The sequence below is a fragment of the Nothoprocta perdicaria genome, unplaced genomic scaffold (assembly GCF_003342845.1).
Source record: "Nothoprocta perdicaria isolate Ctin4 unplaced genomic scaffold, notPer1 scaffold_333, whole genome shotgun sequence".
Lineage (NCBI taxonomy): Eukaryota > Metazoa > Chordata > Aves > Tinamiformes > Tinamidae > Nothoprocta > Nothoprocta perdicaria.
In genome coordinates, this window is record NW_020455570.1 from 298,756 (window position 1) to 360,461 (window position 61,706).

At 39.5% G+C, this 61,706-nt stretch overlaps 1 protein-coding gene across 1 annotated transcript; it reads left to right on the top strand.

Annotated features, from left to right (window-relative positions):
- The first annotated feature begins 8,926 nt into the window (after positions 1-8,926).
- On the top strand, positions 8,927-57,173 carry LOC112951033 (histone-arginine methyltransferase CARM1-like). Its single transcript, XM_026043657.1, is given in 14 exon segments — positions 8,927-9,121; positions 15,061-15,208; positions 17,935-18,060; positions 28,531-28,637; positions 28,822-28,926; positions 35,431-35,541; positions 42,815-42,992; positions 45,146-45,236; positions 47,837-47,918; positions 48,665-48,750; positions 50,297-50,386; positions 51,622-51,759; positions 54,515-54,604; positions 57,002-57,173. Coding segments are annotated over 14 exon segments (1,557 nt in total). The 3' UTR covers positions 57,012-57,173.
- The last annotated feature ends 4,533 nt before the right edge of the window (positions 57,174-61,706 follow it).

A 61,706-nucleotide genomic window follows, 5' to 3' on the forward strand; every position in this document is an offset into this window, starting at 1 on the left:
CCACAAAAGGGAAGCCCCCTTGGTGACAGCAAGGAGCTGCCTGGAGCTTCCTCCAAGGATTTTTGTAGGCAGAGATGGTTTCCAAAGGAGAGTCCTGGTAGGACCAGAGCAGTGCTGCAGCTGGCAAGGGCCAACATGGACCATGGTGGATGTGTCCTCGGCTTCAGAGCCAGAGGAGAGGCTCCATAGTGACCACATCAAGTAGAATACACTGCAAATACAGGTGATGTACTGCAAACTTAAAACCTGGGCAGATCTCCAGGTGTAAAACACATGCCTGAGCAGCAGGTATTCACAACACTGGCATTTTTTGGCTATTAGTGAAGAGTTAGTTCATGGCATGGGTTTCATACCTACTGACATTGCTGCTTTGGTTGGTAGCCAATGAAACCCAAAGCTGCAGTGGAGATTATTTTCCTGTGACTTACATGAATGGATTTTGAAGCAGAAACGTATGTATTCTATGCATAAAACCAGTACCTCAAAGTACTTCAAAGAAACAGCTTGAAGAGTTCCAGGAGAATTTTGCTTTTTGTCCTATGAAGGACGTTTGCATCCTACCTGCAGGTGTTTGTAGGGTCTTCTCACAGGTGAAACATGATGCCAAAGAGAAAGCAAGGCTGCAGATTGGAACAGAAGTGAAAGAACAGCAATAAAAACCCTATGGTTTGCGCGGGCAGGGTGTGTAGGTGCACCTGTGTGGTGGCACATGTGGAGTCACCATCCCCAGCAGTGTTCAGGAAACGTGGATGTGGGGCGTGTGGGGACACGGCTTAGCAGGCAGGGTGTTGATGGGCTTATGGCTGTACTCCATGATCTTCACAGAATCAAAGAACGGCTGAGGTTGGAAGGGACCCCTAGAGCTCATCCAGTCCAACCCCTGCTCCAGCAGGGACACTCAGGGCACGGGGCACAGGGCGGCATCCAGGCGGGCTGGGAARATCTCCAGAGCAGGAGACTCCACAGCCTCCCTGGGCAGCCTGTGCCAGGGCTCGGGCACCCTCACAGGGAAGAAGTTCCTCCTCACATGGAGATGGAGCTGCCTGGGTTTCACCTTGCACCCAYTGCCCCTTGTCCTGTCACTGGCCACCACYGAGAAGAGCTTGCTCCCTTCCTCCCCACATCCTCCCCTCAATACACATTGACCAGGTCCGCTCCCAGCCTCCTCCAGAGCTTCTGGAAGCTCCTCCAGCCCGCGGGGCTCCCTGCGGGCTGCGGAGGGGCGGGCGCCGAGCGGCACAAGCGCCGCGGCCGCCAGGCCCCGCGGGCCGCGCTGGGAGCCTCGGGGCCGCGGAGGCGGCGGGCGCCGCAACGAAGGGCCGCAGCGGGGCCACGGGGGGGCGGGCGGGGGGTGCCGGGGCCGCCCCGCGCCGGGAGGCGCCTGGAGGAGCAGCTGCGAGGAGCAGCTGCCCGGCGGGCTGCGGCCCGGCGGCGCCGCGCGCGCCCCGCTCCTGCTCGACATGCAGCCCGGCGACGGCGGCGCCGCCGTGACCGTGAGCGACGGTGAAGCTGCCTGCGAGCGCGGAGGGCGGCTCGGGCTCGCGGGCGGCGGGGAGATCTGGCCCCCATGGGCAGGGTAGACCTGGCCCCCCATGGGCAGCGGGTAGATCTGGCCCCCATGGGCAGGGTAGACCTGGCCCCCCATGGGCAGCGGGTAGATCTGGCCCCCATGGGCGGCGGGTAGACGTGGTCCCCAGGGGCAGGGGGTAGACCTGGCTCCCCAGGGGCAGACCTGGCCCCCATGGGCGGCGGGTAGACGTGGCCCCGCGGGCTGCGCGGGGAGCCGAGCGGCGCGGGGCACCCGGCAGCCCGCGGCCTCTGGAAGGGGCGGGATGCGCCCGTTGGGGCTGCGCACAGCGGCGCGCTCGCCATGGCTCTTCGCCTGTCAGAGCACAGGGGCTTCACCCCGTCCTTGCCCCCGTGCGCGTGGAAGAGCCGCCAAATGCAGGGATACCGGGGGTTCTCCTGGGAGAGACTCGCGGGCTGCGGGAGGCGACCTGGAAGGCACGGATGTGCCAGTGTCCTGGTCTCCTGGGGCATGGCTTGGGAAAGGGTTTGCTTGGGGACCTATGGATGAGGGTGGGTCAGTGGTCAGTGTTAATGGGGCTGCTCCTGCTGGAGCAGCGGAGCTGGCAGACCCCTTGTGAGCACAACCTGCCCCATCCTTCCCCTTTCACCTGGGGCCGGCTGCAGGCAGGAGACAGCCGAGCAGAGTTCTTGGGTATTTTTTGCATCCAATGGGTGATGAAGGTTGCGAGGCAGCAATTCCTAACTCTGCCAGCGTTAGGTGTTTGTCCAGCAGTAATGTTTGCTCATTAGAGGGATCTAATKACACATCTGGAGTCACCTAGAGCTGGCAGTGTTGCCCAGACAGGGAGGGAATGTGTTCTTGCAAAGCCTGCATAGGAACGATTGGCAGAAATATCAGCAAGCCTGTTCTTTTCACTAATGCGGTTATATAAGCAAAAAAGAAATTGGCATAACTGGAAGTGATGGGATTTCTTTTTTATTTTCCTTAGTATTCACATCGAAGTGTTGAAAATTACCTTTTCCTCAAACTTTCTAGATGAACAGGCTCCCGAATCTGATGTGCTGGCTGTGTTTCGAAAAAAAAAAAAAGAGCTTAGTGTTGGTTCTGCAACCTCATGTTGTAGAAAGACTGTTGTTTCTTCATGGCACATAAAGAAACAGAAAGCCTCACGTTAGGCTTTCCACCTGCTTTCTTTGCTGATGCAGAAATACTTGTCTGGAAGGATCCGAGTAGGGAATGAAATGTGTACTTTTTAATAAATATTTTCAAAGTGATAAACTTTGACTTTACCTCCTTTTAACTTGCAGATCACTTAAAATTATCCTAAATTGCTTTTAACTTGCAGATCACTTAAAATTATCCCGGCGAAAGAGGAATTCTTTAACTGCAGGTCTGTGGTTTACTTGGCGAGCGGGAGGTTTCGTGCTTCACCTACCGCTGCTGTATTTAGACCTGTGCAATTAATGTCGTTACTGCAATAGCTCAACACGGGCACAGGCCGTGCTGCCATCAYGAGTTCAAAGCCAACGTGTGGCTGGATGCTCGTGTGGTTGATGAAGATTTTTGCCCTCCTGATTGGCAGCGTCTGTGAGAAGTCCGTCCTGCACCGATTCTTGGAGCTGGATCAGGGAATGCCATCATTAATCCTTAATATTTCCCATTCCCAGATGCTCCCTGGGACAATATAGCGCCGGGGGACAAGTAAACCTAGCTYAGGGACCTCCTTTCCCCAAAGGGGCTCTGGAGCAGTGGGGTTTAGTCAGGGGCCTAAGGGAGACAGCAGCTCATGAGTAGGAGCGGGATGTTTGTTACTGCATCAAAGATTACAGATGTGTAAGAGGCTTTGCAGATGTATGCCCTGTATCAGCTGCTCACACATTAGTTTGTTTCTGCTGAGATTACTAAGAACTACCTGATCTCTGATACCATTTTAGGACAGATTTCATTGCTATACCTGATAACTATAGTTACACTATGTTAACACATTAGTTTGTTTCTGCTGAGATTACTAAGAACTACCTGATCTCTGATACCATTTTAGGACAGATTTCATTGCTATACCTGATAACTATAGTTACACTATGTTAACACTATGTTATAGTTACACTATGTTAACACTATGTGTAACTATACCTGATAATCAGTGCTGAAGACGGGAGAAAATACATGGGAGAAATTGTTGCAGTATTTATTTCTTCCGACTCAAGAAAAAATAAATATCATAATTTTATGTATAATTACAGTCAAAATMAGCACAGTTTGCCAGTGCTTGCAGTAAACTTGTTTCTTCTATTTGAAGACATACACAAAAATTGTGAGTTTGGTAAAGAAAAAAAGAAAAAAGTTGAAAGAAGGTTTCTGTAGTCTGTAATAAATYTGTGTTTTGTTCTATATATATTTTAGGTGAGGTCAAAAAAGGAATAGAAACTTGAGTATTACGTACACAAAAAAGGCTGTAGGGTAAATGCTTTTGCAGGGTAGCCACCTGCTAYCTGTAGCCAGCTACAGGTGAATTTCTTAACATATAAGAGCTAAACTATTTTTTTTAACGCATTTTTACTGATGCTGGTCAGAAAGGATAAACTTAAATCAGTAACCATGAATTTGGAAAGAATCAATAATTTAAGTCACTGTCCCAGTGAAAGTGTGGATTTTAACACACTTTGCATAGGTATTTCCTAAAGATAGGGAGCTGCCTGTGAGCAATACTGAGTGCCAGCTATTGAACTGTAGGAGGAATGGCACCCGATTATTGATTGAGGTGTTAATATTCCATTCTTTGTTTAACGTTGTCGCTTACTCTTTGGCAGGTGATGATGGGCCTGATGAAGCAGAGATCAAAGAGCTGAGATGCAGGCGAGCTGCAGGACTGCATGTCTTGCAAGATGCAGTAGCTGCAGAGCAGATCTGCTCCTCTTCATAAATACTAGTGCTAGAATCCATGTCTTTAGTAAATTTAGTAAAATTACAACTCAGTAAAATTATAAGGTGTAAAATTACAAGGGGAAATTAGGTAACGTTGAAGTGAAGGAAAACTGGTTCTATTTGTGCTCCAAAATAAAGATGTTAACTAAAACCGCACACCTTGGAAAATTCAGTCCAGCTCTACCGGCTTGTTTGGTACCAGCAGTCATGGCAGTGAGTTTCAAACACTATTAGGGCTGGATGGGTACGAGCCATTAACCACAAGACATGAACTCCATGTACTTTTGTTTGGCTCCTACTTGGTTCCCCACATGAAGTACCTTGTAGTTATATGCATGGCTTTTTTTTTCCCCCACGATCCCATACTGAGACCGTTTTTTTAATCTTAAAGCATTGGGAAACTAAGGAAATAAAATTAAATTACAAGCTGAAAATCAGAAATATGAGGTTTAAGTATCTTAGAAAAAATATCAATATTGTGAATGGAGAGTGCTTGTGTATGGTTTAATGCTAGACATTCATGTGCACACAACAAAAATAGTGGTGTCAACAGTGTGATGGTAGAGGCCAATCTCTGCAGACATTTCTAATCTTTTTTTTTTCCTTTTTTTTCCCTTTCCTGCCTTTTCCTTCCTATGAAAATCTTCCTTTTCTAGCRGAGAAAAAAGTTGCTTAGTAAAGTTTAGGGAGACCACAGTTTATAGATACTATTCAAGTGCCTCTTGACATACTGGTGACCTGAAAGCTTTTAGTCATCTGTAACCACTTCTTTCAGCATTTCCGTGCAGCCTAAAGGTTTTCAGGGCATTAAACAATATACTTAAATCTCTTCAAATTGTCATGCCTATTTTAAAATAGAAAATAGAAAATTGAGAATTTTCTGTTTCTTTTTCAACGGGAAATTGAAGGTCCTTTCCTGCAGGCAACTCTTCTAAGAAAATAGATTAGTTTGTATGAAGGAATTGTTCAAGTAACGTATTAGAAATAGGAAATCTGACCTCTTTTGTTAACTGCTTTATGTCATCATACCAAGTACTTTAATGGTTATTTGAGTTTATGAATTTCAAAAGTTAAGTTTCACAAGTGTTCTCAATTTCCCAGGTGCTAGTTTCTCTCTTTCATGCCTAACTTTAAACCTTTTAAAATGAGTAGTGATTTGCAGGCCAGTAATGGCCCTTTTATTCTGGAAGGAAATAAAAGGAAAATAAATACCCGTGACAGTTTTGCATTAAGTGCATGCTTTGCCTTTCTTTTTTATATCTAATGAGTATATGCATGTGCACGTGCATACACAAATACATATGTGCATGTTATATATATATATGGAAGTTATTAATATATGTAGAGAGCTATGAACAAATGAAGAAAATGAAGAAGTCCTTCTTACAGGTGAATTCGTAGGTTATATCTGTAATAGGTCTGAAGGAGASTAGCCTGGATTCTGCATTGCTTGGGGATTATTGTTGTTATTACTGCTACAGTGACACTGTTCTGTTTAACTCCCCATGTGCTCCGTATTACACCACGACGTTGCTTCTGGCTGTCATCTAACAACTGTGGCTCCCTGCCTGGGGAGGCAGGCATGAAATCCGAGAGACCTGGATTCATTTCTGTGTTCTTCCCTCACGTCTGCATGCCTGCATCACTCATATAGCCARTTTCTCCCTCTTTCTTTTTTTTTCCCCCCTGTCTTTTTCCTTTTCTTTTCTTTACAAGGAGATAATGTAAATTCTTGGCCTGTCCACCCTGTGGTAAAGATAAATGTTTTAAAAACCGTGAGGTGCTCGGAAGCCCTAGGAGCAGGGAGGGAAGCATTAGAGGTCAGCTAGGACCTTGGTAAATACCTTGGCACGTGGTTAGGCTCGCAGGGATGACACGTTCGCCTGGACACGTCATCGTGTCCCRGCGTTTGTCACCCGAACCAGCTCCATCTCTTCTGCAAATTAACCTGGGATTTATGGGCTGTGCTCATGGCCCCTGCTCCTGAGTATGTGTTGGCCCCTGTTACTGATGATGCAGCTCTCCAGGAAAAAAGTCAGAGCTGGGCTGACCTGCAGGGTCTATCTCAAAGGTCTGTCTTGAGCAAGTAAGAAAGAAGGAGGTTGAGGAGCTAAACCTCTGAAATAAGGTCCTTGAGGAAACAGGGTAGAATCCTCCAGCCTAAATGTATGCTGGTAACTTGACCCAGCGTATTTCCCTTCTTTACACAATAGTAAGTTAATAATCCTTAATGGACTGGAATAAATCTAATGTCTCAGCGCATCAGGAGGCTCCCGTTTTCCTTTAAAACTTTGCTGCAGCTCAGTCTTAATTTAACAAATTACGACTTTGAACATCCAATATTCATGTAAAATATTCATGTTACAAAGAGATAATGCAGAATTAGGTACTATGCAGAACTATAATGCAGAATTAGGCACCATTAAGAACTATGCATATGTTTTCTTATTGCATTTTTCTTATTATTTTTTATGTTGGAGATATACAGCATACTTTAGTGAAAATACCTGGCCAAAGCAGTGTGCATTTGCTTTCAAATTGTTGTGCAGCACTGCTTATATATTTTAATAAAAAATGTTTCTCTCATAAAAAATTCACAGCCTAAATAGAGAATGCAGACAAATGACAGATGTGGTCTTAATAAAGATGTGGTGTCCTTGTTCTGTATTTTCAAAGCTAAGGAAAAGGAAGCTCAAAGGTTTTTTTGTTTGTTTGTTTGTTTGTTTTTTGTTTGTTTTTGTTTTTTTTTTTTTAATTTTAGGAATAGGCTAGAAAGTGTCACAGTATATTTTAAGAATGAGTTTAGGGTATTTTTTTTACTTGAAGGGGGAGAAATTACTACCTCTGAAATAAGTTTACTTTTCTGGGCTTGCTGTAGAGAGAGAAGGGTGGTTATTTGGAAGCATATAAGAGAGTAGTTTTATTTCACTGAATTACCAAAAATATGTGCACAAAAATAAATAARTAARTAARTAAGTAAGTAAGTAAGTAAGTAAGCCAGTGTGGCCTGATATTACTGAAAAGGCTCTCACTGTCATAACGGGAGCTTGGAGTGACTTCGCCTTGCCTTATTTTTTCCAGCCAAGACCATTTAAAGGGATCAGTGTGTTGCACAAGCAACAAATTGGCAGCTGAAAAATTGGATCAGATAAATGTTTTCTTAGTCAGCAACGGTGTTGTGTGTTCTGCAAGGTATTTTGTAGGAGAGACCCGCACTTGTCTCGAGTACATCAAACTCCCCGGCTATCAGTGTCCTACTGTTGAGTAATTTTTTAATAAAGATTTTTTATAGTAATAGTGCCATAATTCTGTTGTCACGGGGCAGCATGATGTGATTACGTCAGTACAGTAACAGTCTTATTACTATTTGTGGTGTGTTTTTATATAATATTTTCATGTTCTTTAATTTTCTGTGTATTTTCTTTTATTGACTCTGAGTAAAATTGGAGCTATGTACTTAGATATGCTTATTAGCTATGTGTATATGCACTTAGCTTTGTGTTTAGCTAAACTGAAGCTATATATTTAGATTCTGATATAAATAAGTCTAAAAGTCGTTTTCTCCCTCTTTCAAATGTTCAGTAATTTTGCATGTTATCTATAAATTTCCTGAATATAAATTCAGGGAATTTATAATATAAATTTAAATTAGGGAATTTAAATACAAATTCAGGGAATTTATAGATATTTATCTATATTTATATATTTATCTATATAATTCCCCGAATTTATCCCTGCAATCAGGTTATTTGCACCTAGAAAGGACATCTCAGCTGTTTATTAACAGGCATCTGGATGGCCAACAGCCCCACCACGCTGAGGTGGTGATGGGCTCGTCACACTGATGAAGGTGCTTGTGCACCAGGCTCTTCTGGCAGATAGGGACTTGTACCAACAGAGGGATCTGCACATTTTGCACTGCCGCCTGTGGGGAATATCCCAAGAAGGAAATGGAATTTCACTGTGAACCCTCGGGGGGCTTCCATTGCTTTGGAATATTCCCCGCATATTCCTTTRTTGACATCTTAGTTCTTCTGACTACACATACAGTTGTTTGGTTTTCAAATAAGCAGAGTACAAAATCCATGTGGGGCACTGTTGGTGTGTAGAGAGGGTAATAACAGGTTCAAACATATATGCAGGGGATATTTTGTAGGAAGGCGTTCCARTTTTCTTGGCTGGACTTAGCAAATCCAGAATTCTTGAATCCTGTTGTTAGGATTACTGAGTTTTCTGTATGGTACTGTGGTACTGACCCCTCTGTGAAGCAATTAAAATACTCCTGAGGTTGGAAATACGTTTCAAATATATTAAATATAACAACAGTATTACAAAGGAATAAGGTAGTTGTGTGGGTGAAGTGCTTTGAATATCAGAAAAAAAATGTTAAACTGCCCATTCCAAACACCAACCTGTCCACCTGCCTCCAGCTTTTTGTCCAATAAACCGAGTTGCGCTGTTAAAAACGGGATGTGTGCTTCACATCAGCCCTGCAACATGACACCCGAGGAGGCACAGGGAATAAATAGCAGTACCCATAAAACGGGCACGGGCCGCTCGGCGCCGCCGCGCTATCCCGCAAGGAAGGTTCCTTGGCTCTTCCACTCTGGACCTGGCAGCGAGGACGGCTCTCGTGGGCAAAAGCGGAGCTCTCCTGCGCTCCAGGTGCGAGGCTCTGCCCTCRAAGCTCAGGTTATGTGTTAACTTGGAGCGTGCTGCCCTGCAGACAGGGCCCAGGGCCCAGGCGGTGTCTCTGGAAGACGTTTGGCCATGGAGGCGCAGGCCCCTTGGGCCGAGGGGTCTTGGCGCCGCGCTTAGTTCGGTGGGGATGGGAAAAGCCTCAAGAATCAGGCAAAGAAATAAGCCACGGGATGCACGTTGAGAGCCTGCTGCGGTGAAGCGACAGCAAATGATGCAAACGTGACATTTCTGTATATATATCATTTATATCCCAYGTTCTTGAAAGAGTTCTGTCAGGGAAAGTCACTGTGAGACAAATGCCATTTTCTGCAGAATATACATTTTAGCTGAATAACTTTGCAGCTACACTGTTCTTCAAACTGCCTTAAACCATTTTGAGGTAACGAATCTCTGTATCTTGCCTGGCACCTGAATCAGAGGAAGAGCAGGCCGAAAGCAAATAGGCATTGCTCGGTTCTGTAACAGGAATCCTTGTGCAGTTACGGTTCTCTGCAAGGTAGGTCTGTTTCTCGGGTAAACAACCACTGTCTAAACATCTTTAGAAGCAGATAAATGGAAATAAACGTTTATCAATCACTTGATAATCATTTATCAAGTGATTACTGGCATCACTCTATATACAAATGGATATAAAGTGAACTTGTCACTCCAGTGATTTGGCCTGTTTATCATTTGAGAAGAAGAGGTAAGAGAAAAATACTGTGAATTCTCTAAGCTGTTTTTAARTACAAGCATTTATTAGTTCTCTTTTTTTTTCATTCATTGCAAGTGGATTTTTTTCCCTGCTGCAAGACAATGCTGTTCATTTGTTACCAACAGAGTAAATCTGCATTCTGAGACTAAGAGAAATGTAATGTAGTATAATGTAGTGTTTACGTAGTGTTAGGCTCTTCAACAGAGCAGCATGCAGAGACTTTGCATCTAAAGTAACAGTGATGAACAGCTCTGAGCTGGTAGAGTATCACAGAAATGGAGTGGCTGGGCAAGTCTTCAAGGCAGAACTTTAATTGCATGATACACTGCTCTTTTCAAGGAGTTGAAGTAGGGGTATTCATTACAAGAACTAAGGGGGGGATTGTTTTTTCTCTCTGTATCTGAAGAAAAGATATGGTGTAGTAGTTAATTTTGGGGCTAGCTGCTGGCTATGCATGTTGTGCCMCCCTGCCACCATGCAGTGAATGCTGTGGGGAGAAGAACCAGTTGGAAGTGAGCAGCCAGGATTGCTGGGTGGAGCCTTGCTCCCCACCCTGCTTTCTCCATACTTCAATGTCRTGTTCCTCCTGAGTCATCTTTGCATTTATTCACCATGTTTTAGCATTTTACGAAAATAAAATTTGTAGGAGCCGTTATTTTTTAATTGATGTAGTTTGTTTTAAGCAGGCACATATCCTCATTTTCTGCAATTGGAAGATTTCTGTGTTGAAAGTATTGACTTCTTTTGAATTAGCACCCATTTTACATGTTAAAAATGTATTAGAACCAGAGCTGAACAATTATCGCTGTATCTACAGTTCATTTAGAACCTTGAAACATATTTTTGCCATTGAAGTAACAGCAGTCTAAGAAATCTCACAGTTGTTTCCCTTTTCCTGATAAGAGCTCCAATAAAGTTTTAAACCAACAGCCTTAAAGCAGGAGAATAGCGTTCCAAAGTTTATATAAAAAGCACCAATAAATCACACGTAGAAGAATAGTCCTTTGACACACTGTCATGGGAAAAGACAATACAGTAACGCTGCTGCTCCCGCTACCATTGTTCGGGTTGCTTGGAAATTCAGGTGCCTCCGATCTGTTTTCCCACATTAGGTTGGGGTTGCTAAGAGAGACGCCTGATAACGATGCTCTCCAGATGCAGCTGCAATGCAAAAGCTTTTATGCTTAAAACATACCCCAGTCACGAGTTTTTGCTGGATTGAGACTGCTCAGGAGTCTGCTGGACAGTTCTCCCTTTGTGCAGATGATGTKGGAATGAATGATCTCAGAACTTTCTCTGAGAATATTAATTCCCAATTAGGAATATTCCAAGCCCCCTCTGTGCTTGGAAGGGCTTCTCCTCTGTGCTTGAGGCACCTGGACTGGTGGAGGGCACTGATGGGGCAACTGGGTGCTAAAATCGTAGCTAAAACCATCGTTATGGTTGGAAAAGACCTTCAAGATCATCGAGTCCAACCACAAACCCTTCAGCATCCTGCCCGTTTTCTGAATCCGTACTGCTGCATGATAGCACCAGAGGACATGGGTGGCTTGAAAAAAGAAGCAGAACCTAAAAGCTTTGCATGCTTTTGCATGAGTTCCTTAAAAGTAAAATGTGTTCTTCCAAAATGCTGAATTTTCCTTCCAAACTTAAGCCAAGGCTACTCTGATCGGCTATTTTGTAGTCATAGATTAACGATGGCATTTGGGTCTTCAGTTTTTCTAGTGTGGAAGTGTGAAAAATTATGTGTATCTTTAAACAAGTTCGAAATAAAATATATTACATTGTACTGATTTAAAGTTTTTTTTCTAAAGTCACAGAGACTTATCCATTATCAATCAATATATCAAAATAGCATATTTTCATTACTCCTGAGCTTGAATATCTTGTATGCTACTTAATGTGCCAATTAATAATTGGGAAAATATGTACCAAATCCCGTGTCTGTCAGTGTGAACAGACGTTCTTGTTTGGGTCTTTTCAGTTCACATATGCACAGATTCACAAATCAGGGTCATGTTTCAGGACTGCATCAAGCCACAGTGTTCTTAGGTTCCTTAAACAGAAAAAAAAAAGTTAATTTTCAATGTAGAAAATAGAAGAAATTAACATAAATTCTTTATTTAGCTATGTTTACATACTMTGTTTTTAATTCTAAAAATACAAGTATATTCTCAGATGAAAAGTTTCATTTCTAGGATGACAATATTGCCTATTTTTTAGCCTTATTTCAATATTTGGGACATTCAGGAAGTGAGACAAGACAAAATCATGGAGGGGGTGTATCTCACCATGTTGTTTTTTTTGTTTTTGTTTTCATTTTAATATGTAAAGCTCTTATTGAACAAAGTTCCACCTGAACTAAAACACCTCAATGTTACAAGCATATTTAGAAATCCATATGTTGATTTCTGATCAATTTTAAAGGCATGCTTTCAAATTTGGGGCTTTCTCAGAAACGCAAATAACATCTGACAATCTCACCTAATAGCATAACACTCGCTTCAATTTTTAGACTCTATTTCTTTTTAATTTTTTTTCAGAGTGTATTTTTGTATTTAAATCTCATTTGTAAGTGTTTTTTTTTCACATGGGAGTTTTTTTCTGTTGGGTTTGTCTCTCCTGTTGACAGTAAATGTGACCCCTTTTACAAGCTAGCTTTGTAGGTGGTTCTTGATGAGGTACTGTAATATGTGAGCTAACACGGGACCAACTTTACGGGTGGTAGGTAGACCTTGGCAGCTGCAGCAAACGGGTATGAAACTATTTTAGATGTGAGGATGGGAACATTGAGGGTGTCGCAGAGGATTTCTGTGCTCTGCAGGAGGGGAAAGGCCAAATTATCGGCAGTGTTCCTGAGTACCCTGGTGACAGAAAAACAGGAATTTTCTGTAGTTGTTGCCTATTGTAGGTGTTTATGGTGAACTGTGGTATTCAATGTGGATGGCAACACAGTGTTGATTCTATGTACTGAATTTGAAGTGCTCTATTTTCTGTTTTAACCAAAACATAATGTTGGTTTTTCCCTTGTCAGTCAAATACTTCTGCAGGGCAGGACACTGGCCTCTTCATTGCCTTGGCACTGGAATACAAGGATTGAAGCTTTTCTGTCGCTCCATGTTGTTCATACAGAGAATTATGCTGCTTGTCTGTCAATGTGAAGAGAGTTCTCTGAGGATCTGTCTATGGTAGCTGTAATTTTTGTTAGGCCTGTGTTGTTGTACACAGTTTATGGGTTGGCAAGAAACAAGATCTCAGCTTGGGATGCTTGCCCTCTTATCCCTACAGATCAAGAAATGCACGAGCAATATCCACATTTAGGACATAACCATAAAATATTAAATGGAGTGAGAAGCTGATATATGACAAAAGACAATGAGTGAGAGAACTTGCACTGAAACCTTCATTAAATTCACTCATTATCAGTGTAAAAGGAAGATTTAAGTGAGAAGTTGAAGTGTCAGTAAGCCATCGTCCTTTCTGTTAACAAATTCTTAGAATTCTGTTAAGACATACATTTTTTGCCTTATACTACTGTGGATAGCAATTCAAGTTTAATAGATTTTGAAGTTAAAAGGACAGGWATGTTTTTATATTTATTTTAAAATATACATAGCAATTCATCCAATAATTTCATCTGGGAAAGTACTGGTACAAGGTTTTTCCTTTTGTTTTGGCAAAACCACTTAGCATGATGAAAATGACCAGATGTCAGGTATAGGATACTCTATAATATAATCTGCAGTGTTARCTGTCTTAATGCCACCGAGTCCTGCTTGAAGTGTGGGATAGTGGAATGCAGCATTTTTCTAAAAATGCACATAGCATGCAAAAAGTTAATATGGAGGGAATTGGTACTGAGAACACGTAGGAGTCTCCAGTTTTGTTGTTCTGTACAGTTTTGCTTTCATCACTGTACTTTCTCTTTACCTCTCCCTTTCTTCTGCTACTCCAGTTTTTATAAAAGCAGATGAAGGTTGGAAAAAAGCAAGGATAACACTTGTGTTACTATCTTGGAAAGGATAACACTTGTCTTAATACCGTGGAAAGAAATCAATATCCTTTGTGAGATAAAATGTTTTTCATGTTTCACAGGGTGGTGGTCAGTTTTCACTGCAGAAAATTAAGTTCTATACTTACACTTCTTAGTGTGTGTTCATTTGGGATGTACTTTGTATAACATATAGATAGGATTAATGAAGTCAATGAATTACTGCTTCTTTTCCTCAAACATGGGGGTGGTTGGGTTGACATGGGATAGCTGGCTGTTGAAAAGAAATGTACATTATCTTTATAGTGATTATTTTAGACTAAATTGTTGTCATACTTTTGCTTCACAGCCAGCATTCAAAGGAGATCCTTCTTCATTATTCTAATGCAGCAAAATTCTTGAAGTTATTTTCACTAACACTTTTAGAATAAGCATTTATTTAGGTGCTGTGAGCAGTTGTTCTCAGAAGTGTGCAATCTGATGAAAAGGTTGAACTGTTTAACATTAAAATAAAATAAACCTCTACATTAAGACTTAGAAAAAGAAAACAAAATCTGCCCTGCAGTGCGTAGACATCTTCCATGAAAAAGATGCAGTAATTAAGAGTTATTACTCTTAAATACATTCTGAAGATAAGCATACAGACATTCTGAATATTTTTTATGTCCATGTTGTCAGGCACAGCTCAGTCCAACATAGTTTTCTGTCAGGTCTCCAAAACCACACTCTTTTCATATATTTGGAATTCACACGTGAATTAAAGTAGTGGTTTATCTTTACTCTTTGTGCGAAGTGTCAAGCATGTGAAAATCATTTCCAGGTAAATCAGGGCATTTTAATCGTGAAAGTCAACATTCAGGTTCTCTTAGATGTCTAGGTGTGTATACATTAAGAACTGACTAAATCCTGGTTATAACCTGCGTATCAGCAGTGCTAGATCAAGCCTTGTTTTCAAGTTTTGAAAGAATAATATAAAACAGCAATAATTATTTTAAAAGAACAGTGATAATGGCAGCTTTGTTTGCAGCGATCTTGAAATATTGGAATTCAGGATGTTGAGGGGAGAGGGCAAGGAGAGCTGAGCATGTGGACTTCAGGAGTGCAGGCTTTGACCAGCTGGAGAACTGGAGCACATGCAAGGCCAACTGGATGTGTAAACAAGTTCAAGAGAACTAAAAGATGTCTAARGGCTCCATCTTTTGAGCTGGTGCTCAAAAGAGTGAGGAAGAAACAGGAGATGCTTTGTCTAAATGGGGAGTTTATCGTGAGCTGCTCGTGATTGAGTTGTGGTGCCGAAGAAACATGGACAGGAGCAGCAGGGACAGGGTGCGATGGGGAAAGCTAGAAGCCCTGCCCAGCCTGAACAGTTGGTGTTAGGAAAGCCCAAATGCAGACAGAATTGAAAATAATAAATAATACAGTAGCTTCTGGAAAAAGAAAGAAAAGGAAAAGGAAAAGGAAAAAGAAAAAGAAGAAAAAGAAAAAGAAAAAGAAAAAGAAAAAGAAAAAGAAAAAGAAAAAGAAAAAGAAAAAGAAAAAGAAAAAGAAAAAGAAAAAGAAAAAGAAAAAGAAAAAGAAAAAGGAATTTTTCAGCCTCCTGCTCAGTGAGGTGCTGATTTGGTGCTAGAGGACACAGATGAGCAGGTGTACTGAATGCCTGCTTTGCCTCAGTCTTCATCAACAAGGCTTGCTAGACCTCAGAGCCTGAAAACGGTGCAAGGAGAAGAGGGCCTCTCTTCTACCTTGAAGAAGAAAGAGCTCTCTTCATAAACTCCCTCCCCAGAAATTCATGGGACCCACTGATTACATTGAGAGAAGTGTCTTGTGTCATTGTGAAGCATCTGTCTCGTCTTTGAGATGTCGCCGAGATCAAGGGAGGTTCCTGAAGAAGGGATAGGGGCAAGAGTTGCATCTGACCTTGAAAAGGGCAGGAATGGTCCCCTGGAGGGCTTCAGGCCTTGCTTTGGGAAAACAGGAAAACAAATTTGCCTGGAAACTATTTCCAAATAAATAGGACAAGGAGGTGGGAATAGCTGTCATGATTGTATCAAGGTAAATTATCCTTGCCCTGTTTGCTTTGCTTTCTGTGATGAAATGACTAGGGATGCATGGGGAGAAAGCAGGAAATACTGTCTCACATTCAGAAAGGCTTTGGAGAGCTTTCCACATCATCCTGAATCCAGGCTGGGATGCTATGGCGCCCTGGGTTGACAGGAATGTGAAATCCTGGCTCCTTTATCAGGCTTAAAGATTAGGGCTAATGGGTAACGTTCTTCCAGGAGCTGGTTCTCAGTACTATGCAGGTTCATCCTGTTATCTCTCACACAGGAGCTCTGACAGAGCCTGACGTTAATAATAACATATCTGTATAAGCACTTTTATACCCAGTGGCCCAATAAAGATTACTATTACAGATAACACTGCTGGTAACAGGCCTCAAGTCTTCTTCTGGCAGTGCATGGGCTCAGTCCTGGCCTGCTGGGCCTGTTCCTGGCTTGTTATGGGTACCTGATGTGTGAAACAAACCTGGAAAAGCAGATGGCTACRTAGCTACTTTAGACTTGCTTTAGGAGAAATAAAACACTAGTGTGCCTTTAATTATTTCACCAGCATAAATTACAGAAAAGGCTACAAATACAAGGGAAGATGCAGGTAGAAGAGCAAGCGAGCTTGGGTGGGATGCTGCTTACTTAACAGCGCTTTTTTGGTGTAATTAAACCTTGCTTGAGATAGATAGTATCTCACAGTGCCTTTTTCTTGGTTCACTTCTCCTCGCAGTAGATGTGGTAAAGTGTAAGGCTTAATAAAGGCACTATATTAGCTATATGATATGTGTCTGTGTATGCTCTCTCCTTTCTCCCTGTGCTGCTTTGAACACTATTAGCAAAGCAACATGTTTCAGCAATGTATTGATGAATTTCTACTGAACTTCTCTGCTTTTGTTTATTAGTAATTTATTTATTACATCTTGCTTTTCAGCTTACCTCTGCTCTTTCCTTTCATCCTGGGTTCCCTTCAGCTTTTCTCTTTGATATTCTGTAGCATATTGCTGTATGTTTTTTTAATTTTTGCTGTCAATTTTTGTGCTTTCTGTCTCTGATTCTCCTGAAGCCCTTTACCTGTTCTTTTTTCTATTTTTCTTCGCTTCTATTCACAAAGATAAAATGTGCATGGGAAAAGCAGTACTAAGCACTTCTTAGTGGGCTAAATTGACTAAAATGATTCAAAGAATGGCCCAAGGAAATGGAATCCGTATGGTGGTCAAGATATATATGATGCAAACAAGATGTTATTTGAAGTCTTTGCATTTTGTAGCCCACGTCCATAGCAGTCATAAGCATGAGGTTCCCCAGCCTGTTTCAGGTTTCTGGGAGTGAGAATGTGGATTCTGTCCAGTTTGCTCATGCACTTGTCTCATGACAGATGCAAGGCTGATAATGAGACAGCACATACTGACTTATTACACTGCCTAAGCCTTTGATACTGGATCCTCTTCCACAAGGTTGGAGCCCTTCCACAAGGTTGGAGCCCTTCCACAAGGTTGGATATGCACGTTTACCCACTGGTGCCCCTCTTCCCATCTCTAATGTACCTGTGCGTTCTTCATCCAAAAAAAAAAAAAAAAAAAAAAAAAATCATTTTGTATTATGTGGTCACCTTATTAGTGGCAGGAATGTACAGTGTGCTTCACTGGAACAAGCTCTTTTACATAACAGATTGATCGCTGACTCTTCTCCATGCTGTCCCATGTGCCGGAGTGGCATCCCTGGAGGTTACTGGGACATGTTACGTAGAATTTCACCAGCAAAAGAAGCAGAAAAATTGTGCATTTAAGGTCTCATTATGGTCTAGGTTGTCCAACCTTGGAGGATGAGAGAACTGTGGATGATTAAGTGGAGTAGATTTTTGTAAAACTATGGGTCGCTATGGAAACCAACTTAAGAAACAACATAGCAGAGAATTTAGTGGTATTTCCCCTAATTTTTGTGCTTTAAAAGCTCAAGCCATTTATTTTTAATCAAGATAAACATCTATTTCTATYTGTGTGGGGTTTTTTTTCTAACTTGTACTAAAGTATTTTTTTCCCTTCAGCTGATGGAGCCTGTGTATTTAAATGCCTGGTTAACAGAGACACTGAATACTGTCGTTTGGGGAAAGAGTCTGTGTTAATTACGCTGGGATACAACAGTGCCTTGSTCCAGTTCAAATCACAAGCTGGTAAGCACCTTTTGCCCTTACATCTGCTGTCATGCTGCTGTCTTGGTGAAATTTACTTTTATATATGTTGTCTTCCTGTGGTTGGCAATGTAAATATTACATTTTCTTACAGTGATCGTAATTTGTGCAACCTCATTTGCCTCTGTCCCATTCCAACCATCCGTTTTGCAGTGCAAACTTCCATAGTAGTGGGCTTAAGTTTTTTACAAAACTGTCATCTGTTTTATTTTCAAGAAAGTAACTGCAGATGACAAGTACGACAGCTTCAAAACGTGTGATACTTGGTAAATGTAATGATTCGTGTATGCAAACTGAGTTACTGTTCATTCAGAAAGTTACTGTTCATTCAGAAATTGACATCTGCTGGTCTTCATAAATCATGGAATAGTGGAACACATACGTGGATTTCACAGGATAAATACTTTGAATGTTGTCATGCTGAAAATAATCAGTCTTTTATAGAACGAAAACGTTTAGTAGAATGTGGTGCAAAGTTATTGGTAGGGTATTTTTCCCCAGTGCCATAAGGATTGCTTATTCATACCTTCTACATGTTTATTATACTGTGTTATACCAAATAGTGTCTAGCCTTGAGAAACTTAACTATGCTATAGAGAAAGAAAAGCCATGGAGCATAAGTCAACCTTTTGTTGTTTGCTATGTATGAGTGTAAACATGAGTTTGAGTGTATGTGCCTGTGTGTACATATATATATATATATATATATACACATATATATAAAAATACAAGATACAATACAAGATGCAAAATACAAAACAATATATATAAAAATACAAGAAAAAATGTAAATCAAAAAGTTGCAGAGAAAATATTATCCTTTTTGATTGGGTAAAAATGTTAATCTTGAAAATAGGCCTTGAAAACCTTAGTTTTTTAAAGACTTCTTTCTACTTCAGAAAGATAGGGTGAGATGAGTAGTCAGGATGGAGGAGAGGSGAATTCATGCCCTGCTTGTGCCCATGCTGCTCTGACTGCAGCATTTGGACCCCATAAATCATAGCCTGTACCTTCATTTCCTGCTAGACATATGTTAAACATCAGAGTAGGATCAAGCAGGCCATAAAAGTGAAAGTTAGCAGCCTGCAGGCTTCTCTTTCAGAAATAAAGATCATTTATCTGCAGCAGATCAGCCAACCAGTCTGTAACCCATCCATACAAATCTTGGTATGTAGCTCTCTCTACTCCTGGGTGGAAATGCCCTGCTTAATTTAGCAGAGGATTAATTAATGGGGACAGGATGAATTGTTCTTGCAGGGTTGTGGTAGAAGGCAGATTCCTTTCTTGTCCTACAAATTTAACCTTGGTCTACAGCCACTTCCATAGTGAGTCTAGGTGCTGGACATGCCAGTAGTTGTTGTCTATATATGGCATTCTGCTAGCACAAATTTCCTTAATAATTTTTGACCAGCTCAAATAATTTGGGCCACCTACAAAGGAGTACAGGATAAGCAAAAGGAAAATGTAATTTTTAACTTCACTTTACATTAAATCCATCCTTTTTTTGTTTTTAAGGCTGGAAGTGGACTCACCAGTTGCAGTTGAACTATTCAGCAGTTTTAACCTAAGAGTCCATGTCAAATAATGTGATCCACGAAGTAACAGCCCAGTGTTACTCAGCAGTTGCTTTCTGTTCTGTGTTGAAAGTAGTGTTTTTGTTTTTTCAGCAACACCAAAAAAGGAGGAGTCTGGCTGCTTTTGTTTTATTTGGTAGAGAATGCAGTTAATTTAACAATTATCTTTAGTGTTGTGTCTTGCAACTTTTTAGGGCTTTATGAAATGAATAAGAAGATGCAATATTTTGAGAAGAGAGCACACACAACATGTGCAACTGTAACTGCAACTTGGCAATTAACAGTAATCTTGAAATCTAGCATTCCAGCAGCTTGTCTCAGAAAAGCAGCAGATGTTGTATAACTGATAGGATATCTTAAAAAAATCAAGAAAGGCTTTGTTCTAAGTCACAGTACATGCACAGCTGCAATCCCTAACTTTTTATCTTCCGGKAAAAAGACTTCAGCTCCATTGTTGCACCCCAGTTTCTGCATTGCTGCACAGTCACGAAATTGCTTTAAGCTTGTATGTGCTTTTATCTAAATTAATTCATTTGTGTGGGTGTCCCAAAACCTGGGTGGGCTGAACAGTTTCACCTGCTCAGCTTCCAAAGGATTACGTGTCTGGTGATGATTTCCCAGGCTTGGTTTGGAAGTGAAGAGCTGTGGGGTTCAGGAATGACTCTCTGTGTCCTGGTCTTGAAGACTGCTGCTCATTTTGCAGATCTTAAGATCTTAAGTGAAGACTGTCAATGACAASACCTTCCCTTGTATCCATGTCTATTAGTCTTGCTGTTCCCACCTCCGGCTTTGACATTGTCCATGGATGATGTTCTCTGCCATTCCAGCAGCCGATCACTTGTAGATGATCCAGTTTTTGATCCAAGTGGAGGCTGTTATTCATGACCTTTTCGGRGTGTTTTGAGCTAATTCATGACTGTTTTCAAAACAGTAAGATAAGAAAAAAAGCCTAAGATCTAAAACTTGTGGCAYAGTTTTCAGTATTTTTTGTTTCTTCTGGCTTTCCTTGGACATTTCTGTAGGAATGTTTTTAGCATTAGTATATTAAATTACTGTTTGATGATGATTCCTGGGAGAACTTAAAATAGTTGGAGAAAGGTTAGTCTTTTACCCCATTTTCAAACTAACTTGGAACATTCTGTCATTTTTGTTGGAATTGTTTTGCRTTGCTTCCTTGTTGGAGAATATTAATATTTGACTTTCCTGGTAATTTTATTTTTTTTCTTTATTAAGACAAGTAATTTAGCACAAATTTCCYACAGCTTTAGATGAAAAATAATTAYATGGGATTTTAGATATATAGTTATTCTACACAAACTTAGTATCATCAATAAAATACTTAATCTGTTTTAAGTCTGCAAGATCTTATTTCACTGCTATGTCTTCCAGTTTACAGATTTCAGTATGAGGGTGCTAATTCTTTGTTGGAGGTAGCAGCATGTCCTGAGTGTTTTAAATTTGCAGCATTCTGGATGTTTTAAAATTCATTCTAATTCTAAATTCTAATGTCATATCTTCTGGTAAAAATGGAGGAGATTTGGGGCACGAGTGATAATTCTCTTTTTAAAATAAACAGTGATCCATTGCAGCAAGGCAAGGTGCACGTCAGAAAATCCTGTCGGTCTCTCGAAATCAATGGCCACTAATTCTGTGTTACCAGATGGTGCTTTCCTGTGAGCACATCTGTGCCCACCGGTTCATAAGAGAGCTCTCCCTAAGCCTCACTTAAACCCTGAGCAGGAGACCCTTAATGTAGGGAGATTTTGACTGTTGTGCCCATTTGCAACCAGAGGAGAGAAGCAGACCTCCTAAATCAACTGTATCTGTCTCAATTATCCATTTCATCCAGTCATACTGTATTGAGTCCAATAGTCTGGCATCACTAAAACCTAATTTATGTTCTGAGGAAGCGAGTTCMCATAAAAATCATCCACTCTTTCGAGGAAGAATAAAAGACTTCATATTTCTTAGCTAATATGTACCAATATTACAGTATAATTTAAAAAGTGTTGTTTGAAATACTACAGTAGTTTATGTAGTGTTTGTGTAAATTTGGYCACAACTTCAATACCTTTTTCTCACTTTCTACTGTCAAATCCAATTTTTGTGGTTGTTGCAAGGATAGTGAAGTATTTAAATCTAGATACTTTACAGTGCCACTTTTCAAATCATGACTTACTTTCTTGGTAACATTTTTTAGTGAGATTGACATAGTGGGGGAAGCTTTTGCATCTGTTAGTTCACATTACTTTGGAGTGTGGTTGCAGCCTGAAAGTAAAGTTACTTGTTTAATATCCTTCCTGATGATAACTGTCTGCTTTGTGAGTTTGGCATCACTTATTTCACTTCAAATGTGAGTCACTAATGGATAGAAAGTTACATTAGAATAACACAGATTTCAGTTAGAATGTACAATACATTAGTTTGGAATTGCCAAGGTATTTTCTTTCTGTTTACCAAAGAAAGCACATATTACTGATGCTAGAAATAATGCAAAAGATTTTTGCCATGCAAAAAAAAAAAAAAAAAAAGATTTAGAAAACTTAGAATGAACTTTGGAACATTTTCAGTTTATTTCATATGTCAATGAGAAATGTTCAGTTTAGCTTACTACTTACTTTTTTCTACATTAAAAACTGTTTGTTATTTGTCATTTGAGTCATCCAATTACTGATGTTAGTGACTGAATGCTATCAGTTCTGCTTCATTTAAATTGAACATATTGATAAYAATGCTTAAGCATAACAGTGCTTATTGACTGAATTTCTAACCATCAAGCCTTCCTGTGTTGATGCAGRAAATGATTCACCCATTGATCTCTTTGGGATAAAAGCATTTCCATTGCAGAAATCCAGAATAATAAAAAAAGTTTAGAGGAACATTGGAGAAATTGTCTCATGATGCAGCATTGCTATAAGTGACCTGGTTTGCAGATAGTGATTTAATATTCAGTCAGGCACAACAAAACAGTTTAATGCTCATTGAACTATTAATAAAGTCAATGTTGAAATGAACATCAGAACCTGTTAATCTAATCTGGCTGTTTTTATGGCTATGAAAAGGTCTTTAAGTATTTGAGAGGCAATTATATATAGAGAAATATCTCTAGGTTTGTTATCAACAGTCAAACTGATGTAAACCCAAGGATATCTGGAAGTTTCTTCTCCTGAGTCTGTGTGGTGAATGCTCTGGAATTTTATTAGTTTATTTGCAATAGACATAACTGTGATTTTTCTGAAGCTTAATACACATTGGTAAGCAAAACAAAAGCTTTTTTTTTTTGATAATTTGGAAATACTACATTTACCCCAGACAACTTGTGAAATAATCAAGCTTTAATAAACCCACAGTATTTTTTTAATGCAGATTTCTACTGTTCTGCRAAACAGGATTTTTCTCATGAGGATATTGGGCAGCTTTGTTGTTCCAAATGGAAGTGCTTCCCAAATACTGTCTGGTCTGATCATTTGATACAGTCTTGTAAGAAGTTACAGGCTTCTTTCCTTCASTTCTTTTTTCCAAATATGGATTAAAGTTATATCTGTACACCTTTCATAAATCCTAGAGCAGCTTACTGCTTAATGTTAAGTACTGCGTTTTAATCATAGTCTGCAGGTAATAATACAGAAAAGCGGGAAAACAGCACTTCTGTGAAAAGAGCACTTCTTCTTTACTGTTATGTTCATAACAGTTGGTCAGAGAAAAGTTTTTTCCCCTTTTCTCCCCTGGAACCTCATGTTTCTTCTTCCCCATCTTCTTCCCCTTCAATATAGTGAGCGGGCCCACTAGTTTTAATCAGACGAGTRAAGTGCACTGTGATAATATCTGGTGTGTGAGTCTCCTGCAGTGAGGATAACCGGATAGSAATGAGAAACAGAAATGCAGAGTGCAGTCATTTTAGTGATATTTTAGGCCTGCTGYGTGTTGCAGGGGTTTGCAGCTACCCACACACTAGATGCACAAGAGCAGAATTATCTGGATTAGTGTTATTTAGTCCCAGAAATCAGTATTTAGGTGGACTTTTTCCATTCACCAGTGGAGTTTAAGGCCACTGGTGCAATACTCTTTGTAATATGTCACTGATAAGTTATATAGGATGGGTTTAATGTCCAACAMTACATGTTAGTGGTGATATATAGGCAGTCAAAACCCCAATATCAGATGCTTTCATTCTTCAGCAAAATACGTCTTTTCTCTCAAAAGGATTCACAGAAATAATGCATTTTCAAATGTTAATCAGAAAGAAAAAAGAAGTAGAATAAGAAACAAATCARAATCTTAACAAGCCTAACTTTCAAAGATGTTTGATGTTTTTATGTTCTGTGAACTTATTTGCAAGAGAAAACTTTTTTCTTTTTTCCTCTTAAGAAGATCCCTGAAAAACGACTTCATCGTGCAAGTGTGAGGATTTTTTTCATGGCCTTCTMAATAGCAAAGAGCTAACACTTTTGTTCTGAGAGCTAATAATGAATTCCGTAAGATATGTTTTGCTCCGTAGGAACATTTATTATAGAGTAAGCTGCGTATTTTTTACCATTCCTTGGTAACTAACTGCCTGTGGGAATGTTTYTGTCATTATATGTATAATAATAGTGAAGGAACTTCTCATTGGAAGGAGATAACAGTTATTGTGGGATAAGAGTTTGCACCTGCATAGTTACTAAGAGTACTGGTGTCCCGATGAAGTAATATAAACTACGTATCTATGGCATATTCTCTCAGTATTGTCTTTCTGAACGACATCCAGATAAGGCTCCTTTCTTTTGTTTGTTTGTTTGTTTTTGAGATACTGAAGACMATAAATATGTCTGCATGCCCTTCTTCTCAGGAACATTGTTATTCTTGTTTGAGTGGTTTCTGGCAGTCTTACAGTGTGTGGGAAGTAGTAAATGCATTTGAAAGCCTTGACTCATTAATTTACAGCTAGGAGAATATGGCTTCCAGACTCACAAAGTTTTTTGAGTTTTTTTTCCCTACTTGTAAATGGAAAATTGAAAGTTTGATTTAAGTGAATGGGGAGATGGGAGTACAGGAATTTGTTTTTTGCCTTTGAAGACATTGTAGTTCTGAAGGTGGAAAGAAGAAGGCTTTGTAAGGCATTGAGAAGACAGCAGAAGGAACAAATGCAGGGGGTGCTAGAATGTCCTGAAAGATACAGGGCTGATAATGAATGAGAAATATTCTTTGGCTCTTCTCAGAAAATGCTTTCCTGATTTTTAGTTCTATATGTTTGACTCTTGTATGCAAAACAGGGAGTCTGCAAGTGGATGATGTACCAGTATTCCCAAATGTTWGTGAGCCTAACTGCTTTTGGGATAGACTCTTTTCCTGTCCTCTTCCACTTTCAAATAAGAAATGAAATCCATTTCTATAAGGGCTAGGACCATTTCTGCATATACTTCTRTGTATTACACATGAAATTCCAGCTTCTTAGCAAGGTCAAAATTAACTTTCATTTTAAGCACTTTGGTCAATATACAAATAAGGACATATAAAATATTAAAGGAAGGGAGCATGAGTTCTTATATAGGGAATATGAGAGGTTACAAGGTTAATATGTTTGTTTCCACAAGCAAATGCAGAGAAGACAGGCTACTGCGAACACACGGTGGATACAGAAGGTAGACTAGGGAAATGCTTTCATGATTCCCGAGGCAGTCAGTTGAAGAAGGAAGTTTTGTGTTCCTTGTCCATGCTGTAAAACTAGAAGTGTGTCTCTTTTCTATAGTTGAATGGGAGAATTTATGAAAGCTTCACAATGTATTCTTTTCAGTTTATATATCCACGTTGTGTGAAATGTTCAGTTCAGCTAACTACTTACTTTTTTCTACATTAAAAACTAGAAGTTTGTTATTTGTCACAATAATCATCACAAATGAGTATGTATCTGGTTTTCTCAGATAATACTTGAAACTGGCAGCAACTGTAATGAACAATTCTTTGGCAATTTGTGCGACCTAAAAGATTTCCCMTTAAAATCTTTGACTTTTAAATGTTATCTTCTATGTACTCTGTTAGGAAAATTTTAAGAGCATCTGAGGTCCACTCTGAAGCATTGTGAAGAACCTTGGAGGGCTTACGATGATTCCTGTTTTTTATGCTCTCCAACTCAGTATTAGTGTTGTAATTCACCAGCACTGTAGAGAAATTATTTGTAAATATCTTATTTGTACCTAGAGGAGTATTGTGTACAAGTAAATCTTACTTTTGTCATAAAATCCTAGCATAATTAATTTGGAAGGGATCTGGGATGGTCATCAGTTCCAGATCCCTYACTCAAAGCAGAGTCAATCCCAGATTGCTCAAGGCTGTGCCCTGATAGATCCTGAAAATATCCAAGGATGGAGACTGCACAACCTCATTGGGTTTCAATTCCAGTTTCCATTTTTTCTTGCACTGTGTTTGTTTTGAAGACCCTTTTTTTTACTCCTGGACAGCAAAGATGATGTTCTGAGTGTTAATCAAAACTGCTARAAAGTTTCTGCAGACATATGATAAAAATAACTAACCTTGAAGAGCGATTGCAGAGAAGGAAAACAAACGTATTGCTGAACCTGTTACATCATCCCTAACCTTCAGATAGAAAGATGTGGGTGAAGACTAAGGTATTGACTGGTTGTCTGGAAAAGATTTCCAATATCCAGGTTTTTTTCTTCAGGTTCAGTGAAGGACATTTCCCGATTTCCATCTAAAACCTGGCACCGTCTTCTCTTTGGGCCTTCTCATGAGCCAGTCACTTAATGTGACATTCTGCTCAAAATCACTGTTGTGTGGGAGTGAAAAGGGCATGCTGGTGCCATTCACACATTTTCATGACATTTTGCTATTACTTCTGGAATTCATAACCAATAGCGGTTCRTAAGTAATTTCTAATCTGAAGATCACCCCAAATGGAGATGTTTAATATGACATCTTATTCCCACGAGAGCTGAAAGGCCAGAAGTAACTGAGTGGGACTTTCTGTCACCTAGAAATGTCAGGAGACTTTTCTGCATGGGGGTTCTGTGGCACATTTATTTCATCAGCAGATGAAACTTGTTTGAATAAAGTTCAAATGGATGAATAAATGGATGAACTGTGTTTTACAGCGTCTGCCACATGCAGTTTTTTACTGGGATAATGTTCAAGTGACTTGTTCATCCACGGAAWGCTCGTTCTTCCCAGAGCTATTGCTCCAGGCTTTCAACATGCTGATTCTGTTGTATCCATTAGACTGCTCATAATTTGAAYTCAGATGAGACACATTACTTACTCTAATAGGCTTAAGAGCAGATTTTATTATGTTTAGTCTAGCTTGTGGTTGCCCAGACATTCAAGGCAATGTGTCCTCAATTGATTTGGACTTTCCTGGGGAACTATGAGTACTTGCCACTTTTCAGTGCTAAATTCTTACAGGGGAACAACGAGTGACTGTCTGAAAGACAGAGCTTTTTCCATCTGGTTTTCAGGTTGTACTGATTTCTAGCTGGGCAAAAACTAGGAGGCTCGGATAGCAACAGCRGAAATTTGTGAAGCTTTTACTGAAAACTAGATGTTTCAGATTCAGAATCTTACTATAAACTTCTATGAAGGATTTAACATTTTCTGCTAGGATTATCTCTCAAATGCCTAGCCAAACTTTTTTTATTACCTCTTTTTAAAACATTGAACTTTAAATTACTTTATTCGTGACTTTCCAGTGACTATACCTATTTATTGTAAATTGTATTTGTTTATTGTATTATTTATTGTACTTATTTGTGTAAGCATGGATCTTTGTTTTCATTCTCCAGTAACTTGAAATTGAGGTTGCCTTAATTTCCAAAGCTAGAAGGAAAGCCATTTTTTAACTGTCTTCCTTTGCAAAAGTCATCTTTTGCAGCAAAAGAGAATCAGTTCAACCAAATCTGTSTTTTCATGATATCAGAATTTCCTGGAACAATGAAGGAGATTCTTCTCCTTGATTTCTGTGTTGATACATTAATTTTATTAATTAGTTATTCTTTTCAAAAGCACTCAGAGTCTTAACAGGTACTTCCCAATGCACTGACTTTTATGCTGCAGGCACTGGCTGTTTTCATTTGAATCTCTGACCTGTGCAGGAGTTTCCTGCCTCTGACTATCAGCATAGTGTACTTCGATTATTTTTTGTCTTCTCTTGTCTTCATATGAGCAGAAGATAAGTAATTGCTATCAAATACATAATTGTTATCGATCATACTGTTTTCCCTGATTGACATTTTTCTCCTATTTCTCATTTCTGGTATGGTTTCCTCACTGCTTTTTGGACCCACTTTAATTTTCCTGTTAATTGTGTAATAACAAAAAACATTGTGTCTACAGCAGCCAGAATATTGCTACTCTGAACTTTCGTTTTGTTAGACTGCTTCTAARGAAAGATGCATAGCCCTCAGCCTGATCTTTTAGGCCAATTAGCCTGTGTTAATTCAAGACAATGAAATCCATACATCACATACATCACCTGCTTCTAGAGGGTTCTCTGTGTTGAGCATGAATTAACATCGATTAACCCAAAGCACTATGTTCAGGCTTATTTTCAGGCTGAGCTTTAGAGTTCACCATCACAGATATCTATTCCATTTTACTGACCATACTGGAGAATCCTTGACAAAATATTTTTATATATGAGGTCATGAAAACAGATGCTGTTCAGGTCTTTGTATCAGCTCTTCTTTGTTTAATGAAATTTTGAAATTTTAATTGAATTTTTAAATGAAACCTTACTGTATATTTATGAGCACTGTAAACTAAATGAAACGTTTTTCTGAAGTCTTAATGAATGTGTTCCTCACCTGCCACTTCATAACATTTATTTTATTTTTACTCTGGCAGAATAGCTTTGCTACATTTGTGGGTTTTTGTTTTTGTTTTCCCCCAGAATACAGTACATTTTCCAGTGCATTAAAGAAATGCTGTAACCAAAAGAAGAAAGACTCTGTGTTCAGTCAGCGAACAGATGAATCATCTGCTTCCCAGTATTTTCAGGTAATGAAACTCCTCAGTGTCAGTTTGTGACACCTAAGTTACAGTTATACTCTTAATCTGGTCACCAGGTCTTTTAGAAAGATAGTCCCATTTTGTTCAATGAGTGGTCCTGTCTTTAGTAATTGAAGAACAAGACAGACTGATGTGCTTTATCTTTTCTCTGTTTTCTCTTTCTCCTCTTCAGTTTTATGGCTGTCTGTCCCAACAACAGAACATGATGCAGGATTTTGTGAGGACAGCCACGTATCACAGGGCCATCGTGCAGAACCACATAGACTTTAAGGACAAGGTGAGCTGTACTAAGAATTTTTAATATTCCAGTGTACTGATTAGGCTTTAAACTTTTAACTGAACAACACTGATCATACTTGAGTTTTGCCCTACCTGAGACTTTGTATATAAGTGTACTAACTTCTGTGTGTTTGCTTTTTGTATTGTAATATCGTCTTCAAATGCATGGATGATAATGCATGGTGGTGATGGTACCCTGTACATCCTAAGATGAATGTTCTGAAATATAGATCCAAATATGAGTATCAGATTCTTTTGCTGCCCTYTGCGAGTTTATTTAACTGTCAGCTGTGTGATTGATATTGTGTCTTGTGGCCTCTTGCAAATATCTACAAAAATATTCTAGTTTGCATCTCTTTTTTTTTGAGGTCTACACTGAATATTTTACCATCTTGCAGTTATTACAGACTAAACAAACATGTAATGAGCTGTTGTGACTCCATTTATATGTGGCAATGAGTTGGAAAGAATGTAGGAGCTTTTGCTTAGGAATTCAGGTGCATAGAGTCATCTCCAGCATAAAAATATGCAGATCTTAAAAACTACCATAATTAATAAAATGACCTTTTTTGTTGTTTCATTTTATACTTTGCCTTTTACATTCTCCAGACCAGGCACCTCAGAAAAAGGTAAAAGAAAATTTACACTGAGAAAATGTAGGATAACAACTCTCCCCATCATTTGCCAATTGTAGTTTCTTAGGTTTCTAAAAATCCAAAGCACAGGGCTTAATATCTCTTGCAAATCTTTTACTTTCTTTTTTTCAATTGAAATTGGTTGCATAAGCTCTAGGGATTTTTCTCACCATAGGCAGGGCTGTCTTCCTGTGCAATCCTATCTCATCCCACCCGTAATAATATTTAAAAATGTAATTATTGTCAATAACTAGGTAATATAAKGGCACGTTGTGTGGAAATGAATCCTTTTTAATAAGATTCTGGGTTTTTCAGCTTTCCAGTTGTGTCATTTTGCTTTTACCTTATGAGGCAAGAAATGATTAATGTTCCCAGCTGACTTTCTTAACTTATTCCTCCACTGCGTAAATTTCTGTCCTGCCTTCTGAGTTGCCTTCTCATCTCTCTTCTGCGGTCAGCATTCCCAGTTCCCTCAGGCTCTTTCTCTAAGAAGAAACTGCTTGTGACCTCCTACCACTCCAATCGTTCTTCTTCAGACCTACCATCAATTCTGCTGAACCTGTTTTTGTAAGGATTGGCAGGAGTTATACCTGGTGGTGCAGGCAAGCAGTACAACAGATTTGTAGAATYCTGACATCTAAGTTGATATTCTCTATGTTCCATAGAAATCTGAACTTTTTTTTAATCTAAATCCATCTAGCCATTGAGGAGTTGAATAGTGTGTAAATAATACAGATTTCCTGAAAATCAATTGAGTTTTTCTTAGTATTGTCCAGTCACTCATTTCTGTTAGGTCTGTCTTGAGTAACCTGACTTTGTGTCATCAGCAGGTCTTGCCCACGTGCTATAATACAAAATGTGTATTTATGCCTGTAAGTACCATGTATCTGTTTCGTTTTCGTACCTGTGGTAAGGAGTTTGTGCTTTGCACATTCCTTCCCTCCTTAGTCAGGCTTGCTGCTGCTCCGCAGCCCAGCTGTGTGCTTTTGCTCTTAGTTTATTTATTTTCCAGGCTGTTGGAGCTTCTTTGGCTTCTCTTCAGCATACCTAACCGTGAGACTGTCTGGGTGTCTCTGGACGCCCACCTAGAAAATGATCTTTCTGTTTCCTGATCCCGTTTCAAAATGGAAATTTTTCAGAACAAATATGTCTGAATATTAACCTGGATACCTTGTGACAAAGCGTTTTCCCATGAGAACCTCAGAATCCCATTCTGCTGAGATTTTAGCTGGCTATCTTAGAAATACTGCAGCTATATTTTGTCTTTTACTCAGAAAAAATGGAAAGTAGGCAAATGTCTAAAGGTGGCAATGTGGAGAGAAAAGGAGCCATAATTATTTTTATATTTCTGTTTATGGGATGAGTTTTCATTGAATTAATATTGGACTGATTGTTTCCTAACTACTCTGGCTTTCTTTATCATATTTTATTACCTTTGCTGCCTACTTTCCTAAATTCCTGAGTAGAATGAAGTTTAATTTACAGTAGTAAATGGATTTGAGACTTAAAATATATATTTTTCTTATTGTTTTTGAAAAATATACATCAGAAAGTGAAGCAGGTGATCAGAATTAAACTAATGAAATTAATTCTAGATCCTTTGAGAGGGGTCTTAATGATGCATTCAAACACATCCTTTCTATAAAAAGTAAGATATTTCAGGACCATCTGCTGGGGGTGGCAATTTATTTCAGGGGAACTTAAAAGAATAAGGAGAAACCATTTAAGAGTATAATGTGCCTGAGTCTGGGCTTTTCACACTGGTATGTGTGGCCTGTGTATCCTTACTGTCATATGCTCCTCTGATTGCTGAGAAGTTTCCTTAGAGCTTTCACTAATTTTTCATAGTAAAAGTTTCTTGAATTTTGAATTCTTACAGAACCAACAAAGTGAACAAAGTTCAAAGTGGTTTAATTAATTTTTTTCAAAGAAAAGCCCCCAAAATAAATTGCACAGTAGCACTGCATAATGCAAATTCATACAGGCCATGCTACATTTCTAGTTCTTTGAAAATAAGTCTGAGATTCTTGAACCTTTTGTGGTTTTGTTTGGGTTTTTTTTTTCATGTTTTTTCCTTTTGTTTCTCTTTCATAATCTATTTATATAAATAATTTACTTAAAGGAAAACAATGAGGATCAGAATTGCTCCAGTGATTCTAGAAAAAGGGTCAGCGAAATGAGCTATTCACACTTCACAGTCAGAGACACATGTTTATAATAACAATAGTAATAATTTTCTTTATATTTTCTTGGCAATAGATGATAATTCCACATGATGAATGTAATCGTAGGTTTTTAGTATTTCAAACTTACTGCTTTATGGCTCTGCTCTGTTGCTGTTTTGGTGTATTCCCCCCCTCTTACTCAAGAGGCTTTTTCAGGGCTCTGATTTTACATGCAAACATTATTTCTACATGTGAGTAGCTCCCACTAAATTCACATTTGGAAAGTTACTCCTCTGTGCAGGAGCTGTGGTCAGAGGGATGTGGCATTGGTTCTTATCAACACCATGATTTTTGATGAATACTGAGCTTGCTGAATTTACATTTCATAACCCAACCACCTGTCTATTTTTTTATCTTAAAATGCTCACTAGGGAATTTTTCTCTTTAGAAATAAACATGCAGTTTCCATATATCGATATTTCTCAGCACTTTGTGGTAGTGAGTACTCCTACCTTTCTATTAACATCATCTTAAGCGAGAGGTGAGAGGAAGTGGCTCCTTCTGCAGGAGGTGCAGCAATGCCAGTGGGGCCGTTTGGGATCAATCTATACTATTGGGAACTCATTGAACCACAGATGATGGGAAAGTTAGATGGGAAAGGACCTCTGGACATATCTAGAGCAAACCTGCACTTTGAATGGAGATTCCACAGCCCCTGCGGGCCAACCTTTCTTGACCACACTCATGGTGAAAAAGCTTTTCTGTGCATCTTAAAACTTAGGTCTATTTTCCCTGTATGCTCCCCATAGGCAGATGAAGAAGGCAATAAGCCCTCCCCATAGTATGCTTGTCTTAAGCTGGACAAACGTTTCCCTCAAGCTTCTCTTCATATGTCACGTCCTTCAGATGCCTAACCAGCTTGTGGGGGGGACATCTGTTGGGCTTGCTGCAAAATGTAAATATCTTTTTTTGACCTGAGGATCTCAAAACTGCACAGAGATCTCCAGATATTATCTCACAAGTGGGTATTTCACTTTCCCAGACTTCTGCTGGCTACAGCTTTCCTGTTGGCCTTCTTGGCTGCAAGAGATGATGGATCTGCAGCTTGTTGTCCAGCAGGACCCTTAAGTCTTTTCTGTTTTTGAAAAGCTGATTTCTAATTAGTCAGCCCCAGCCTGTACTATTGCATGGTGTTAAGCAAAGATGAGAGACGTTGTGCAAACTATCCCACCGTGTCGCTGCAATCCCTGTGAAATCGTGGCTGTGTCTGCATGTCCCATGCTGCATGGGTTTGTCTGCACGCACCTCAGATGGCTCCTCTGTCATCCTGATTACACACAAGGACTGTGGCACCCTCTCCCATTCTGATGTCTCCCGGGTACTTCCTCATGCTTTTCATGCCTTCACCTCCCTTCAAGCTGTCATAATTCCCTCTGCATGGACCTTTTTCACTGCTGAAAACCTGATGGCAAAGATGACCTTGCCCCATTTTTAGATGGGTGACATCTGTTGCCAGCAGTCCTCACTCCTCAGGCAGGCCCTGTCATCCTGTAGGCCATAGTCCTGCACAACCAGGTGCTGATGCCCAGGAGAAGTTAGATTAGTCCTACGTGCCTTCCCATGGGCAAGAGTGAGGAGATACCACTGGGTGCCACAGCTCCTCGATCCCATGTGCTCCACCCTCAACCCCAGAGACTCTCCAGTCACCACCAGTCATCCTTGATACATCCTTGATACACACAGGAGGGAATCATCGGTGTCCGCACGGATGAGGGGCAACTGGTAATGACTAATCCAAGGGCCAAKGGGGTTAAACATTCCCTTTCTAGCTTTCTAGGTCTTGGCGCTTGGTGTTCAAGAAGCCTCTGAGATAACATGTCAGATCAGCAGATGAGTGCCCCTGTCCCCTGCGATTTCTAGGGACAAAAACATCCCTAGAATGTGTCCCCCTGAGTTTCTAGGGAAATTGTCCCCTCCTCCTTTTGGTGTGGATGTTGTTTCAGACTCAGCTGGTTCTCATTCCATCTTGGGAGTGTATGTCTTCTACCTATTTGAGCAAACTCAGATGTATCCAAGGGGTGCTGCTGTATTCAGAAGCTCCTCTTGCCTGTTTCCTTTCCTTGCAGCATAGGGTTTGGGCTTCTTCCTCTGATAAGTCCCCGTGGAGACCCTGGCCATCTCCTTTGCAGCTTCCCTGATGTCTTGCAGCCCACTGCAGCCCTGCCAGAGCCTCTTCCCCTGGCAGCTCCCCTCAGCTGCAGCCCATTTCAACCTGGGTTCATCAACATTCCCACCCAGTTGCACCACCTGCTGATGTAGACATAGGTGTGGTGTGAGAAATGGCGTTGGAAACGGATCCAGCACAAAAACCAGCTCACCCTTCTCCTCTGGATTAGTAATGCTCAATTTGAACAGTTGGCTCTTATTTCTAACTTCCATATATACAGAGAGAAAACTCTGTAATATTTGTGATTCCCCTTGGGCGTTTAGAAGTAGTCTGTCAGCCTTCCTGTCAGCCCTATGGCCCAGTGAAATAGGCCTGGTTTTATTTTCTTCCTCCCTACTCTCTTCCCCAACATTTGCTGTCACTTGTTGTTGTGAAGAGTTGCTTCCTCTGGGCATGGGGACATATTCTAATATGCAGCAAAGTGCTGAGAATTGAACTGGACCTGTGACAGCCCRTCACTGGTGATCTGAAAAATGGGCTTAATAAAATCCTTTCACTAGGAAAGAAAATTTGAATAAAGGGAAGTCTCCTGTGCCCAGCTTGAAACTATGTGCAATAGCAGAAGCAATGGTAATTTGTTTTGTATTGGAGGATTTCTGTGACACAACAAATTGAAACCATGTGTGTTGAACTGCATTCGGCAGTGAATAACCGTGTGTCACACAGAGKGAGTTTTGGGGACTAGAATGGGCTCTTACTTCTGAAAGATCATTTTTCTGCCAAAATATTTTATATTTTGTATGCTTCTTTTTCCTTTTCTCTCTATTTTTGAAGGCTGGTAAATAGTGTGCACCATACAGGAAGCTGGGGCTTGATAGGGACATAGAGTAGGGGAAACTGATTGTATTCTTAGCTGTGGTATTCACTCTGAATGCATATTATTCTTAAGTTGTGGGTTTGACTATTTGAATATTTGACTATTTGACAAATCAGATTTGTCCCTTCAAAGCATTTTAGGCAACATTTTGGCTTGCAGCAGGTGAACTCTCTGGTCAACAAGGAAAGTGGGGTTTTGGGTTTTTAATATGATTGAGAGACTAAAACAGATGCTGCGTACGTAAAAGATTTAACATTGATGTCAGAAAATAGAAATATTTGAAAAATATATAACTCAGTTTTATATTTCCATATTAAGGAACTGTTTTTTTTCATACATGGTTTTGTACACTTTCAAAGGCATATTTAAGTTTTATCTTCCTTCCTTCCCCAGGGTATTCAGACTAAGGGCAGTGTTTACATTTTTCTCCTGAAGAAACTTCAGTATAAAATCCTGTTTCTTCCATGCCACACACACTTACATATATCTGCGAATCAACAGTCTTTTAAAAATATACTTTTTAATTTTTAATTTTAATTTATAAAATTTAAGCATAATATCACATATACTAAACTCAGGGTGCCACTGTGAAAACTTTCTTAGTCAAAACTGGTGTCAGGAAGTGACTTTTCATGATTTTGTTCCTTTTGTTTCCAAGGTGGTTCTAGATGTTGGCTGCGGATCAGGAATCCTTTCGTTTTTTGCAGTGCAGGCTGGAGCTAGAAAAGTCTATGCAGTGGAAGCCAGTTCAGTGGCAAAATATGCAGAGGTAAGTGTTTTTTTGAATAAAGATCCAAAACGGCGTAGTGTGAAAGCGTGAAAKATCTAGAATTCTGCATCAAATAGGCTAATGCTGAAGATTTCAGTTTGACTTGCATAGGGAGTCAGCCTAGATGCCAATGCTTCTTAGAAGGTAATTTTTGAAGGTTTAGAATTTAGGTTATTTTTAGAATAAAGTTTAGAATTTGTCATATAAACCCTATCATAGTTGTTTTTGTAAAAAAACTGTGAACCAACGTAATTGTGATTAGACTTTTTAATCAAAATCAGAATCAAAGAAAAAATACTGTTAAAAAAAAACAGATGCTGTTTTCATAAATTCTGTGCAAAAATCTGTAGGTGKTTTTTTTTTCATAATTTTCTCTGAGATCTGTGGGATCAGCCAGTTTTGACTGAGTTTCCTGCAGAGTGCTAGATTTTTCAACCTTCAGGGGAAACAGTGCCTTTTGTTGGGATAAAACAAGCATTTCAGGGGTGCTCTTGGTTTTAAAAGATATTTTTGAGCATTTCTGAATGAAGGATTCTAATCTTATTTAAAGCATTTTAAACATTAAAAAAAGCATTTAAATGACATTAATAATGGAAGTGCCTTAGGAAAAGTCCACCTCCTTAAAGGCGGTAATCCTAAATCATAGCAACAGCAGAAATCTCTGTCTTTTTTCACAGTCAGCAGTGCCTGCTAATTGATTATAGGTGAAGATCTCAACGTGTGGGAAGAAGTATGAGCATGTTGCTGCCAGAGCTGATCACCTCCATCCCAGTTTTAAAAAAGTGGAAGGCAAGGTGGCAAAGTAGAGATTTCCTAATTCATACTTACAAGAAAAAGTTATTTTATCTAGATGTTATTTTCTYGATTTGATTTTTAATTCTGAGCAGTAATGTTGACATCCCTTCAGTAATTAAGAGTCAATATTTCCTTTGAGATTTTTTTAAAAAGAGCTCCTTTTGACTACATTTGACTACAGCAGTCCAGCCTTTACCTTGAAGAAAACTGGTGCATACCAGTTGTTGGCTATAACAATGTGAAGTATTGTGTTATTGCTGGAAACAAAGAGAATATGTTTGCATCTTAAGGAATCAAATGTGGATATTAGATATTTTTATTTCTCTCAGGTAGAAATTCTTACTAATATATAGAGTCTTTGCATTTTTTTTTTTGCATTTTGCAAGTCTTTTTAACTCCGGCTATAATATTGGTTTATCTATAATCTGCCCATTTTCACTTTCACTTCCTGCCTCATTTATGTTGCTGTTGATGAGTGGTTGATGTATGTCTTCCATATACAACCAGCTAGCTGAACTAGCATGACTCAGGAGAAACATACTGCAAGGACACATCTATTGCTTTATGATAACCTGGATAGACAAAAAAACCCTTCATAATTAAAGAGAAGCCTTTTCCTGATGCTTGTCATTTATTTCCATCTATCCAAAACATTAAAAAATGTAAACATATTGAAGAGTGGTCAGTCCGTGTCAGAGGGAGAGTGGATTCACTAAGGAATCTTGTGGATAGATAAAATATATCAAATTTCTTTTATTTCATGAAAAATGGAGGATTTATTTAGGAAAACAAAGTAAAAAGAGCAAAAGAAAAATTGCTTGTCCTGGCCAGTAGGTAGGCAAAGTGTTAAATATGTTTTAGCCTTTGGGTCACCGTCTCGAATGTGGTTTGAGGACAGAAGTAAGCAGAGTCACTAGCTGTGAAAAGGTATGTGCTGCATCTGTATCTGTCAAATACTGTATGTATTTATGGGAGTGTATACATGTGAGCAGGAAACCTGGAAACTTGATAGTAGGGAAACAGCATGAATCTATTGGTTTTAGAGACGGAATTGCACTTCCCCTGGGGTGAATGAAATGCTAAATTACTTAAAACTACAGCTTAAGAAGAGAAATAAAGAGCGTTTTACAGCTATAGGTACTGGGGAGTAATAGCTGGAGTGAAAGCAGTTACCCAGACCCTGATAACTCACAGAAGTGTGATGATTTCCTTCTCTTTTTTCTAAGAGTCAGTTCTCAGAAGAAAAATCACAGAATCATATGGACATAATTTCTCAAGAAAACCTCTTCATCCTTCATCCTTGCCATCCACATGGCAAGTCAGCACAACTGACCAGTTAACACATAGTATGTTTTAAGAGTTTAAGTTTATTTAATAAAAACAAGCTTAGTTGGATAAATTAATTGAACACTTTTATTGCATACTGTAGTTACTATTTGCAGAATTCTAGTATTCCACAATGCAATTTYGTTGTAAATTAGCATCATCTATGCAGCATCTGGATTATGAGAAGAACATTACTTTAAATCCATTTCTTATCTCATTTCTGCATGAATTTGTTGTATTTGCCATCAGCTTTAGCTATGTGTAATAAAATCCTGTTGAAGGTGGGATTAACAAGTCATATTCCCTTTTGTATTTTTTTCCATTTTAATGCAACGTTTATGTATCAGTKTAACATTCTACTGACTGTAGAGAAATTATGAACAGAATTTAAGCTGTGCACATTAGTGCTGTAGTTTTTTACTGAGAGCTATGGTAGCTTTGAAGTAGATTCCTTTTTATGGTTAGGAGTTTATACAGAAAGAGTTCATATGTATGTGTGTATATATACATATAAATTGTACTATAGTGCAAGTAGTMGTAGGGAGGCTTTTTCACTAGTTATCAGTTTAACTTGCTTTCATTTCCATTTTCTTTTACAACCTCATTAAGAAAAGCTGTAGTTGGAGCTTTCTTTATTGAAAGGCTAGTTCTGAAAAGCTGGAGAGACCTTAGCATCTTTTTTACAGTGGTATATACGTGTGAACTGGTGTTTTGTGTGTGTGTGTATATATATATATATATATATATACATACACACAGTTATATGTATATATAGTGGTATATATGTGACTCCAGTGAAGTTCATACAGATACCTGTTATACATATTACTTTCATTTGAAGTAAAAATGACAACAGAGAGATACTAATTTATAGTATATAATTTAAAAGTTCAACTCATTATTACACGCCAAGGAATTTAGTTTTCTCCCTCCAGCACTCTTGACATTTCTCTACACAGAAAATAATAGTATCTCATGGAGTTCCTAACATTTTTGCTTACGTTTATGTCTCGTTACCATGCTTAAAATTGCTTATACACTAACATTACGCAGAAATAACAGAATCGCCAAATAACTTGGAAGTTCTCCTTCCAGATTTACCTGCTGTCTTTTGGTAGAGGAGGGAGAAACCTCATGTCCTTGGAGATGGTAGTTGAGCCTGCGCACCAGGCTCTCCTTGAGCAGGCTCTGTGATTGCTGCTCCAAGGGTGCTTATAGACTCCCTGTCCAACACCTTCAGGAATTTACATCTTTTTTTGCATTAATTCTTTCTCAGCCACCACGACGTTTGCTCCTCTTTGCAATGTTCTGTTTAGGTAATGTTTATATGTGCACCATATTGTCTTCAGTACTGTAAGCAAACTGCATCTGTTTGTTTTCTGTTGTTGAGATTAAAAGATTTTTAACTCTACATAATGATGTATTGTTTGCCATCCCATCAGGTGTATCACGTGCTGTTGTGAGGTCGATAGGGGATGGTGATAATGCACATTTTAAAGAAACATGGGCAGGATGGAAACTTTGAAGGGTAGCTGGATAAAGGCAGCAGTTTCAGGAATGATGGACTGTGGATTTCAGCTTTTTAGCTGAATTTAGCTGCATAATTAATACTTATGTATTCAGCCAAATCACTGGATTTTTCCCACTGAATGCAGCTGGATATCTGCAGCACAGCAGTATAGAATAATAATGATGGAACTAGTACAGAATAAGCATTTTATTGAGACACTGTTAGAATTTAGCTGGGTTGAAGGGCGTTGGTGCTGTATCTGAACTCTTATGTGCGGACCAAGCCTTATATTTTAAATTCTGATATAAGTGCAACTACTCCTGTTAAGAGAGATCAGAGAAGCAGCATAAACAATTGTGTAATAATGTTCCTCAGTAAGTATGTAGTTGCACAGTTAGATTAAAAGCCTTTTGACTATTTCTATTTTAATTTTAAGGAGGCTGCCTTATTATTTTCTGTTTTGGTAGTTGYTCTATTTGCCATCTTTGGAAGCCAAACTTCTTTTATTTCCAGGGTTTGGGGTTTTTTTTTTCATAACGAATTTTGCAGAATTTTGTTCTGTCGAAGCAAACAGCTTCATTTCTTTTGTTCAAGTGCATTGTGCTGACCATGACTTGGTGATTGCTGGAAYTTATGAAACGGTGTGTGGGAAGTGAAAACATGGTCAGCGCACCCACTCACACATAACTCCCCTCCTTTTGGCACAGACGTGTTAATGAGTCCCTGAAGCCCTAAAGCAAAAGCTCTGCTGCCATCACCCTTAGCTGCTTGTTCCTCATTTATCAGTAAGAGTTGTTAAAAAAAAAAAAGAATTCGCTGKTTTTTTTTTTGTAAAAAGCTTTAATATAATGAGATTAGTAAGAACAGCAGGATGTCAATAAAAAGGTACAGACTGGACGATTCAATTAAGAGCTGAAGGCTATAGTTTGGATAAGACATAGCTTTTACATGGCATGGCCAGTATTCCTGCTGAATTGGTGAACACAGATGTAACTTTTTACATTTAAATCCTCAATTCTTGAAAATTGATTTAACTCAGTGTTAGTAATCTTGTTGTAGTAAGGTTGGAGCAAAGGAGCATGAGGTAGCTGGGACAAGGACTTATTTCATAGCTGGTATTCATGGTCTCATGGTGTTTTTTTTTTTTTCTTTTTTTTTGCTTTATTTTCATTTTGGATTAGTACTGCCTGGGAGAAGCAAGCAGTATTTTATATGCTTTGGACAGCAGATGCTTACATCCCGTAGCTGTTCAAAAGTTCAAAAAGTAGCTTGTAATTGTCACTAACCTGGCTGGATATAAACTCTTAACTAATGCTGATTAAACTGCTGTGAAAATCAGAAAAGAAGTAGAGTCACAGACCTGCCGGCAGGAGTGTCTGCCGTAAGACAGGTCACGAGAAGATTTATTTCAGACAGAACTCTGAAGTAAATTGGAAGCTGTTAATCTAGTTTCTCTCAGTCATTTGTGTAAAAATGCTTCTGTATTTTGCCAATTCATTGGCTTCCTGACAACCTTGGTATGCAGAGTGAGAATCTGGCAGACATAGGGTGGCTTTGGGTCTTCAGATTACAACCAGACCACAGTGGTAGGAAACTGAGGAGAATTTTATAAGAGTAACCAGAATTTTCTGTTCCCTGGGACTCTGTGGCCCAAACTGTATGAAATGACCTTAGCTCCTTGACAAAAACGCGATTTCTGCTAAACTTTGGAAGATTGAAAGCACAGGATGTTTTAGTTATACTGGGTCATAGCTCTGATTTGAAGTGTTAGCATTGAGTGTGTTTGCTAAACACGGATGATTTTTTAAAGTTGTATAATAATAATATGGAAAAGTAATTAAAAAAAAAATCGTGTTTTCTGTTCAGTTTGTTCAGTTTGTCTCCCTGCCATTATCTCTGGTAAAAATAAGTATTTTCTCAACACAGTTATCTTCTCCATACCTAGCAGAGACCGTAATATTCTGCTGCCCTCTAGCAAGCTATGTGAGCTGYCTGTCACAGTTTGTGAGCTTCTGAGGATGCTTTAGGCTTCTTGCCCTTGTGAACGTGTGCTGCTTTTGCGCTTTCCTCCAGAGTTAAAACTGCTTTTAGATAAGAAAAAAAAAGTCACCGGTGAGCAAAACAACTTTTCTGTTTTGTTTTGTTTCCAGAAGTAAATTGCAATAATGTTTTTGCTGGAATAGTCTCTGGTCTAAAGAGATTAAACTAAATACACAAAAWTAAGTCTAGTTGATTTTAGAATGGATATAAACTAGCAAGTAGAAGTGCAACTGTTGGTATTTAGTTCATTAAAATTGTGTCTTATTTAGTATATTTTTCTTTCATTAAATAGTTCTATTACTGTATTTGCTTATGGTGTGTAGTAGCAGGCAGTGGCTGAAAATCACAAAGTGTGCTGTTTGTTAAAGTGTGTTGTTTTGCTCTCTTCTCCATTCCCCTCCACCTGGCTACCTCCACCCTCCTTTGGGTGCATTTCCCCTTGTGGTTCCTTATTTTTCCATGCATCCATGTCCCTTGCAGGTGGGGGTCTTGACAAGGCAGTGGGTCAAGAAAAGGTCTGTATCTGTAAGCTAAAGCATCTCCTGGATAGAACAAGCTATTCAAAGAGGTAGTTTGTTTTGTTCAAAATACTCCGGAGTTGCTTCAAAACTGTGGCCTATGTCAGAGATAAACAAGTTGACCCAAACCACAGGTATTCCATGGTTGAGAGTTTGGATTTCAGGGTATAAACATCCCTATGGAGACAGCGATACTGTTCCTCTTTGGCAGTGAAATGCAGAGCTCATCTTCTTTTACATCGTTGCAGGAGAATAAAGATCCAGTGGAGCAGCCCCTGCCTGGGGTCTCAGCGTGGTTATCTCTCTTCTTTCTTCTGCATGATGGTTGGCCAAGTGTCTGCTTTCACTCCATGAGGGCTTTTGCCTGTAGCTCTGCCTGAATAGAGTATTTTTTCCTCCAAGAAGTTACTCGGTTTGTTTTATGCTGTTAAAGGGTTACTGCATTCAAAATAGTAAGCGAAAGTGATTTCCCCATTCGGGATGTAGATAGTAAAGAGTTGTTATGGTGGGGCCACAGCTAGGAAAACCTAAGGTTCTCTAAAATTCCTGTAGGAGGATTTTGAAATAGTTAATTTGATTCTATATGAAGAAGCACTAGTATTTTGGTGTGGGATGTATATCTGATAGATCAAAGAGATTGAAAATATTTGGATATATAAAGAAGTGAAAAGGTACTTTCTTTGTATTTATCTTCAGAAACCACAAAATACTGACTAGTTCTTTATCTTAAACACTGAAATCCCTTATTGTTGAATGAATTCCTAAGGAAGCACACATTTCCTGTATACTTGTCTAACCCATCCTTTTCAATCACCTTTAGGCAGTTTTGCTAAAGTTTGAGAGGTTGTGGTCACATCTACCATTTAAGTTCCTAAACTTGTGTGTGTGTGTGTGTGTGAGAAATGAACATATGGCTAGAAAATGAGAAACTGAATTACTGTGTACAGGATAATAAAGACAATTATACTCCTTTGTTGTTGTTCTACAGTGTAGAATACTTAATCCCAGTTTAGATCTCTTGCTGAAAATTTGCTAAGCAARGAAGCCAATAACTTACTGTGTATTTTTTGTTTTCAAATTCCAGCTGTTGGTGTGAAGTAACAACCTTTCTGACAAGATCATCGTCCTGTCAGGAAAAATCGAGGAGATCTCCCTACCAGAGGGTGTTGATGTGGTAATTTCTGAACCGATGGGTTATATGCTTTTCAATGAAAGGATGTTGGAAAGTTACCTCCACTCCAAAAAATGGCTGAAATGCAATGGTGAGTGAATCACTACTCTTAGTACTCTGTATAGAGAAAGGAAGATGAAAAAGCCTCTGAAAGAAGAGGAAAGACCAGCACTGATGGCCAAGGATTGTCTGGGTTTATTCCTTGCTTGCAGCTCCACTGGCAGCATTTAGAGAGCCCAAAGGGGCAAGTGTAATGATGCAGCCTCCACTGCCCTTGCTCCGTGATGTGACTCCCTGATATTTCTTGCTGGAGGTGGATCTTGAATATGTTGTTCCACTACTGGTCCCACTGCTGGTTTCTGTTTTGATCTTAGCTTGCCACGGTGTGCCCTATGATTGCATCTGTCCTGCAGTGTATCATAAAGTAAGATGGCACACTACCCAAATGTAGTGTAGATGAAAGCAGKATGGCCAAATATGGTCACTTTTAGTGGAAAAACAGCAAGCTCTTTCTTTTGAGTGGAGAGGGGAACTTGAATTTTGAATTATTTTGACATCTTTTCACAGGGCTTCACCTAAATACTTCTTTCTACTACTTGGATCTCTCCTCTTTAATGATATATGGATCTCTCTTCTTTAATGACATATCAARGCAGTTCTGTTCTCTGTATTTCATTGCTCTTCTGTTTGGAGACATTTTGAAGGGAATCTATAAAATCCAAGACGTTGTGGGAATGTTTTTTGTGAGGTAAATCTAAGCATCCAATCACTATACGCTGAATTCTCCTACATGCGTGCTGAAAATGAACTGCAAACTCTGTTTAAAGACTTCTTTAAAAGTAGTCTTTCTCACATGAAACTACTGCAGGGTGGAAAACCTGTAAAGCATAAACTGTGCCTCAAAATCAGGTGCTAATGAGTTTTAATTGTGGCTTTGCTTTTGGATTCTTTCTTCCGAAATATATTTGGGTACTGTTTTTCAAAAGTCATCCACTGGTCTTTAGCCTCCAGTTTAGAATCTCAGGGTCGGCTTTCAGAGGGCTCTGAAAACTCACCTCACACCTTATGCAGTGATTATTAAACTTGATGATCCTCTATGGAATGATGGAATGTTAACTTGCTGGTATTTAGTAGCAGAAAAAAAATCAGGTAAGTTTAGAAACCTTCTGTATGAAGTTCTTCTCTGCAGATGTGTTCATGTTATCCCTTACAGCCAATTTTAAAAAGCACGTCTATTTTATGAGTGGGTGTTGTTCTTTCTTGAATTCCTATGGGTTCTTCCTACATGATGTACCTGCAGAAAGAGTTTCCTTCTCCCTATCCTCCTCTCCTCCTCCAACTCCACATCATGATTTGTATCGGGTAGAAAAGCGTCTGGTGAGATATGTTAAAGTGTGATCTAAAACGATGGGGCTTCGTTCCCTGCTTCTCACTGACATGCACACGAATGAATACAAGGGCATCCCTTTGGGCTGCCTGTCTGATGTGATGCCCACTGTTAGAAAAAGAAAAAAAAAAAAGACAGGGAARGGGGCAGAATTCTCAAGTTTCCTCAGACACCAGGACATGAGTTCTTACTGTCACTAATTTCCCACTTAATGCACATAAAATTTTTCCTGCTGCAATCTTGGCACCTGCCAGCAGGTTTGTGAGTGTTTTTTCTGGAGTCCTGTAATATTCCTAGATAAGAAGCCTAGCAGAGGGAAGTGTGTATAACTGTTTCATATCCTTARGAATAGTTCTTCTGAATTTGACCAAAACCATAGCCTGCAGTTTAACTCAGGATCATTTGAGCTTGAATGAATATTCTTCACACAAGCTTTTGAGAAAAGATTGTTGAGAAAAGTCTAACCAACAAGATTGTTCCATGGGAGGTCATCGAGAAGGTAGCATTTCACTTCATCTGGAGAGAGCTGCATTTTTTCAAATAGTTGATACAGGTCCATCATAGGGTTTTATGAAGCTTCTTCTCTGTACAGCCCATTTGTTGTGGGTTGCTTTTGTTACTGACTGCTTTTATTAAATATTCATTTAATTAATATAATATATTCATTTAATAAATATATTTTATTAAATATATTCAGAGTTTAGTAATCCATTATATTAGTGAAATAAGTGTTATCCCATTGAAGTGTTTGGCAACTGCTGCTTCTGAACTGGTGATGTCTTGCTAGGGAGGACATTCCTGTAAGAAATGCCTGTGGGACTCTGCATTGCTATTGTATATTATCTTTTGTTTACTAGGAATGATGTTTCCAACACTTAGTGACATTCATTTCGCTCCTTTTTCCAATGAGCAGCTGTACATGGAACACTACTCCAGAGCCAATTTTTGGTAATGATATTTTATTTTATTTTTTATTGCCTGGAGGTTCAGTAATAGTTAAAAGTTTAATTAATTGTGTGGTTCATAATGAAGTGGAGCTTAGTATCTGTCAATACTGGAAGAGAGCTCTTTGATGTTTCTGTGTTGACTCCTACAGCACTGGGCAGGAGCCACAGTGTTTTTGGGGTGAGAATGATAGATTACTGTTGACTGAAATTTTCATGCAGCTTCAACAAGAAACTTTTTTGCAAAAAGGTGTCCTAATGCTAATATCCACTGTGGAGCTTTTGATGGCCTTTGTATGGGAAGAAATATAGACGGCATATTTTAATCAGAAAAAAAAAAAAAAAAAGGGAAAGATCTTCAGCAAAGGGCAAGATAATTTCTAAATATCTCCTTCAGAAGTTACAGATCAATTAACTTATAAATTAATCATTTATGGATTGATACTTGAAGTTCTTGGGTAAAAAGTGCTGTGTAAAGGATTAATTCTTTTTAAATGTCCTGGAAGATTATACCTGTTATTAAGTTCTTTCAGCTTGCAGTGTGGTGTCTGAACATTAAGTTGATTTCATCAAAGCTCTTTATTGGTTCTTAGACTACGGAAGATGCTCTCTTTTATAACAGAGTTTTTTTCTGGCTGCCTGTGAATTACACYTTATTATCCTATAGCAATTAAATGTGTGATAAAAATTAGTCTTATAGGTTGAATGCTTTAGAGTTACTCTTTTGCCTCACCTGCGTAAGTTAAGAGACAACACGTATGCTGAACAAGGTATAAAATATACACCCAGAGCTGAAGCAAGATTATTCTGTGGCAAGAGACTTGGAAACAAAAACAAAGTAGAAGTAACTTGTGGTATTTGCTCAAGCACTTTCTGATCCCTCTCCCTGAGATCATGAAGGATATGGTCATGGTGGCGGTGGAAGAAAATATTCCAGCTTTTGTCATTCAGGAATTGTGCAGCGGAAGTGGTACAGTCCACCTACAGCAGCTCCTTACAGTTTGGTAGCACAGATATGTATTTTTATTAAAAAAAAGCACTGAAACCTCTTCTAGATCTAAACCAGCATGGTTTGACTCCGTGCAGAMACTGCACTTGCACATGGTTTCAGTTGCAATGATTTCTGGCAACCATTATGAGGCTCTCAAAGAACTGTATAAAAGGTAAAATTACATCTTTCACATCTGCAGGAGTAACTTATTATTCTGCACCAAAGATATTTTTGTCATTGTCTCCCATTTTTGACAAGTCTTTATTATATTCTTTTTATTTTTCATGAGAATGTTTCAACCATACTAATCACAGATTATATCTGGATATAAACTGGATGACATTCCTCTTTTTCAGATTTTGTTTGACTTGCTGCTAAACAAAATAATTTTGTCATCATAATATAGTTTTTTTGCTGTCTTGAGGTGCCTTCCAAGCAGGGGACTTTCTCATCAATCCTCCTATTTCATGTGGTTGTATGGATATATGCTGAAAAATGCTTTGTATGGATATATGCTGAAAATATTGTGGAAGATGTTTAAATACTCCTGGAGTTAATGTAGTCTTGATACCAGCTTTCAAGGACACTTTTTTGTGCTAATTGCTGAAAAACAGTGTTTCTATAAGCACCAAATTCCAGGCCTCAAAAAAAGACAGCTTTTCTTTATTATCTATCTTTTCTACTCAGAATATGAGATGTATTTTGTATATCATAAATCCCTTCCTATGTAGCAAACTGCTCTCAAAGAAGATAACTTAAAGGAGTGTCATTAAACTGGCTTAGACCTAATCAACTAAGTACTGACAATTTAAGAGCTGAGACATAGAGACAAAAAATTAAGGCTTCCTGTCTTAAGTGCTTCTAAAGACTCRGGGGAAAGCTTCAAGCCATTGTTTTACATTTAGATGACACTTCATCACAAATTGATCTCCCTTGCTGTTCTCCCTCTCCATCCCCTTTTGGGTCTGTCGCCTGAAAATAAAGATACCCATTAACTTTGTGGGKTTGGTAAGAGGATCAGGTTCTGGGGAATTTGCTGTAGGCATGTATACTTCAATTTCAGAATTTATGTGTTAAGTAGGCTGGATTTGTATTCAGTGAACAGTTTCATAAATTGGAAAGATAAAACTGTTGGTTTTCTGTTGTGTTGCTGTTGTTCATTGTTTTTCAGTTATTATAAGATGAACATTCGCTTTTCTCTTCAGTGTCAACAGAAAAGACCAGACAAGTAATACAGGGGTCTTCAGCAGTTCTTTAATTTGTACCCGTTTCATTCTCATTTCTGGACAAGCCCTGGTTAAAAGGCTTTCAAAATGACTTCCTCAACCCCATTGTTCTATTGTCCACTTTTAGTATCTGGTGTTAAAACCCTCTATGTGTCCATTTGAGGACACCTCAGTGCTGTAGAAGGTATCCACAGGGAAGGGAAGCTGAAGAAGGAAACTGAGGATAGATGGAAGTTGGACTTCTGGCAAATTGCAGGAATTAAAAATGCCCTCAGGAAAACTTCCCCCTTTATTGACATCTTTTGGGCATTGGGCTTTCACGTGGAATTTCAGTGGAATCCAGATTATTTTTTTTCCTAAACCTTTTCAATGCATTAATGTTTCTAGGTACCAAGAATGCTTTTATGGGGTCAATCTCTCCAGTCTTCGCAAAGCAGCTGTGGATGAATATTTCAGACAGCCTATTGTGGTAGGTTTGTATATACCTGCTTTTGCACGTGTGGCCAAACAAACCGAWTTGTGTATTAGGAAACAAATTTTATTTTAGCACTGAAGTATTCTTATTTTATTGTATCCTTGGATTGAACATCTGCAGTCCTTGTTCTTTTTAATAGAAGCCTGGTTTGTACCTATTTGGAAGGAATAGGKGTTATTCCTTGTTCAGTTCTCTGGGGGAAAAAAAAACAAAGAGACAAAAAGCCACAACCACCTCCCCACCTCAGCTCAGTGCATCACAATACACAATGAAAAAGTCCTTCTGCAGCAAGTCTGGGCTCGCTTGAAGCTGGTTAGTTTAAGTAGCAATAGCTGCAGTTGAATGGAGGCTGTACAACCTGCCCAGGAACCTGGAAAGAGCCTGRCAGCTGCTGTGACTCCTCCTCTGTGCTCCGCTCACTGCATGAAATGGGTCTGTTGCAATTACTAAGTTTCAAATGTGTCTTTGACTCAGCATCATCCGTGCCCACTGTAAATTAAGACATTTGCTTTCTCAGCTGAGATTCTTCTTCCTCTGAAGGTGGGCACGTTGCGTAAGTTATTGAATATGTTTAATCCCGCTGAGAGTGCAGATTTGTCTTTTTCAGCGTTGTTAAAAGAATGCATTTGTTTAAAAYGAGTGGTGTGAAGGTTGCCTCGTCCCTCTCTCCCGTCGTGTCTAGCAGCACATTTGTGCGCTGACAAGGCCGGGTGGTAACGCCACGGCTCTGCTCCCCGCAGGACACCTTTGATGTGCGAATCCTGATGTCTCGGACGGTGAAGTACACCATCAACTTCACGGAGGCTGCGGAGGAGGACTTGCACAGGTTAGCACACACCACTGCCCCCACACAGTYGTGGAATCGCTGTGGTTGGAAAAGACCTTCGGGATGTTGGAGTCTGACCGTAGACCCTTCACACCCTGCCTGTTAAACCGCATCCCGAAGCGCCTCGTCTGCGCGTTACCTGAACACTGCTGGTGATGGTGGCTCCACCACGTCCCCCGTGCTCTGCTTTTGGGGTTGCTCCTCACTGCCCTGAAGCTGGTGGGTTTGGTCAGTGGTGAGTGCAGACCAGTAAGGTGGCATGGCCAGATGCTTGGGGTACCTCCAGTGGTGACCATGGCCTTCATTTGCAGACTGGTTGTCTCTTGGTGGTGAGACAGCCTGATGATGAGCCCRTGAAACAGGACAGAGAGGTTCAGARAAGATTCCTGTGGAAAGAGAGGAGATGAGAGCCCTTGCTCCCTAGCATCATCTGTTAAGTCATGCTTAGTTTAGCTCTGGTGACAGATTTTTGTCGTTTGCTTCCACATATTGAAAGACCTGAGACCCTACTGATAAGGTAGCGTCACTGCAAGCTGTGCTGCTGGACTGTTTTTAAAAGCCCTAGTCTAACAGYGATCGGATGTACCTCTTTACTTCCCTGCAAACTGGTAGTTAGAAAGCCTTGCAGAAGGACCAGACTGCATGTCTCTCTGTCCCAGAAACAGAGCAGAGCAGCCTCCTTCCAAGCACATTACTGAAGTAAAACATACCTTGTCAGAGAACCTGAGGGACCACATCAGCGCGCTTTGCAAGACATAAGAGGAAACATCACAGGCTGTCTCTGAAACTCAGAACACTTATTATTTCAGCATGACTCACAACAAACTGTATGTAGGACACGGTCTGCTGAGAGAGAGGAATTGCTCTGAGAGAAGCAAACATCTGGAGAATCACTTTCAAGTTTCAACTGGCGAGGGTTGGCTAGTTTCAGTAGTTCTCAGGAGGGAATTTTTGTATGCTGTCTCTCTAAACCATGACCAAGTATTATGTGCTTTTCTCTACATAAATGCTAGCCTCATGATTTGTCTCTGCAAGATGCAGAGAGATTTGGCTGTAACTGCATGGCACTAATCCCCCTTTTGAAAATGAAGTATCCTTGCTACCTCTCAGTTTTTTGCTTCTGCTTCCAAGAGTCATTTTGTTTGTGATATTTCTACTGGAGCACTTTCCTGTTGGAATGGTATTTAATATAAATACACCTCCTTCACTGGCAATGAGAAATTTTCCTTTAGGAAAATTGAACTTTCATATTTGTACAAATCCTTACTGTTGTCACCAGCAACACAGTAAGGATTTGGAAATGGGCTGTTTGGGTCTGTTGCTGAATGAGGCACATAAAAATTAATGCTTAAACTATTGCCATTAGCTATTTCTACTGACACTGAAAATAAGCACAAATTCTTTTAAAAATATGGAAAATAGAGGCACAAATCGATAAATAAAAATGGATATGTAGAAAATAGTACAGGATAGGTTCAGTAAGTGAGTGGAGATGATGGAATTTTGTTTTCAGTACCTTTGGAAACATTTTATTTTTTCTCTGCAGAGTGGAAATCCCTTTTGTTTTCCAAATGATGCAGTCTGGACTAATCCATGGCCTGGCCTTCTGGTTTGATGTGGCTTTTGTGGGATCGCTGTAAGTGCTTTTTCCCCAAACTACTATGGAAGAGAATCCCAGGTGTACCAGAGTTAGATCTTTATGGAGTGCCCAGCTTGTTCATATCATCTTTGCCAATTTTTCTTGTTGCTTTGTTACTAAGGAAATTATTCCTTTTAGGGGTAACAAAAGAACGATAACTCAGTGCTAGCAGCATAACTCAAAAGGCTTTCCATTGCTTTCCATTGACTGGTATGTGTAAAATCTAACATATACCTCATCCAGGAATTGTTAATGGTCAAGATGGTCCTTACATCTATCCACACTGTAATTATTCTTCATATAATATATACTTCTATGCATTACACTATAAGTAAGAAAGTAGCACATGAATATGAGCTAGAACTTTCTGTTTTGGCCTGGTCTAATTTATGGGTGAAATGGAAAGGAGATTGCAGGTAGCTGCCTACAACACAGAAATGGAGAAAGCCTCTCCAAGTTCAAGGAAAACACCACTGTTCATTTCAAAATGATGACATCCATCTGGTGTAGTGAGGAGRTGAAAATTAAATAAGCTTTGATTTCTAATAAAAATTAGATAAAGTTACCTGAGAAATCAAAAGATAGAYTTCAGTTGTCTGTATTTAGCTTTTTATGTTTAACTTTCTACTTAAATTTATGCAGATTTACATTTTTTTGCAATATACTATATTCTAAAGTTCTTTGTCTCAGCACTTGATATTTCAGTGGATTGGATCCAGGATATTTTACATGTTATTGCTTTGTTAACACCTTCAGCCCCTTTCAGATGAAAATACCTCTTATAAGCAGAACTGTTTAAAAACTGCTGTAGTAATTTCTTCAGGAGTGGTGTTTTTTGATGAAATCACCACTGTAAAGAATCACATTACAACTTTCAGGACAAACGTGTATTTCCTGTAACTTCTTTTAATTACCTGAGTGGGAAGATAGGACAGAGAACATTAATTTCTGTCCCAGAATTGTGTGCAGAAGAGAGAACACGAGCCTGCGAAGTTTTTTTTCTGAATCTCCTAAATTGTCTGAGACACTCAGGTCTGGTAGTGACAAGCRTGGTATAGATTAAGAAAGCAACATAGGATATAGTTGCTGGTTTAGTTTGCTTCAGGGTAGTCTAAAATTTTTTTTTAGTAGCTATTCAGCCCTATATGCCTGAAGTCCTAATATGTTTTAAGTTGTTTTTGAAAGAATAAAATGAGAAGCCATGTCTAGATAGTTTCTACTGTTTGTTTTAGGGTAACTGTTTGGTTGTCAACTGCGCCAACGGAGCCTCTCACCCACTGGTACCAAGTGCGCTGCCTTCTTCAGACGCCTCTCTTTGCTAAGGAGGGAGAAACTCTCTCAGGGAAAGTTTTGTTTGTTGCCAATAAAAGGTAAGTACAAAGCCTCATAAAGTAGGYTTTGCACCGTGGCTGTTCTAGTTGAAGTACTCAAAGACAATTTGGATAAATACTGCAGAATCTGTTCTGAGGAGTAAGCTATAATTAATAATTAATACGGCTTAGGCCCACAGAAATAGAAAACTTCATAGTTCAATAACATGGATTATTAGGGGTCACAGCAACTTACATTGCTTGTTACAATGTTTAGCACAGCAGAATTGGTTTTCACAGAGGGGATGGTAGCAGTAGAATCAAGTTTAAGCTTCAGCAATGGCTTTTAGGTTTCTATTAAAATGAATTAATTTCTGTGATTTATTTTCATTGATTTTTTTCATTCATTTTTTTTTCCCTGCAATTTTTGTTTCTACTAATAAGTGGTGTTAGTCACCCATGCCATGAGGCCTGGGATGGGCACTGACGTGGTCACATCCACCTTCATGGTCATTCTCCCGTTAGCCACAGAAAGCACTGTGACTTCTGGCTCTTGGAASAGGCTTCTTTCACGTGTCATGGTCAGCACAGTGCATGTCGTTTGCTTTCCAGCTGCAGTGACAGCATTTTCATGGCATTAGCACAACTTGCCATCTCTTTCCCTATTTTTGATTCTCTTTTTTCAATCCTTGTACCTCCTTTGCCCAGTTACTACCTAGGCAAACTGTCTTCCTCCCAGTTAGTTTGGGGTACCCAGATTTGCTATTTTTGACATTGTTCTGTAGGTAATTTTGGATTTACATAATGTCGCTGATAAACTTACCTCGACCTGTTGGCCTTGCAAGGTACTGCTCCCCAAAAGGTGCCCAGTGCTCCATGTCAGTCATCTRTGAGTTTGTTTCTCACATAACTCCACTTGTGAAATCCAGCCACCYGTCACAATGTTACTTGTGCTTTTTGACAGATTTTCATTCAGGTATCTATCATATACAATTTCTTAAGTTATGCTCAAATATTTTCCAAGCATTACTCAATAGGTTTAACTTCAGGCCAGGGGCCTGCTCAACAGTGTGGTCATTCTCTGGCAGCGCTATCACAATGGCCTCTCAGTAAATCACAGGCAGAGATAAAAGTGGGGATGACCCTGATCCCATTCTACAGCACTAATTCTAAAATAAAATGCAATGGACGTGCTCTCCCAGTGTTTTCACACAATCCTGGCTTGTGCATCCCCTGGGGTTAATGGAAAGGAGACCTCTCTCCAGCAGACTTCTGTGCTGCTCCTGCTGCCTGTCAGAGGTCCGGAAACTTCACTCCTCTATTTTGTTTCAAAAACAGTCATGAAGAGACTGGTTCACACAAGTTGCAGCCTGATCTTCTTGTGTATAGTTGTGGTTGCAATTGAAAGCAAAGCCTCTTCTGTGTAGGAAGGTGAATCACTTCTTTTTCTCTCTCTCCTTTTTTTGTACTTGCCGATCAGGTGAGTCCACTGAGACCAAATTTGTCAGCAATCACTCACTCTACAACATGTGAGACTTGTCAGATTGCCAGGTCTTCTGGTTAGGAGCTCCTCACTCATCCCCCTGTGTCTCTTTCAAAAGCAAAAGGCATTACTGTTTTAATGTACAGAGAAACATTCCATAAAGCTGACCACACAGAGACCACTGTAAATCTCTCAACATACAAAGCATATTTACAACAGAGATGGTGGAGCTGAAGACTTGGCTATGTTTAGAACGAGGAGCATTTTGACCACATGTTACCACRGAGCTTGAAGTCCTGCTGCAAAGCTGACCTGCCCTCAAGATCAAGATAGCATCTCCACATTACTCTGTACACTGGTATTCTTTGCAGAAGCACTGGTTTGGGTCTGCTTGAGCATTTTTTTTTTTTCTCTCTTCACTTTTTGCCTCATACATAAAAACCAGGCGACATCTTTTGCCTTTTGAGGTCAACTTGAGTTTAAAAAACATRTGCTGCATTAACTGTATTGTATGGTGCTGTTATACTGCATATTCATATTTCTTTTCTAAAAGTGAGTATACTCCGTTTTTACTGAGCAGAAGAGCTTTTGTCTTTTGGTACCCCTGCTGAAATTCTTGCCTTGAAGAGTCTGTGATTTGAATATTGACATTCTAAAAAGAGCAAACAGCCAAAGGAAGGGTAAAAAAAAAACAAAAAAACAAAAAACCCACACATTAAAGAATCCAGTGATGAGTTCTTGATTCCTGGTGACAGCCCAAGTCAGTTGCTAATTAGAGGCATGTCATAAAACACCGTTATTGAGTATGGGCATACACTGAAGGTGCTAATAACTACAGCAGGGATAGTGTCAATGGCCCAATCATTTATTTTTACTCTTCTGTGCAAACACAGTTGCTTGCAAAAAGTCCTGTTAAAATTAGCCTTTCCAGTGATATCCTGGGTTACAGAGAGAATGAACCTAATGCTTTCTRGCCAGATAGATATTTTTGAGTTAATACTCTGTGTACATTACTGTTGAAATATATAATATTTTTGTTGGAAAGAGCAAAGACCTTTCATTCTTACCTTCTTTCAATGTAAACTGATGATGTTCTTGGATAGAAATCCTTAACATYACTTAAGTGTCTTGGTAAATTTTATTTCTGTAAAGAGTAGGGTCCCAGCACTAACAGCACAGAAAAATAATTTATTTTGCTTGCTTAGCGTAACTTTGCTTGTTACGCTAAGTGGTTACGGTTCAGACAGTAGCTGTCTTTTTAACACAAGAGTCTAAAAATAAAACCATTGTTTACCTCTGTTATTGCTTTTCATATTTTTATTTCTGATGCAGACAAAGTTACGATATTCAGATTGTGGCTGTGGTAGACCAGACAGGATTTAAATCGGGTAACATTCTTGATTTAAAGAATCCATTTTTTAGGTAAGAAATGCTTTTAATGAAAATTTACCATTACATYTAATGACTAAAAATACAGTGCTAAAGTCTTGAATGTCAGACAGCATAGCTACTGTGTATGAATAAGATTCTGACTCTTTATGGCTTATTTTAATTTCACAGGTGTTAGGGCACTGTTATTTCAGTGATTTCTTATATAATGCTTTATTCCATTCAGGTTGTGTGACRAAGAGTAAAAGGAAATAGTTTTGTAACATCTGTGGGGATTAAGTGCTGTGACAAAAATAGTAGAATGCATTTACACAGAACATAGATATGCATTTCCTATAATTAATATAGCGAAGATTGACGCTATTTTTGAAATGTGCTTTATGTCATTATGATTCTCGCAGAATCAGCAATATGCTAAGCTACACAGCGCTGGGTACATACCTTGATACTAGACATGAAAGACGCATCTTTTCTTTATAAAAACACGTAATGAGGAAAAATCCATGCAGTCCTTCCCAACAGAGCAGGGAGCATGAAGTGCTGCAGCCCGTTGAGACTCCTGTTTGAGAAAAAATGTCAACAACAGATCAAGACAGCCAGCAGGAAGGGACCCTCAATTCTTGCAGAGCAAAAATGACCTGTGAGAAAACCTGGCTGGATGGATGTGTGCCTTTCTTGTTCTTATTGCTGTATTTGGCATAAAAGTAGACAGGCTAATAAAACTGGTAAAATTGATTTTTCCAGAGGCACACATGGGAAATAATGTTTCCTTAGTTCATTATGTTTCCTTTTTATCTCATTTTTTTAGCTCAGACCTATATGACGATTCCACAGTAAACCCTTTGTGTCTGGTGAAAATATAGTAATTAAGTAATTTTCACCAGTACATTAAGAATGTACCACATTAGATGTTTTATTTTTCAAGTGGGGGCCCTTTGACTAAATAAATTAGCATGTTTTTACAATAGGACTGTTTGTGGAAGATAGGCAATAATCATAAACATAACCATGCAGTGGAAAAACCTGTGACATGGACATGGTTATGGTTTGGGTTTGGTTGATACCCGTTTTCTGTGAGGATGATTAGAAATAATTTACTGGTCTCTCATAACCTGTATTTACTGTCAGATCCATTGTTTGAATGTGAGTRACTTTTCAAGAACGACAGCTGCCTCCTCTTGGGAGCAAAATAAGATTTCCTTAAGAGTTTTTAGTTTAGGTAAGCCTTAGAAATCACTCCTCGGTAAATGTGTGCCATTAGTCATTTGAAAGACATCCTGGGGAAAAGTGGTCAAATTGTATGCTGCATATAAGAGTAATTTAGGTCGTATAAAGTGGGACTGTGGTTTGCAAATGTAATCAAAAAATCACTGTGTGATTTCAAGGTTGCCTGCCCACTAATTAACCATGTTTAGTTCATTAATTTAGACTGCTGTTCTTTATGTATTAATGCTTAGAGTATTTGTTTCTGAAAAAGAGCCACAACACAGCAGCCTTATTTCACAGCCTTCCCCTGTGAGGTTGCAGAGTCCTGCTGTTTTGTTATTTATTTCTCCCACTCCATGCTGTCCTTCCCCTTCCATAATGGCTCCTACAATTGTGGGAGATTTGAAAAAAAAGAAAAAAAAAAAAAGGAAAAGAAAGACTTCCCTATGAAAAAATGTTCTCTGTAATGTCTAAGCATTTATAAGGCTTTTAAAATTAAAACACAATTTAAAATTGAAGTCCAGGTTTCAGACAAGAAGATGCAAATCAGTGTGCATGGGGCAAGGAAGACCTCATTTTGATAGCTGGCTTTAGATTCCCCAAGTGCTGTGGTGTGCGCAAAGAACCTGGTGGTGCTAACCCCTGCAGCCCAGTCCTGCCCTGTCTCCCTGATTGCTCCGAGTGTCGCCAGTGTGGAGCTCTCCTCCTGTAACACTGCATGAAAGAGAGAGAGAGCAACTGAGCACGCTTTTGGCTCCCTTCTAAAAGTTCTGGGCTATTTCTGTAGGATAAGATTTAAAAAAACCCAAAAACCCCACAGCCGGTCATTTCTGTGGAGAGCACGACCTGAGCTGCTATACATGTGAGAGGAAGGAAACTTTTGCCTTTGTGAAAATGAGACTTGGTAGCATTTTACACTTCCTTGAATTTGAAACCACTCTGYGTTGTAGTAAATCCTGTACAGGAGAGGGGATCGACTCCTTTGCCTTATTCCACTGAAGGTTATCTGACAGACATTGGCATTGCCACACTGCAATCTTCCTATCTTCCATGCCATGACGGTCACTGTTAAATAAGAAAAAAAAAAAAAAAAAAAAAAGCCACCGGTAGTTTTTACCTTAGAGCAAAATATATTTACCATGCCTAATTCAGCTGATGATGCTGTACACTGCAAAGAATTGCATGTTTTGACTGTAACTGTTTTATTCTTTAATCCATTTTTAGGTATGCCTAGAATATATCGTAGTTTGGCATCAGAAAAGATGAAGTGAGATTCTCACCAAGCTGAATAACCAATGAGACTGAATTCAGTTCCTAGTAGGCCTTTGTAAAAGGTCCTTGTGTAAAATCAGTTTGTAACTGTACATATCTGTAATAAAAGAGTTTATGCAAGTAACACAATAAGGGGATACTGTGGTTCCATATGTTTTTTTAACTGAAATTTAGCCTGGGCTGACATTTATAGACCTAAATTGCAACAGACTTAACTATTCCAGAAAGCTGATTTGTTATGGATCAAGAAGGATTTCTTTCTTTTTTAATCTGTTTTACCATAAACTGGCATCAGTTCAGATTTGGGAGTTCTCTTTTTGAGATTACTGTTACTATATTCTAGATTAGCAAGCAAAACCTACCTCACATTTATATGTATATGTATGTATTAAAAACTCTTCGAGCAATAATGCACTGTTGATGCTTTCAACTTGGGGCACACATTTCTTGATTTTTCAATACACTTGCTCTTAACTTTCTAACTCACCAGAGTAGCATGTTAAATAGTTTCATTTTCTCTCCATGGAGAAACTAATTTGCTTCTCTATGAGACGTGAACCTAAAGTCATCTTTGCAAATATCTTGAAAGTATTCTAAGACTGCCTTATCCACACTGAAGTATTATAGGAACCCATTTGTAAATTACTTGCAGCACAGCATGAAATAAAAACATAATTACAGGATGTTTGATTTGTGCTTTTTCTATAGTTCTAACTACTGATACCTCAAAATGCACATTTTCGGCTAGARAGGAGGAGACTGTAGCCTCATCATGTAGATTCTGATGAGGTCTCTCTCTAGACAATCTTATCCATAAAGAACACCAAGTGATTTTGCAGACTGTGCTTGTTTCTCAGAGTGAAACCTTTGAAAGGCTGAATTAATAAGCTATTGTCAAAACAAACAAACTAAAAGGTAACTTCATGGCCAGAAATACAATAACATTTGTATTTCTCCAGCAAAATACAATCATGTTTTAGCCTTTCATGCATTGTTGGAAGGATGGTTTGAGTGAAAAGGCCAAAGAAAATTGAACTTCCCTTGTGAAGCAGCCTGCTAGATTTGATCAAAACATGTTCTTAGCTTTGGGTCCTTCCCAGGAGCAATTAAGAGACAGCTGTAATTTCAGAGATGTTATACAAGTCCATAGTTTTTTAAAGGTAGTTCCTAGGGATGAGGAAAACAGTCCCTAAAATTGCGATACAGTAAAACTTCTCTTTGACAGATACTGTGAACAACAAGCAATGTTCACAGTATTCACTCCGTATCACTATGTTTTGCACAGATTTATGACAAATGCCACAGATGGCACTACTGCTTGTGAAAAAATCTAAAGAAAACTTAGACTTTTTGGTAACACTTTTTTGTTGGTGGAAGCAAACTTGTTTTTAGCTTTGTGTCTGTAAGCCTAGCTGCCAGAGCTAGTGTGCCAGAGCAAACACAGGCCAGGCAGCCTCACCTCCATCCCTGGGAAGTTGATGGAGCTGCTCGTCTTGCATATTGTCTCAAGGTATGAGGAGGACAAGAAGGTGAACAAGGGTAGTTGGCATGGATTCATTCCCCAAGGGGAAATCGTGCTTAACCAACCTGATACCTTTCTACGATGGGGTAACTGGCTGGATGAATGAGGGGAGAGCAGCTGATGTTGTCTACSTTGACTTCAGCAAGGGTTTTGACATTGTCTCCCATAACATCCCCATGGGGAACTCAGGACTTGTGAGGTAGATGGAGGACTGGATGGATGGCAGAGCTCAGAGGGTTGTGATTAGTGGTGCAGAGCCTGTTGGAGGCCTGTGGCCAGTGGTGCCCCCCAGAGGTCAGTACCGGGCCCACATTTGTCAACTACCTGGATTTGGAGTGAAAGTGCCTCCTCAGCAGCTTTGCTAATGATACAAAACTGAGCGGTGGCTGGTAGCCCTGGGCTGGGCTGCTGTGCAGAGACCTGGAGAGCTGAGCACAGCGGCACCTCCTGCTGCTCAGGGGGCCAGCGCAGGGTCCTGCCCTGCCCCGGGGCAGGAGCAGCCCCAGGCCCCTGCGCTCGGCAGCCCCGGGGGGACACGGGGCTGGTGCAGAGCGGCCAGCGCAGGGCGGCGGCGCCGGGCAGGGCCCCGAGCCCCTCGGCCAGCAGCAGAGGCCTTGGCCTGCAGCACACGGGACTCCCATGGGGGTCTTAACAGTGGATACAAGATTTTCAGTGATTGTCAGCAACAGGAGGAGAAGTACTGGGCACAACCAGAAGCACAGRACCTTTTGCCTGAACATGAGGAAAAACCTCTTTGCTGACTGCTGGAGCAGGTTGTCCAGAGAGGTTGTGAGGTCTCCTTCTCTGGAGATGTTCAAAACCCATCTGGACGTAATGCTGTGCTAGGYGCTGACCCTGCTTGAGCAGGGAGTTGGACCAGATTATCTCCATACGTCCCTTCCAACCTCAAACACTGTGATACAGGAAAAAGCAAAATCAGGTGCTGACAGCTGGTGGGAAGTGAAATATCTATAGCCCCAYTGCCTACTTGTTTGTGGTGTAATCTTTAAAAGGCAGGTTTGTTCTTGCTACCACCAAGGAAAAGAGCTCAGATATGGACACTGGCAACTGCTATTACAGGGGAAGGGGTGTCACCATATATTCGTCCTCCTGCCTGGCAGCAAGAGGGACCAGGTACTCTATGCTTCTTCCTCAAGAGACAGCAGATTCAGGTTATCTCTAGCTTCACATCCTTAGGAATCCTTTGGGGCTGCAAAATTGTTTTATACATCATCTTACAGTAAAAAAACGGGAGGATTTTGCATAGGTAAAGTGCAAAGTGTTTCCTGTGTTGCTGGCTTGTTTAATGGTCATCTCTCCTACAGTCCTCAAGAAGCAGTCCTGGAGCAAAGTCCTTGGCACAAAGCACAAATCTCTTTGGCTGTGTCTGCAGCTCGGAAGTCTGTGTTGTGTTCTCCAGGAAGCGATGGAATRATGAGCTGAAAGGCTAGGTTAGGGAGATGCTCCCTGCAAATAAGGATCATGAAGAATGACAGGAATTGTGYAGGTGAAAAACATGGTAATTAGGAGGAGAGCAGAACAAACACTTTCTCCAGAAATAATGTATAATATAGTTGAAGTGCACTTAGATCTGTTCTCAGAAACTGAGCACCATCAGTAGTACTTAAAAAACTGAAAGGGAATGAAGCAGTTTTAACTGTGCTCTATGGTAGCTAYTCTCATGCTGCTCTGGCAGTAGGGAAAGGTGGTGTTGCTGCATTTCCCTTATAGCTTTCGAGGTCACCTCCAGAGGTCTGACCCAAGGAGACTCCCTGAGGAAAGCAGCGCAGCCTGACACGAGGCATCAGAGCGCCCAGCACTGCCGCAGTCTTCATGGCAGCTGCTTTGATAGGAGAGCTAAGTCATTGTGCCACTGAGCCAGAGTATTTTYAGATGGTGAAAACATTAAGATAAATGTCATGTTAACAAATGCAAGAATAAAAATCTTGTTACTGTTCCCTTGATATCTTCACTATAGACAGTATGGAATTCTGTTTTGGCTAGAACAAGATAAGCAGAAATACTGCAGTCTTGTGAATCTTTATGTAAAACAAAGTGTTTGCTGTTTTAAAATTTCTTGTTAACTTTAGCACAGTTCTTATTTCTTGACAGTCTGGTAAGAAAGAATGTGGTATTAACTTCAGCACCACTGAAGTTACCCCCAAATTCTCTGAACTAGAAGCCAGTGACAGAATAGTATCTAACTGCAAGTATGTTAGTGTTGTTTCTGCTACTTCCACAGCAATTTTACCACACTGGCAAATCCCTATGGATGTGGAGGCACTGTGTGAAATTGCTCTAGACATTTACGGTGATCTTTTCCAGACTGCGACTATTCAGATGTGAAAGATGTTCTGCTCTGAGAGATCTTACTGCTTATTTTTGATGGCAAAGAGATGGTTCCTTCCTTTTGTTTTAAAAATAATCTACTAACAAGACCACACTTTTAATGGACTCCACAAGAAGTTGAAAGCTGGCAAGTAAGAGAAATAATACATAATCACACAAGGCACAATTTTAGAAGAATCTGTATAAACATCTGCATCTTGAGATCAGACTCCTAGTAGATAAAAAAAAAACTGATGAAAATTAATTTCTCCGTATCTTGTTGCAAATGACACTTGTCTCAATTTTAATCTCTTGGCTTTTCATCATTTTTATCTCCATGGAATTAAAACAGTATCCAGAAAAAGATGAAAACAGAAATAAAAAGAGACGTTAAAACATCTGTGCTGTAAGAGAACTTTCAGCACACACAGAAACACCCTGGAACCCTGAGCTCCTCRAAACATTATCTTCTACAACTAAAGCATGTTTTAACTATTTTTAATCTATATTTTTTTTTAAGGATAAATGATAAAACTAGTAAGTTGACTCAGTTGAAATCTCTGGTTAACATTTGGAATTTCCACTTATTTCCCTCTGGGAGATACTCATATTGAACAAATTATAGCAAATAAGCTGAAGATAGCAATATATTTTCCAATTGTTATCTTCTTGAAATAAATCTTTGAAGAAAAAAAACATATCTAAAGGTGAAGAAAAGACAACTCAAATATGTAAAGGAATTGTTCCAAGAAATGCTGCAATACATTTGGTCTGGGAGTGCGGAGGTCTATGAAATTATAGCCTTGA